At 45.8% G+C, this 72,089-nt stretch overlaps 1 protein-coding gene across 2 annotated transcripts; it reads right to left on the bottom strand.

Annotated features, from left to right (window-relative positions):
* Positions 1-30,034: 30,034 nt before the first annotated feature.
* Positions 30,035-64,512, bottom strand: GALC (galactosylceramidase). 2 transcript variants are annotated; one of them, XM_073578227.1, is made up of 17 exons: positions 64,336-64,512; positions 56,709-56,777; positions 49,882-49,945; positions 48,600-48,713; positions 48,336-48,475; positions 47,785-47,823; positions 47,149-47,276; positions 39,819-39,974; positions 39,556-39,680; positions 39,294-39,421; positions 35,941-36,030; positions 35,771-35,860; positions 35,557-35,701; positions 33,885-34,065; positions 33,431-33,594; positions 33,274-33,350; positions 30,035-31,319 (listed from the first exon to the last, which is right to left on the bottom strand). In XM_073578227.1, exons 1-17 carry the CDS (start codon positions 64,450-64,452, stop codon positions 31,164-31,166), a joined length of 1,983 nt encoding a protein of 660 aa, XP_073434328.1. In that variant the 5' UTR covers positions 64,453-64,512; the 3' UTR covers positions 30,035-31,163. The 2 variants fall into 2 exon arrangements, with proteins under 2 accessions (XP_073434328.1, XP_073434327.1); XM_073578226.1 differs by lacking the exon at positions 47,149-47,276 and adding an exon at positions 41,750-41,880 and having other exon boundaries at positions 64,336-64,511.
* Between the last annotated feature and the right edge of the window lie 7,577 nt (positions 64,513-72,089).

Raw genomic sequence — 72,089 nt, 5'->3', positions numbered from 1 at the left:
TCTGACCAGAGAACATTCTTCCAAAACGTTTTAGGCTTTTTCAGGTAAGTTTTGGCAAACTCCAGCCTGGCTTTTTTATGTCTCGGGGTAAGAAGTGGGGTCTTCCTGGGTCTCCTACCATACAGTCCCTTTTCATTCAGACGCAGACGGATAGTACGGGTTGACACTGTTGTACCCTCGGACTGCAGGGCAGCTTGAACTTGTTTGGATGTTAGTCGAGGTTCTTTATCCAACATCCGCACAATCTTGCATTGAAATCTCTTGTCAATTTTTCTTTTCCGTCCACATCTAGGGAGGTTAGCCACAGTGCCATGGGCTTTAAACTTCTTGATGACACTGCGCACGGTAGACACAGGAACATTCAGGTCTTTGGAGATGGACTTGTAGCCTTGAGATTGCTCATGCTTCCTCACAATTTGGTTTCTCGAGTCCTCAGACAGTTCTTTGGTCTTCTTTCTTTCTCCATGCTCAATGTGGTACACACAAGGACACAGGACAGAGGTTGAGTCAACTTTAATCCATGTCAACTGGCTGCAAGTGTGATTTAGTTATTGCCAACACCTGTTAGGTGCCACAGGAAAGTTACAGGTGCTGTTAATTTCACAAATTAGAGAAGCATCACATGATTTTTCGAACAGTGCCAATACTTTTGTCCACCCTCTTTTTTATGTTTGGTGTGGAATTATATCCAATTTGGCTTTAGGACAATTCTTTTTGTGTTTTTCATTTAAGACAAATTAAATGAAGATAATAATTCCAAATAATTTGTGTTTGCAATCATTTTCAGGAAGAAACTGAGTATTATCTGACAGAATTGCAGGGGTGTCAATACTTTTGGCCATAACTGTACTTTCTCCAGGCCTGGGAAAAAATATCAGCGAGTTCATGGATACTAAGCATAATAAAGGAAGGTCTGAGGCTAAAATTCATTACCCTCCCAAACGATTCTTTTGTGATAACGCCCCAAAGGACAGCACCCGAAAGCTTGCTCTACAACAAGAAATAACGAATCTAAGAGAGAAAAACGTGTTACAAGAAGTCCCCTACCAAGACAGGGGCAAAGGCTTCTACTCCTCTCTCTTCCTTCGCAAGAAGCCAGATGGATCGTACAGGGCGATCATAAATCTAAAAAGGCTGAACAAATTCCTAGAAATTCAGCACTTCAAAATGGAGACAATAAAATCTTGTATAAAAATGCTTCCCCCATCTTGCTTCATGGCCGTATAGACTTAAAAGACGCATATTACCATGTGCCTATTCACAGAGACCAGAGGAAATACCTCAGGGTGGCGGTGACAATCCAGGGGGAGATAAAACATTATCAGTTCAGAGCCCTCCCCTTCGGGCTAGCCATTGCTCCAAGGATATTTACAAAGGTAATGTCAGAGGTAATGGCCCACATAAGAGAGCAAAACATTCTGATAGTCCCATACCTGGACGATCTCTTAATAATAGGGGTCACCTTTCACCACTGCAAACAACAATTGGACATGGTCATGAGGTCTCTACTGAGTCTAGGGTGGATGCTGAACCTGCCCAAGTCCAGACTCGTACCAAGTCAGGTGCAGGAGTACTTGGGGATAACACTGGACTCAATCGAACAGAAATGTTATCTTCCGCGGGCGAAGGTTCAAAAAATGACACAAATGGCGTCACAAATGATAGCTTCCCCAAACACTACCCTGAGAAAAGCAATGTCACTATTGGGGTCAATGACAGCCTGCATGCCAGCAGTTCAGTGGGCAAAGAGCCATACTCGAGACTTACAGTGGGTTGGGTGCACATATAGGCAACCAGGTGGCACAAGGGCCCTGGACCCAGGGAAGAGAGTCTGCTTCCTCAAATACGAAGGAGCTGCTGGCAGTAAAACTAGCTCTCATTCATTATCTAGATTCACTTCGTTCCCATCACAGAAGGGTCTTCTCAGACAACCAGATAGTGGTAGCATATCTAAACCACCAGGGGGGCACCAGATCTCGACCACTGATGGAGGTAAAAAAGTCCATCTTCCACCTGGCAGAACACAATCTAGAATCCCTGACAGCCCTTCACATAAAAGGTTCAGAAAATCGAACGGCGGACTTTTTAAGCAGGACACGTCTAAAACAGGGGGAGTGGGAACTAAGCCAGTTAGTCTTCAACCAGATTGTGAAACTCTGGGGCCGGCCAGAAATAGACTTATTTGCGAACAGTCAGAACCGGAAGTTGGAAACCTTATGATCAACTGATCCCCGGGGGGGCCCCGTAGCTCTAGATGCTTTCGCGATACCCTGGGATTATCATCTGGCCTACGCTTTCCCCCAATATCTCTCATCCCCTTAGTACTGAGGAAAATACGGGGGAACAAGGCGACGGTAGTGGTAATAGCGCCCTTCTGGCCACGGAGAATATGGTTCTCCTGGCTGAGAAGAATGTCTGTAACAGATCCCTGGGTTCTACCAGAAACTCCAGACCTGCTATCCCAGGGACCAGTGTATCACCCCCACATAAAAAACTTACACATGACAGCTTAGCTTTTGAGAGGGAGCTCCTAAGTAACAAGGGCTTCTCGTCAAACTTGGTAACCACGCTACTACAAAGCAGAAAGCCAGTAACCACTAAAGCATATGGCAAAGTGTGGAAAAAATTCATGTTAGTGTCAGACTCCAACCCAACAGGCGAAATCCCTATAGACAAGATTCTGGAATTCCTACAGAGGGGGTTGGAAAAGGGGTTAGCTACCAGCACCTTAAAAGTACAGGTGGCGGCCTTGGGAGCTTTGTATAACCATGACCTAGCCAAAAATAGATCCAGGCCGATTTCCCTACGCACCCCCCCCGGGATCTAAACCTAGTGCTAAACGCACTAACCAAATCTCCCTTCGAACCACTAGCGGAGGCTCCCTTAAAAATATTGTCCCTTAAGACCTCCCTCCTCGTAGCCTTAAGTTCTGCCCGCCACATTAGTGATATACAAGCTTTGTCTGCCCACTCACCCTTCACGCAAGTTCTGGATGATAGGGTAATTCTTAGAACCGACCCAGCATATCTCCCCAAGGTGTCTTCACAGTTTCATAGGACCCAGGAAATCCCCCTACCCTCCTTCTGTCCCAATACGAAAAACAAAACAGAAGAGGTATTACACACTTTAGATGTAAAAAGATGCCTGGTCCAATATTTGACAACCACGAGGGAGTTTAGGAAGGATAGGGCTCTGTTTGTCTGTATTCAGGGTCCTCGGAAGGGTCAAAAAGCATCGAAGGCCACACTGGCGAGGTGGATAAGAGAGGCCATCACCCTATCCTACTCCTCTTGCGGGGCGGCCATCCCGGAGGACGTAAGGGCCCACTCAACCAGGGCAGTGGCATCATCCTGGGCGGAGAAAGCCGGCGCTTCAATAGAGCAGATATGTAGAGCGGCCACTTGGTCTTCCCCCTCTACATTTTTCAAACATTACCGTCTAGACTTAACCTCCTCTTCAGATCTCACCTTTGGGAAAAGAGTTCTGGAGGCGGTGGTCCCTCCCTAGATGTACAATCTTTGTAATTATCTCCGTTGTGCCGTCAGAAAATCATAGTTACTTACCGATAACGGTATTTCTCTGATCCCATGACGGCACCCGTACATCCCCTCCCTTTCACACACACAGGTGTGCACATTAGAGTGAGTTAGTTAGCTTTAGTACGGTGCCTCTATTAAGCTTAATTTGATTAATTTTGGATTTTTATAACCATTAGAGTTGCAGCTGAAAGTTCTGTGTAATGCTCTGTAAACCAACTGATGTGGGAGAGAGGTACCGCCTTTTTCATCTGTAGGTTTCCTGTCCCTGAGGGCGGATCCCTCTCTCCGTGGTGCCGTCATGGGATCAGAGAAATACCGTTATCGGTAAGTAACTACGATTTTCTTGTTTTCTTTCTTTCTTTTCCTTAGTACCAGTCAGTGTGCCCACAGTACCAGCCCATAATGCCCATAATGCCAGCCACTATGCCCCTAATAGCAGTCAGTGTGATCAGCAGTGCTAAATGGGTGCTGCGCGCGCTGCAACCTTTATCCCTCTTTCCCTTCTTCAAAAGTTGGGAGGTATGCATATGTACAAGAATATAACTACTATAATACTGCCCCTATGTACAAGAATATTACTACTATAATGCTGCTCACTATGTACAAAAGAATATAACTACTATAATACTGCCCCCTATGTACAAGAATATAACTACTATAAAACTGCCCCTATGTACAAGAATATAACTACTATAATACTGCCCCCTATGTACAAGAAAATAACTACTATAATACTGCCCCATATGTACAAGCATATAACTACTATAATACTGCCCCATGTACAAGAATATAACTACTATATTACTGCCCCTATGTACAAGAATATAACTACTATAGTTCCGCTACTATGTATAAGAATATAACTACTATAATACTGCTCCTATGTACAAGAATATAACAACTGTAATACTGCTCCCTATGTACAAGAATATAACTACTATAATACTGATCCCTGTGTACAAGAATATAACTACTATAACACTGCCCCTATGTACAAGAAAATAACTACTATAATACTGCCCCATGTATACAAGAATATAACTACCATAATACTGCCCCTATGTTCAAGAATATGACTACTATAATACTGCTCCTATGTACAAGAATATAACTACTATAATACTACCCCATGTACAAGAATATAACTACTATAATATTGCTCCTATGTACAAGAATATAACTACTATTATACTGCCCCCTATGTAGAAGAATATAACTACTATAATACTGAAAAAAGAAGCAACAAAGATCAGCTCACCTCCTCTCCAGTCCCACCGCGCGGATCATGCAGTGCTGCAAGTAGTATGAAGGTGAAACAGAATCACATTGATTAAGGCGTCACGACTGCTGAAACGCGTATGATTTTAAATGCACTTTAAGTCTGTGACTGTCACTGGTAAGAATTACCTGTTTTTGTGTCTTTGGATGTAAAGATGGATTTTGGACTTATGTGCTTTTTAATGAAAATGGAATAAAAGTTGTTTTTTTTATGGATATCACCCTCGCTGGACTTCTGTTTCACCTACTATAATACTGCTATAATACTGCCCCTTTGTACAAGAATATAACTGCTACAATACTGCCCCTATGTGCTAGAATATAACTGCTATATTACTGTCCCTACGTACAAGAATATAACTACTATAATACTGCCTATATACAAGAATATAACTACTATAATACTGCCCCCTATGTACAAGAATATAACTACTATAATACTGCTCCTATGTTCAAGAATATAACTACTATAATACTGCCCCTATGTACAAGAATATAACTACTATAATACTGCCCCTATGTGCAAGAATATAACTACTATAATACTGCCCCTATGTACAAGAATATAACTACTATAATACTGCTCCTATGTACAAGAATATAACTACTATAATACTGCCCATATAGATAAGGATATTACTGTGTTTATGAAATATCTTCTCCTTTGTAAGGATGCTTTTCACAAGAACAGCTTTTCTCTGCTGGCTCAGAGATTACGCTGTAACTTTACTCTTTGTCTCATTCGTCTCAGTTCTGGGAAGATATATAAGTGGCCTCTTCAGATGATAAAGAAAACAACTATACTGCGGATCATTTGGTGACAAGTTCAGCTTTGTGTATTGTGTGATATAATCATGCCTCGACAGTACACGAGATGTCACTTGTGTAAACAGAGCCCCATCTATATCAGCCAGCGGGAGGGTCAATGCAACTTCAAGGTCAGTTCTAGAAAACTTCCTATTGTGCAGCATATGTGACTCCTGCAACTGTAGGGAATTGAAGATGTGCATAAAGGAGACAAACAACTGTGCAGTGCATGCTGGGCGATGAGGAAAGCTCTAAACCAAAACAGAGAATACAAGTACAAGTCTCCCAGGCCCAGCGGCACCTGACAAGTCTAAATATATAATATACAGGTGCTTCTCACAAAATTAGAATATCATCAAATAGTTAATTTATTTCAGTTAAATTCATTACAAACAGAGTGATTTATTACAGTTAGTGTTGATGATTATGGCTTACAGCCAATGAAAACCCAAAAGTCATTATCTCAGTAAATTAGAATAATTGACAAAAAACACCTGCAAAGGCTTCCTAAGCATTTAAAAAGATTCCTTAGTCTGTTTCAGTGGGCTCCATAATCATGGGGAAGACTGCTGATTTGACAGTTGTCCAGAAGGCAGTCATTGACACACTCCACAAAGAGGGAAATCCACAAAAGGTCATTGCTAAAGAAGTTGGGAGTTCACAGAATGCTGTAGCCATGCATATTAATTGAAAGTTGAGTGGAAGGAGAAAGTGTGATAGAAAAAGGAGCACAGGCAAAAGACATAAACGCAGCCTTGAAAGGATTGTTAAGAAAAGGCCATTCAAAAATTTGTGAGAGATTCGCAAGGAGTGGACCTCTGCTGGAGTCATTGCTTCAAGAGCCACCACACACAGACTTATCCAGGACATGGGCTACAAGTGTCGCATTTCTTGTGTCAAGCCACTCATGACCAATAGACAATGCCAGAAGCGTCTTACCTGGGCCAAGGAGAAAAAGAACTGGACTTTTACTCAGTGGTCCAGGGTCTTGATTTCCAAATGAAATGCAAAATTTACTTTCATCTGATAACAAGGTCCCAGAGTCTGGAGGAAGAGTGGAGAGGCGCACAATCCAAGTTGAGTGACCAATTTCAAGTGTGTTTATTTCTGTTAATGCTGATGATTATGGCTTACAGCCAATGAAAACCCAAAAGTCATTATCTTAGTAAATTAGAATAATTGACAGAAAACAACTGCAAAGGCTTAATGTTAGGAATGGCGGAATGCACTAAATAAAATAAATAATAAAGTGCGTTCGCCGCTCGGGGTCCACCGTGCAGAAGGTGTTATAACGGCTGCTGAGTAATGGCAGACGTGCTATACGGCAGTATAATGCGCACGGGGTTAAACGTCACCCAGGTGCGCAGAGCAATCACAGAGATGCCAGTAGGAGTAAACACAAAAAGGCTGAGCCTGTTAGGGTCACAGGTCTCAGATAAATGCACACACGGTATCAGGTCACAGGTGCAGGACCCAAGGCAGGAGGAACCGCATCTGTCTAGACCTACCGTGTGTGCGGCGTCGCTACTGCGGGCGCCAAAGAGACCTGCAGCGCGGCATAGGACACTGCCATGAGACGATAGTGCCGTGTGGAGTAGCACAATCGGACGCTAGTGTAGAGGCGCGGTGTGCACAGTGGCCTAAGGCTTGCCACTGACTGGCGCTGACTGCTGAGCTAATACCCTATCCACATGCGTAATATCAGAGGGAAGGGGTTTCAAATGCGTCAGTCACCAGAATCATACATCCGTCACCATTCACACATCTAGCAAGTAAAGTCTAAACTAGCAAATGGCCGAACATGCGGTCCTTTTATAGCCGTGCGCTGCCGGGACCTTCCAGATCTCTGAGATGGACCAATCAGATCAGGGGAAGGACCTGAGCACGTGACTCCCGAGCTCCAATGGTAGATCGTCTCATGAGCATGCTCAGTGGAGCGGCAGCGGGACTTAGCATCAGGAATGACTTGCTGCAAAGGAGTATGTGTGGCTCTGGACTCCTGTTGTGTAGCTACAGGAATCCGATGCCTAACACTTTCTAAGCTTTTAAAAAAGTCCCTTAGTCTGTTTCAGTAGGCACCACAATCATGGGGAAGACTGTTGACTTGACAGATGTCCAGAAGGCAGTCATTGACACACTCCACAAGGAAAGTATGCAACAAAAGGTAATTGCTAAAGAAGCTGGCTGCTCACACAGTGCTGTATCCAAGCATATTAATGGAAAGTTGAATGGAAGGAAAAAGTGTGGTAGAAAAAGGAGCACAAGCAACCGGGATAACTGCAGTCTTGAAAGGATTGTTAAGAAAAGACCATTCAAAGATGTGGTGGAGATTCACAAGGAGTGGACTGCTGCTGAAGTCATTGCTTCAAGAGCCACCACACACAGACTAATCCAGGACATGGGCTACAAGTGTCGCATTCCTTGTGTCAAGTCACTCATGACCAATAGACATTGCCAGAAGCGTCTTACCTGGGCCAGGGAGAAAAAGAACTAGACTGTTGCTCAGTTGTCCAGGGTGTTGTTTTCCGATGAAAGTAAATTTTGCATTTCATTTGGAAATCAAGGTCCCAGAGTTTGGAGGAAGAGTAAAAAGGTCACAATCCAAGCAGCTTGAGGTCTAGTGTGAAGTTTCCACAATCAGTGATGGTTTGGGGAGCCATGTCATCTGCTGGGGTAGGTCCACTGTGTTTTATCAATACCAAAGTCAGCGCAGCCATTTACCAGGAAATTTTAGAGCGCTTCATGCTTCCCTCTGCTGACAAGCTTTTTGGAGATGGACATTTCATTCTCCAGCAGGACTTGGCACCTGTCTACACTGCCAAAAGTACCATACCTGGTTTAAAGACAACAGTATCACTATGCTTGATTGGCCAGCAAACTCGCCTGACCTTAACCCCATGGAGAATCTATGGGGTATTGTCAAGAGGAAGATGAGAGACACCAGACCCAACAATGCAGATGAGCTGAAGGCTGCTATCGAAGCAACCTGGGCTTCCATAACACCTCAGCAGTGCCACAGGCTAATCGCCTCCATGCAATGCTGTATTGATGCAGTAATTGATGCAAAAGGAGCCCTGTCCAAGAATTGTGTGTGTAAGGGGGGGTACCGGGACAGTGTAATACTCCACTCTCTTCCTTAGTGTTCTATGTACTTAATTATTTCTGCTATAATATATATATATTACTGCTTGTGCTAGGGAGAGTGTAGTGTTCATTTTCGGCCACTAGATGGGGGGCATTTTAGGACATTTAGCAGGGATAAGCGTTCCACACTGTAGATAGGTAAACATAACAGGGGTCTGCTGCAGCTAAGAGAGGGAGAAATTCCTCAAAGTTGTTAGACAGGCCAGGGTGCCCAAACCACCTGCACAGGCTTAAGTGCCCGGAATGATAGCAGTGACCATGTAATGTTCTTTAAGGGAGAAGCCCAGACATCCTCAGCACCAGGCCAGAACAGCAGTGGGCCACAGCAAACTTGGAACAAAAGTTTAAGGCAGAAACAGTGGCAGTACGGGGACGCAGGTGGCTCCATAATGTGGCAACTGATCGCATGGGCTGATGCTCTCAGATCTGAGGTGAAATGGCTGAGGGAACTCCCAGATGCAGTGAGTTTGGATAGGGAGGATGCTGTTTCACCGCCGAAGACAGTACAGAAGGGCAGGTCGTTCACCATGTGGCAGCTGACTTCGGAGGCTGATACTCTCATGTTTCCGGCGAAACAGAATAGGGAATGTCTAACCGTAACAGAGCTGAACAGGGAGGACACTGAGGAACCGTATGAGATGGTCCAACCCGGGTACGTGCCGTGTGGCAGAGAGAGAAGTGCAGGGAAAGAAGATATGTGCAATGTGGAATCTGTTGTCAATGCTGTGAAGAATATGGATGTGTTGCTTAAAGAAAACAGTAAAGTTGTTCATTTGAAAGTTGAAATGGACTGTGTCTCTATTTATGCGCAACCGTCTTTAGGGAGTCTTCAGCAATGCAGAGAGGAACCTAACGGCGCAGAAAGTGAAGCCACAGGTATGCAAAGCAATGGACACTATTTTCTTGTGATGGGAGGCCAGGGCACAAATACATCCGTGTCCTCGACCATGACTACAGCCCTGGCCCTCCATCTCAAGTGCATTTACTGAACATACATTTCAGTAGGCCATTTTGGATTTTATCCCCTTAACGACTGACACTTTTTAACGGTGCTGAGAAATAAGTGTATAGCGCCCCCCCAGCATCAGAAATTTTCCGGGGTCTTGGCTACCGGTGGTAGCTGAGACCCCGGAAAACACAGAATGGCAACCGCCAAAAAAAAGTCAGATTTCCAATTTAATTTCTATCTCCTCTGATCACATCAGAGGAGAGAGAAATGGGGTCTCACGGTACCTCCGGTGTCCTTGGACCCTCCTGCATCCCCCCGGTGCTGTCCCCCAGCCGTTGGCTTCTTCATCCAGGAGGAAAACGGCAGGCACATGCGGAGTGCGCCCGCCGAGATCGACCGGACGGCACCCGACAACAATAGAAAATTTTTCCTATTAGTTCATTTTGATCATAGTGATAGACACTATCACAGTGATCAAAATAAAAAAAAATAGTAAATCAACCCCCCCACCTTTATCACCCCCTTAGGTAAAAACAATAACATTTAAAAAAAATGTATTTATTTCCATTTTTCCATTAGGGTTGGGGCTATTGTTAGGGTTGGGCTTATTTTTGGGCTCATAGCTAGGGTTAGGGTTGGGCTACGGTTAGGGTTATGGTTGGGTTTATAGTTTGAGTTATAGCTAGGCTTTGGGCTGGGTTAGGGTTGGGGCTAGGATTAGAGCTAGAATTAGGCTTGTACCAGGGTTTGGGTTAGGGCTAGGGTTAGAGCTAGGGTTAGGGTTGGGACAAGGGTTGGGGTTAGGGTTGGGACAAGGGTTGGGGTTATGGTTAGGGTTGGGGTTAGTGCTGTTTTAGAGTTGGAGTTAGAATTGGGGGGCTTCCACTGTGTAGGTACATCAGGGGGTCTCCAAACGCGATATGGTGCCCGCCATTGATTCCAGCCAATTTTGCGTTCAAAAAGTCAAACGGTGCTCTCTCCCCTTCTGAGCCCTGCCATGCGCCCAAAAAGTGGCTTTCCCCCACATACGGGGTATCTGTGTAATCAGGAGAAATTGCACAACAAATTATGCGCTCCACGTTCTTCTGATTCCCTTGAAAAAAGTAAAAAACTTTGGTTCCAAAGTAAATTTTTTGTGAAAAAAGTAAAATGTTAATTTTTTCCTTCCACATTGCTTTAGTACAGACCTGGGCAAAGTGCGGCACGCGGGCCACATTTGGCCCTCTGGCTGTCTCAGTCCGGCCCGCGGACCGAGACAGCCGTGGGGCTGGAAACCAGAGGTTTGCGGGCCTCACCGTATCCGCCTGCTGGCTGTCTCCATTGTCTCCTTAGGTACAGTCAGCAATTGGTGGAGGAGGGGCCTCCGGCCACTTCCTCCACTAATCAGCGTGTGAAACAGCTGACGCCATGACGCCATGTCATCGCGTCAGCCGTTTACCGCCCGAGAGTCAGAGCTCCAGAGGCAGAGAGAGGAGCAGAGCACCAGGGAACGGGACCGAGGTGAATATGTGGTGTTCTTTTTTTTCATGTGTATCAACATGGGGATTCTATGGGGTGACAGACAGCACATGGGGATTCTATGGGGGGTGACATGCAGCACATGGGGATTCTATGGGGGGGTGACATGCAGCACATGGAGATGCTATGGGGGTAAAATGCTGCAAATGGGGATGCTATGGTGGTGACATGCTGCACATGGGAAGGCTATGTGGTTGCCATGCTGCACACGGGAAGGCTATGGGGGTATAATGCTGCACATGGGGAGGCTATGGGGGTGACATGCTGCACATAGTGAGGCTATGGGGGCCTTATGCAGTATATGGGAAGGCTGTGTGGGGCTCATGCAGTGTATATAGAGAGGCTGTGTGGGGCTCTTGCAATATATAGGGAGGTTGTGTGAGGCTCATGCAGTATATGGGGAGGCTGTGGGGGCCTCATTCAGTATGTGGAGAGACTGGGGCTCATGCTGTATAAAAGGAGACTGTGTGGGGCTCAATCAGTATATAGGAAGGCTGTGTTGGGCTCGTGCTGTATATGGAAAGCATAGCTCCCAGGCGTCCCGATTCCCGCAGGACAGTCCCGTTTTTGACACCCCCTCCCGTGTCCCGCCCAGGACGGTATTTTTCCCGCATTGCACTGGGCCGCCACGCCCCCCCATCCACCGACGCCATGTTCGCCGTCCCAGATAGAAGCACCGCAGCCTGCAAAGATGTGGCTGGGCTGTGTGTGTTCTTTCTGTGCGCAGAGGACCTGTGAGAGGGGAGGAGTCAGGGGTCACATGATCAGGGGTTGTGTCTGCCTCCATGTCTGTCTGCACGCTGAAGGAGTCTGGTCTGCTGTGCTGGTTGTCATGCTGGATGAGGTAAAGTTTCTGTGTGGGGCCAGGAGAGGTTTACAGTGTGGATGTAGCAGAGCCGTGTGTGTACGAGGTGTACGGAGCAGAGCCACGTGTGTACGAGGTGTGAGGAGCAGAGCCACGTGTGTACGAGGTGTGAGGAGCAGAGCTCTGTGTGTGTACGAGGTGTACGGAGCAGAGCCACGTGTGTACGAGGTGTACAGAGCGTGTATGGGGCATTCGGAGTGGAGCCGTGTGTGTACGGGACATATGGAGCAGAGTCGCTTGTGTATGGAGCGGAGCCGCGCGTGTACGAGGTGTATGGAGCGGAGCCACGCGTGTACGAAGCGCAGGCACGTGTGTACATGGTGTACGGAGCCGCGTGTGTATGGGGTATGCGGAGTCATGTGTGCGCAGAGTGGAGCCATATGTGTACTGGATGTACGGAGCGGAGCCAAGTGTGAACTAGGCATTCAAAGTGGTCGTTTCCCATGGACACAGGAGTACACGGCGGAGCCCCAAGGAGCACTTTAAAACTCGCACATGACGTTCCACCGGAAGTGATGTGCTGGAAGCTGACCGGAAATGAGGTAATTTCATGAGGAGATTGTGACGGAACCAGGAATGCTTCAGATCCATCACCATGTCCTCTGACAGCGCGGACAGCAGGATCACCTTGGAATCAGGGATGCCAGCCATGTGAGAGGATTATGATATGTCCTGCACCGGGAGGCTCAGGTGGGCACTTCAATGGGAGTCGGGCTGCTATAGTATCTTTATAGAATCTTTCTTTCTTTCTCTCTCTGTTTCTTTATTTCTCTGTTCTTTCTCTCTGTTTCTTTCTAATTCTCTGTTCTGTCTTTCCCTCTCTTTTGCTTTCTCTCTCTCTTTTTTCTCTCTCTCTAATCTCTTTTTTCTTTCTCTCTGTTCTTTCTTTCCCCTCTTTCTCTCTGTTCTTTCTTTCCCCTCTTTCTTTCTTTCCTCTTTCTCTCTGTACTTTCTTTACTTCTTTCTTTCTCTCCCTCTGTTCTTTCTCAGTCTCTCTCTGTGTTCTTTCTTTCCCCTCTTTCTTTCTTTCTTTCCCTCTGTTCTTTCTTTCATTTTTTTCTGTTTCTTTCTCTCTCTGTTCTTTCTTCCCCTCTTTCTTTCTCTCTATCGCTCTGTTCTTTCTTTCCCCTCTTTCTTTCTCATTGCTTTCTTTTTTCTCTTTCTTTATTTCTCTCTCTCTCTCTATTCTTTCTTTCCACTTTCTTTCTCTCTCCCTCTGTTCTTTTTTTCTGTTCCCTCTTTCTTTCTCTCTGTTCTTTCTTTCCCCTCTTTCTTTCTCTCTGTTCTCTCTTTCTCTGTTCTTTCTTTTTTCTTTCCCCTCTTTCTTTCTCTGTTCTTTCTTTCTCTCTCTCTGTTCTTTTTTTCTGTCCCCGCTTTTTTTCTCTCTGTGTTCTGTCTCTCTTTCTCTGTTCTTTCTTTATTTCCCCTCTTTATTTTTCTCTGTTCTTTCTTTTTTTCCCTCTTTATTTTTCTCTGTTCTTTCTTTCTCCTTTCTTTCTCTCTGTTCTTTCTTTCACTCTTTGTTCATTCTTTCCCCTCTTTCTTTCTCTCTGTTCTTTCTTCTTTCTCTCTGTTCTTCTCTCTGTTCTTTCTTTCTTTCTCTCTCACTCTCCTCTCTCTCTCTCTCTCTCTCTCTCTCTGTTTTTTTTCTTTTCCTTAGTACCAGTCAGTGTGCCCACCGTACGAGCCACTGTGCCCATAATGCCAGCCACTATTCCCCTAATAGCAGTCAGTGTGATCAGCAGTGCTAAATGGGTGCGACTGGGCGTGGACATGGATGTGACTAGTTGTGAGATGGCTGTGGCCGGGGCGTGGCCTAAAATTTGGGGCGGCGCGCGCCGCAACCTTTGTCCCTCTTTCCCTTCTTCAAAAGTTGGGAGGTATGGAAAAGTCTGTTTGGGGCTCATGCAGCATATATAGGGAGGTTGTGTGGGGCTCATGCAGCATATATAGGGAGGTTGTGTGGGGCTCATGCAGTATATGGGGAGGCTGTGTGGGGCTCATGCAGTATATATATGGAGGCTGTGTGTAGCTCATGCAGTATATATAGGGAGGCTGTGTGAGGCTCATGCAGTTTATATAGGGAGGCTGTGTGGGGCTCATGCTATATATATATAGGGAGGCTGTGTGGGGCACATGCTGTATATATGGAAGCTGTGTGTGGCTTATGCAATACATGGGGAGGCTGTGTGGGGCTCATGCTGTATTTGGGGAGGCTGTGGTTAGGCTCCTGCTGTATATAAGGGGCTGTGGGGGGTTCCTGCGATATACAGAAGGGGCTGTACTTGGGTTCAAAGCTATATATGGGGGGGTGTCAGCATACTGAATTCTGCTCAATATTAAGTGCTACAATTAATATTGAATTAATATTGAGTAGAATTAATTTCAAGCTATTGGTTGGGCCCTCCACAACCGTCATGGTCTCTCATGTGGCCCCTCGGTAAAATTAATTGCTGACCCCTGCTTTAGTAGAAACAAATATTCAAAGAGCATAAAAGAATAGTAAGTCTGGCTAAAGACATATCTGTACTTGTCTCTCCATTGACACATATATATGTATTTATAGTGGATTGAATCATATGTAACCTAAAGAGGAATACAGGGTATCCATAAATCACTAATACCCAAGAATAAAATCAATAAAGTTTATTGAACATAAATTTAAAAAAAACATATCACAAAGAAAAAAGGGACATATGCATGAAGTTTTTTTTAAACAAAGAGGATATGCCAAGTTAAAGAAAAGCAGTGGTGGGGAGTCAAAAAGAGTCATATAGGGCAGTGATGCCACATTGGACCCCAGTATAGATCATCCAGTCATCGTGAGGTTACAAACATTTCAAAGATTTATCTCTAGTGTAACGTATGGATAGACCATTCAGGCCACACATGCGGCACTAATACAAGCTTCATGATGTAGAATGCCAAGTCACAGACACCACCGCAAACTCCCCGATGCAGGTTTCACCCACATGCTTTCTCAAGGGGAGTGTGCCGGCTATCCCCTCCTGCCATCCTTATATACTGATAGTTAATCACGTAAGAGCCAGTGAAAATAGCGCATGCGAAAACGCCCCCATGCCCCAGGTGCATCGATTCCAGCGCTCATCTCCGGTGCGTGTCAGAGGAGGAAGTATCTCCTTGACCTCATCGACGTGCACCGGTAGTGAAGAGAGGCCTTCATCAATGCAGGGAGTATGGGTTTGAGCGCATGCGCACACAGGAGCCTTTTTAGTAAGTCCTACGGAGGTTGCCATGTTTCCTTGTCCCATCAGAAACTTCAGACCAAGTAATACATGTAAAACCATTTACGTCACAGATATTCTCATGGTATGATAATTAATCAAAGAGACAGATAAAGTGTATAACAGTGCATGCTTATGAAAACAGTTGTTAATAAAGTGAAAGGTGCTAAAAAGGGGGAAAAAAAAGACTGCGAGCCAATATCCAACAGAGAATATAATGACATGCAATAATGTGAACGCCCAATATAGAAAAAAATGCCGTGAGCACTATGTGCCATCAAAATATAGGATCATATAATGACATTGTGATCCCTCACAAAAGAAAAAAGTGAAAAAAGAACATATTGTTTTGTTCATGGAAGGAATAAGACAACCTGTAAAATTTCAATATCATAGATTATTGAGATGTTCAAAATTACATATTATGCTGAAGAAGTGCAAAGTGCCATCAGAAATATCACAGTTTTAATTCCCATATTTTAAAATGAGAACATCACAATGAAGGAACAAGAAAAGGAAAAAGGGGAAGAAGGGAAGAAAGGTAAGGAAAAGAAGGGAGGGAAGATAGGAGGGGGAGGCGGGGGAGTTGAGTAAAGAAAGGGAAGAGGGGTGGTCTGAAGAAATGCCCCAAACCATAAAGTTGCAAATTATGCATGAATGCCCCATGCCATAAATTTACGTATTATGCATGAATGTACATCATTTATATAAATGGTCATACATGGCTTGTACAAAAATGATTCCAAGATGATATCTTCATCATATCATGGTATTGGCATTTCAAAAGTCCTTCAATTACATCATGGTTATTGGTTCCACCCATCTCCAGTGTATTTCTCTTGGGTGCCAACTCTTCTGAAAGGGAAGTAGAACATCACATGGAATCAAGGGTATGATACATCTATATATATAAAACTGAATGTATGTATGTGTGTATCACCATCCAATCACGAAGCATCTTTCATTTCACCAGCGCTGTTCAAAAGAAGCTGAGCTGTGATTGGGTGCTATGAGCAACAGTTTTCCTTGCAACCAATCACTAAGCATCTCTCATTTCACCAGAGCTGGTTAAAAGAAGCTGAGCTGTGATTGGTTGCTATGAACAAGTTTTCCCACTTGACAACACCTCAGCAGACACTGACTGGGTGGGAGAAATCTAGCATCCCTGGAAACATAAGCTCCCAGCCATTGTCTACCCCCCAGAAAGGAGCACAAAGCACTATGGTTTTGACCCCAGGCCTCTCTTAAAGGGATCCCCAGTATGGAACTTAAAACCGTTCCACTTAGCACTCTGGTTCTGATCCCAGGCTCTCTTAGAGGGATCCCCGGTATGGAAGTCAGGGCAAATCCCCTCTGTGCTTTGGTACTGACCCCAGGCCTCTCTTAAAGGATCTCCGGTATGGAAGTTAGGGTAAATCCCTCAGCGCTCTGATTCTCACCCCAGGCCTCTCTTAAAGGGATCCCTGGTATGGAAGTTAGAACCGTTCCACTCAGCGCTCTGGTTCTGACCCCAGGCTGAGGGGATGATGTGGGATATTAGGGGTAGTAGTCCGGCGGCTGTGACGGGATGATGTGGGATATTAGTGGTAGTTGTCCGGTGGCTCTGGCTGATGGGATGATGTGGGATAGTAGAGGTAGTAGTCCGGTGGCTTTGACGGGATGATGTGGGATATTAGTAGTCCAGTGGCTCTGGCTGACGGGACAATGTGGGATATTAGGGGTAGTAGTCCGGTAGCGCTTGCTGACGGGATGATGTGGGATATTATAGTGAATGTGGCTATACGGAGTGGGTGGGGCTATACACTCAGAAATATAATCATTATAATTTGTTATAACTAACTGTAGTTAGTTACTATGCCCGGGCAGCGCCGGGCTCTTCAGCTAGTTACTAATAAGACAGAAAAGGAAATTTAAAAAAACACAACATTTAAAAAGCAGAGTGATTATAAATAAGGAACAAAGCTTATTTTTTAATTTAGTCCATCTGGGGACAATGTTCCCAAGTCCACAATTCACCTGGACTCGAGTTGATTTAGATTCCCTAATCGGATACCGCAGTGAACTCTATCTATACCTCTAACTTTGAAACCCCATGGATCTGAGTTGTGCTATAACCTAAAATGTTTCGGTATGGTTTTCATTGCGGAAAGGGCATCCACCTCTCCTGCCGCAATAATGTCCCTCACATGTTCCCTTGTCCTTATACGTAGCTCCCTGGATATAAGTCCTACATAAATTTTGGAGCATCGGCATACAGCATAATATACCACATATGATGTACTGCAAGATTGTCACGTGGACCCGTCTTGTGTGACACGACCCACAGGTCGGTAACTAAAACAACAAAACTGGCACGTGTAACTGTCCTGTGTGACACGACCCGCAGGCCGGTAACTAAAACAACAAGACACGGGGGAAGGGGAAACAGTTACAATGGTGGGCTCTGCGATAGGGAACGGGTACGTGGAGACCTTCTGCACTCCCCCGAGTCAGTGTCCCTCACACTCTTAACGTTCCCTATACAGGCTCCTCACCTGTCACTGAGCCGTAACCTGTCACCCTAGCACACCCTACACCTATCCCTTGCTAGGGAGCTGGGTGGTGCAGGCACTGGCCCCACCGCTGTACTAATACACACCAGGGAAAAATACAAACAGGGGAAACACCAAAAACACTTATCTTGCTCTGCTGCAGCACCAGGCAGTAGAGTGCATCACTGGATTAACTTCTCGCAGTGGCTCGACACCTCAGAGCCAGCTGCCTCCTTCACCATCTCATTCTGCTGCGGACACCGGGCATACAGAGTTCAACACCAACAAGGAGAAACATAGAGTATATATAGCCAAAATTATATCCAAAAATTGTAAAATTTATTGATTTATCAACAAGTTGTACAAAAAAGTATATAAGAATACATATCAATTAAATTACATGGGTTTTCTTTAAATCATGTGAATAAATCCATAGGTCAAAAAATATGACCAGAAGATACAGGATAAGATTATGACACATGCACCAAAATGACATTACTTCATACAGATCTCATTTCATTCCAAAAATAGAAAAACATGTACCAAATAGTATAGTGAAATCAAGTGAATTAACCATTTGAGTACTGTGACCACTTCATGTCCATGAAACACTATACCACTACATGTGCACAATATGATGCAATGATAGTGAACAAATTTGTAAAAGAAAATTACCCATAGGTCAGGACGGGATTTCTGAACACCTATGGGTAATTATCTTTTACAAATTTGTTCACTATCATTGCATCATATTGTGCACATGTAGTGGTATAGTGTTTAATGGACATGAAGTAGTCACAGTACTCAAATGGTTAATTCACTTGATTTCACTATACTATTTGGTACATGTTTTTCTATTTTTGGAATGAAATGAGATCTGTATGAAGTAATGTCATTTTGGGGCATGTGTCATAATCTTATCCTGTATCTTCTGGTCATATTTTTTGACCTATGGATTTATTCACATGATTTAAAGAAAACCCATGTAATTTAATTGATATGTATTCTTATATACTTTTTTGTATAACTTGTTGATAAATCAATAAATTTTACAATTTTTGGATATAATTTTGGCTATATGTACTCTATGTTTCTCCTTGTTTGTATTGCTATATGAGAGTTGCCATATGATATGGGTATTTAATTGAGGAATATTTGCTAGTTAATTTTTGTAGAGTTCAACACCAGTTTCAGCAGTGGCTCCAACCTTCAAGCTAGCTGCTAACTTCACCAGGTTTCTGCAGTGGCTTCAACCTCAGCCAGCTGCTCCCTTCACCGTAGTTGGAATCCCAAAAAGACGCTATCAACAACACCTGCACATTGACCATGTGACCTTATATAGGAAAAAGGGAATGGTCAAATGATCAGGGGCCAAAAACTGCTATAACCCCAGTGACCACCGGGGGCAAAAGGCAAAGCAAAGAAAACATCAAGTGCAATGACCCTAACAGCCACCGGGGGCAAAACTAGAACTGAAACCACAGTGAGGAAAAAAAAGGTTACTAGTGCTTTTATCTGTCATAATCCAGCATGGATCATGACAAAGATATGTAGTTGGTGACCGCGAGACAGCAAGCCCCGTCAGCATAAGAAGAATTAGCTCTTATGATATTGCTCTTATCACACGCCAGACAGTTTCCACATGGGAAACAACCCTATCTCTCTTTACCCGTGCTGAAAAAGTTTTTAGGTCTGGCTGTGTAATGACTCCTGACTAGATGGTCTTTCAAATTTTTACTACATCTTGCAGTCATAAGTGGAGTGGGGGAAATTTCTTTCTGGAGGATGGGATCGGTCATAAGCAGTGACCAATGTTTTACCAGAATTTTATGAATTGAATGCCACTGGCAATTAAAGGTAGAAATACATCTAGTTTTTAAATCAGTCATTTTTCTTTTTGTACTGGAACCAAAAGTTTATCATGTGGTGTTGCCTTTGCTCTGCCATATCCATTCTTTATCATTCTACAGCTTTATCCAAGAATCTATTCCTGAGGTCCCGCGCCTGCTGTACAAATTTTGTCTTCATAGAACAGGTACGTTTTGCCATTAAAATTAGCCTATGGGGATGGCTTTGATGGTTACATGTATATGGGCAGATGACGCATGTAACACTGAATTGACCAAAGTCTCTTTATGGAAATATCCATCTGTATCACTCCTCCTAGTCCTACAGATATGTAAATGTCCCAAAAATATCTCACTTTTTTCAATCCTGTGGGTTAGCTTGATGTTGTAGGAGTTGTGATTAAGCCCCAACATGAAGGTCTCCAATTCAGACTTGGACCCATGCCAGATAATCAGTAGATCGTCAATATAGCGAAGCCAGCACTGTACACGGTTTGCAGCATATGATCCATCATTTGCATACAACGGGGCACATGTTGCACACAGGGCAATGCCGCACTCCTGTAAGTAAAAGCGATCTTTAAATGTGAAGCACCTGAAGGGTTAATAAACTTTTTGAGTGTGGTTTTGCGCACCTTAAGGGGTGTAGTTTTTAGAATAGTGTCACTTTTGGGTATTTTCTGTCATAGTGACCCCCCAAACTCACTTCAAATCTGAGGTGGTCCCTAAAAAAATGGTTTTGTAAATTTTGTTGGAAAAATTAGAATTCGCTGGTCAACTTTTAACCCTTATAACATCCTAATAAAAAAAAGATCTTTCCAAAATTGTGCTGATGTAAAGTAGGCATGTGGAAAATGATATTTAACAACTATTTTGTGCGATATGACTCTTTGATTTAAGGGCTCAAAAATTAAAAGTTTAAAAATTGCAAAATTTTCAAAATTTTTCCCAAACTTCATTTTTTTCATAAATAAACGCAAGTCAAATAGAAGAAATTTTACCACTAACAAGAAGTACAATATGTCATGAAAAAACAATCTCAGAATATGTGGGATACTTTGAAGCATTACAGGGTTATTACCACATAAAGTGACAGTGGTCAGAATTGTAAAAATTGGCTTGGTCATTAAGGTCAAAATTAGCTTGGTCATTAACCCCTTTACTCCCAAGGGTGGTTTGCATGTTAATGCCTGGGACAATTTTTACAATTCTGACCACTGTCCCTTTATGAGGTAATAACTCTGGAATGCTTCCATGGATCCCAGTGATTCTGACATTGTTTTCTCATGACATATTGTTTCTTCATGTTAGTGGTAAAATTTCATTCATATAACTTGCGTTTATTTGTGAAAAAAATGGAAATTTGGCAAAAATTGTGAAAATTTCACAATTTTCCAACTTTGAATTTTTATGCTCTTAAATCACAGAGATATGGCACACAAAAAACTTAATAAGTAACATTTCCCACATGTTTACTTTACATCAGCACTATTTGGGAACCAAAATTTTTTTTTTGCTAGGAAGTTATAAGGGGTAAAATTGACCAGCAATTTCTCATTTTTACAACACCATTTTATTTTTACGGACCACATCACATTTGAAGTCACTTTGAGGGGTCTATATGACAGAAAATACCCTAAAGTGACACCATTCTAAAAACTGCACCCCTCAAGGTATTTAAAACCAGAATCAAAAAGTTTATTAACCCTTCAGGTGCTTCACAGGAATTTTTTGAATATTTAAAAAAAAAAAAAAGTACATTTAACTTTTTTTCACCAAAAAAAAATTACTTCAGGTTCAATTTTTTTATTTTACCAAGGGTAACAGGAGAAATTGGACTGGAAAAGTTATTGTGCAATTTGTCCTGAGTATGCTGATACCTGATATGTGGGGGGGAACCACTGTTTGGGCGCATGGCAGAGCTCGGAAGGGAAGGAGCGCCGTTTGACTTTTTCACTGCAAAATTGGCTGGAATTCAGATCGGATGCCATGTCACGTTTGGAGAGCTCCTGATGTGCCTAAACAGTGGAAACCCCCTACAAGTGACCCCATTTTTGAAACTAGACCCCCCATGGAACTTATCTAGATATGTGGTGAGCACTTTGAACTCCCAAGGGCTTCACAGGAGTTTATAACGTACAGACATACAATTAAAAAATCATATTTTTTCCACAAAAATGATCTTTTCACCCCCAATTTTTATTTTCCCAAGGGTAACAGGACCCCAAAAGTTATTGAGCAATTTGTCCTGAGTACGCTGATACCCCACATGTGGGGGTACACCACTATTTGGGCGCATGGCAGAGCTCGGAAGGGAAGCAGCGCCATTTGACTTTTTTGGCTGGAATTGAGATCGGATGCTATATCGTGTTTGGAAAGCTCCTATTGTACCAAAGCAGTGGAAACCCCCCAATTCTAACTCCAACCCTAACCCCAACACACCCTTAACCCTAATCTCAGCCCTAACCCTAATGGGAAAATGGAAATAAATACTTTTTTTTATTTTATTATTTTTCCCTAACTAAGGGGGTGATAAAGGGGGGTTTGATTAACTATTTATAGCTGGTTTTTAGGTTTGGCAGCTGTCACACTAAAAGACGCTTTTTATTGTAAAAATAGTTTATGCATCACCACATTTTGAGAGCTATAATTTTTCCATATTTTGACCCACCGAGTCATGTGAGGTCTTATTTTTTGCGGGACGAGTTGACGTTTATATTGGTATTTTCGGGCACGTGACATATTTTGATCACTTTCTATTCCGATTTTTGGGACGCAGAATGAAAACCAGCATTTCATGAATTTCTTTTGGGGGGTGCGCTTACACCGTTCCGCGTGTGGTAAAATTGATAAAGCGGTTTTATTCTTCGGGTCAGTACGATTACAGCGATACCTCATTTATATCTTTTTTTATGTTTTGGCGCTTTTATGCAATGAAAACAATTTTATATAAAAAAATAATTATTTTTGCATCGCTTTATTCTCCGAGCTATAACTTTATTTTTTCGCTGATGATGCTGTATGGTGGCTCGTTTTTTGCAGGACAATTTGACGTTTTCAGCGGTACCATGGATATTTATATCCGTCTTTTTGATCGCGCGTTATTGTACTTTTTGTTCGGCGATATGATAATAAAGCATTATTATTTGCTTGTTTTTTATTTTTATTTTTTAAGGGGTTAACTAGTGGGACAGTTTTATAGGGCGGGTCATTACGGACACGGCGATACCAAATATGTGTACTTTTATTTTTTTTTATTTTTTTCAAAAAATTAATTAGGGAATTTTTTTTTTTAATTTAGCGATATTTTATAAATTATTTTTACACTTTTTTTGTTTTTTTTTAACTTTATTACACTGTCATGTGACAGATCGCTGATCTGACACATCACAGATCGCTGTGACAGATCAGCGATCTGACACAGGCACTGCAGCAGGCTTCCTCATGCCTGCTCTCTGCAGGCAGTGAGGAATCCAGCTCCCTGCAGGCCCCCGAAGGTCCCCGTCGCCATATTGAATCCGGGGACCTGCAGGAAAGGAGGCCCCCAGAGCAGCTCAGCACATCGCGCTGCTTCGGGGGTCTCAGGGAAGCACAGAGGGAGCCCCCTCCCTGCCGATGCTTCTCTAAACCCCTGGTACACTGCGATCATGTTCGATCGCAGTGTGACGGGGGTTAATGTGCCGGGGGTGGTCCATGACCGCCCCTGACACATAGTGCTGGGTGTCAGCTGTGATAAGCTGACACCCAGCCGCGATCAGCGGCTCCCCACGGGGGGCGCCACTGATCGCTGTGACGTACTATTCCATCCTTGGGACTTAGGTCCCAGGTCACATGGACGGAATAGTACGTCTGTAGGAAAGGGGTTAAGTACCAAATTGGCTCTGTCACTAAGGGGTTAAAAATCACTTTTCAAGCTGTGCTATAAAGTATTCTAATTTACTGAAATAATGACATTTGGGTTTTCATTGGCTGTAAGCCATAATCATCAACATTAGCAGAAATAAACACATGAAATAGATCACTTTGTTTGTAATGACTATATGAGTTTCACTTTTTGTATTGAAGAACTGAAATTAACTTTTTGATGATATTCTAATTTTGTGAGAAGCACCAGTACATGTTAACTTATTTAATGAAGAGGACAGAATTATAGTAGTTATATGTAGGGGCAGTATTATAGTAGTTATATTCTTGTACATATGAGCAGTATTATAGTAGTTATATTCTTGTACATAAGAGCAGTATTATAGTAGTTATATTCTTGTACATAGGAGCAGTATTATAGTAGTTATATTCTTGTACATAGGAGCAGTATTATAGTAGTTATATTCTTGTACATAAGAGCAGTATTATAGTAGAATCATAGAATCATAGAATCGTAGAGTTGGAAGGGACCTCCTGGGCCATCTGGTCTAACCCCCTGCTCAAAGCAGGATTCGCTAAATCATCCCAGTCAGATGTCTGTCCAGCCTCTGTTTGAAGACTTCCATTGAAGGAGAACTCACCACTTCTCGTGGCAGCCTGTTCCACTCATTGATCACTCTAACTGTCAAAAAGTTTTTTCTAATATCTAATCTGTGTCTCCTCCCATTCAGTTTCATCCCATTGCTTCTAGTCTTTCCTTGTGCAAATGAGAATAAAGTTGATCCTTCTACAATGTGACAGCCCTTTAGATATTTGTAGACAGCAATTAAGTCTCCTCTCAGTCTTCTCTTTTGCAAACTAAACATTCCCAAATCCTGCAACCTTTCCTCATAAGACAGGGTTTGCAGACCGGTCACCATTCTGGTCGCTCTTTTCTGAACTTGCTCCAGTTTGTTGACGTCTTTTTTAAAATGTGGTGCCCAAAACTGGACACAATATTCCAGATGAGGTCTGACCAAAGAGTAGAGGGAAATAATGACTTCACGTGATCTAGACTGTATGCTTCTGTTAATACATCCTAGAATTGCATTTGCCTTTTTTGCTGCTGCATCACACTGTTGACTCATATTCAGTCTGTGATCTATTAGTATACCCAAGTCTTTTTCACATGTGCTGTCTCTTAGCCCTATTCCTCCCATTCTATATATGCTTTTTTCATTTTTATTGCCCAGATGTAGTACTTTGCATTTCTCCCTGTTAAAAACCATTCTGTTAGTTACTGCCCACTTCTCCAGTTTATTTAAATCTTTTTGAATCCTCTCTCTCTCTTCTCTAGTATTAGCTATCCCTCCTAGCTTTGTGTCATCAGCAAATTTAATCAGTTTACCCTCAATTCCTTCATCTAAATCGTTGATAAAGATGTTGAACAATACAGGGCCCAGGACAGAGCCCTGTGGTACCCCACTTGAGACATTCTTCCAACTGGATGTGCAGCCATTTACGACCACTCTTTGGGTCCGATCACTAAGCCAGCTATGAATCCACCTAACAGTTGCCTTGTCCATTCCATACTTAGTCATTTTTTCAATAAGGATTGTATGAGAGACTTTGTCAAATGCTTTGCTGAAGTCAAGATATACTATATCTACAGCATTTCCTTGATCCACCCAATCAGTGATACCGTCATAGAAGGAAATTAAGTTAGTCCGACATGACTTATTAGTTACAAACCCATGCTGACTCTGTTTGATCACTTCATTCTTATCCAGGTATTGACTTACATGTTGTTTAATAATTTGTTCAAAGATCTTTCCTGGTATAGAAGTCAGACTCATATTATATTCATATTATATTCTTGTACATAGGGGCAGTATTATGGTAGTTATATTCTTGTACATAGGGGGCAGTATTATAGTAGTTATATTCTTGTACATAGGGGCAGTATTATAGTAGTTATATTCTTGTACATAAGCAGTATTACAGTAGTTATATTCTTGTACATAAGAGCAGTATTACAGTAGTTATATTCTTGTACATAGGAGCAGTATTATAGTAGTTATATTCTTGTACATAGGAGCAGTATTATAGTAGTTATATTCTTGTACATAGGGGGCAGTATTATAGTAGTTATATTCTTGTACATGGGGGCAGTATTATAGAAGTTATATTCTTGTACATAGTGTAGTGCAGCGATTTGGTGCAGTGTGACAGCCAGTGCCCCAGGAAAGTTCTAAACAAAGTCTCTTTTAATGGTAAGCGTACTCACAAACAGAAAGCAAATAGTATCCTCCGGATCGCAGCTGGGAAAAAGACAGTCCATATCCGCGACCGTTTGGTGTGGACGACTGCATTGCCGTGTAAACTGAGGGGTGCCAGGCCTTTTGGCTCCACTTGGCTCTGTGTTGCTTCACACAGGCTGAGCTCTGCAGAGCCTTCTGCTATGCACACTTGCAGACCAAAATTGACACACCCAAACATCTGCTGCAGGGTTTTTACAAGGAACCTGTGGCCATAGGCCACTTGGAAGATCTGGTCGGGAAGAAGTGGACCGCCCCAGTACCATCCTGTAGTCCGCTTCAAAAATAAAAGCTCATGGCAGGTTTTCTTATATCTGCCTTGGGAAAATAATAGCTTGCCCTAAACCAACACTTACTTTTATTTTGCATTGCAATCACAGCTATGCCTGTGACTGCAATGCACTCCCGTGGCCTCATTACACTTCTGTGCGCATCCAGCGGACACATCGCGACCGTCGCATATGACATCGGTCACTGCCTCACAACCCCCCCCCAGTTCAAACTTGTGGGGTTGAACATTTATCACCTTGCAGGGGGCCCGTGACAGGGCATCTGCATTTCCTTGTGATTTCCCCGCCCAATGTTACACTGAAAAACTGAAGTTTTGTAGGGACAGGAATCATCTGGTGACCAGAGCATTGAGTGTTGATATACCGCTCAACCAGTCCACCTGATCCAGAGTGCCTGGATCCCCTTGCTCCACCCAACCCTGTATAGCTGCTGGCAGAGCCCTCACCAGCTAGTCAACCACCACCATCTCTACCATCTAGAAAAGGGTTAAGATCTCAGGCTGGAGCCATATTTTCACCAGCTGTAGCAAATCATATGCCCGAGACCTTGCGGTGCGAGACTTCGCAAAGAACCATTGGAACACCCGTTGAGCCTGCACATATGTATTAACCCCCAGACAGCCAAGGATCTCACCTCCTAGTTTCTCATAGTCCATCCTCCCAACTGAGGTACAAGTAGGCCTACTGGTCATCTCCCGTCAGGAAGGGGGCCACCACTTCAGCCCACTGGATCATCGACAAACTCTCCCGCTCGGCTCTGCGCTCAAACACAGTAAGGAATGCCTCCAAATAGTCCTCAGGAGTCCTCTTCTTCAGCGCTGACCGTACCTTGTACTGGGCCTCCAAATGGAACGTGGTCGCTGGTGTGGACGTCTCTCGCAGAGCCGCGATCTGCTGCATCAACAGGTTATTTGCTGCTGTTGCTGATTATGTAGCTCCTGCTGCCGTTGCTGCTGCTCCTGCCTCTGCAACTGCAGCTTCTTCTGAATTTCTCAATCCGATATAAACAATGTAATTCTTCCATAACTCGCCCCTGGAAGCAGGCGCCTTGATCTGAATGAATCCTCTTTGGGCAGCCGTACACAAGGATGAGATCCCGGCAGATGGCCTGTGCAGCTGACTCGGCGGTCTGATCTCTGGTCGGGGTTACCACAGAAAACTTTGCCTGGTCATGACCAACTATTTCACAAAGTTCATATCCAAGATCCGCTGGTCCTATAGTCAAGTAGTCAATCATCAGAACCTCTAAGGGTATGTTTCCACAGGCCAGATTACATCTGGATTTGCTGCAGATTGAACTCTGCGTACAGCTGCAGCGTTTAATCCACAGCATCCAGATGTTACAGCATAGTGGAGAGGATTTTATGAAATCCCGTCTCCACTATGCGTGCGAACACGCATCCGGTAGCCCTGCGTTTCCGGACATGCGGTGGGTCTTTTTAGAACGCAGAATGTCTATTTACCTTGCGGAGATGCTAAGTCTCTGCAAGGTAAATAGCCTGCTCTATGTATACGATTCCGTATGTGTTCAAGGAGCACATCCAGAATCACCGCAGGGGGTGGCACTTTGGGCGGAGCAGGCTTCCTCGCTCTGTCCAAAGCGCAAGGAATGCGCTACATGGAAACTCACCCTAAGGAAGCAGAGGTCATAATGGTCTGTATTGGGGTCCGTTACGCTGGGGGTTTGGCCCGTTCACAGCTCTGAGATTGTTGGCAAGCATTTTCCACTGCTGTCTTCAAAGGTCAGGTCCTTTAAAGGAGACCAGGTGTTGGTACTAGTGCCCACCACAGAGAGTAAGCTCAGGGCCAAGTGCCATGAGATACAGGGGAAGGTGGGAGAAGTAAATTATAGGAAAGAGGAAACCCGAGCAACTGTACCATGTCAACCTGCTAAAAGCCTGGAAGGATCGGGAACGTTCGGTCACGGAGACGACTCTGGCCGTACCAACGGTGAACCCTGTCACTGGCCAAGGACACGGCCGGTGAGGTTAAGATAAATTACCCTCTCCGGAAACAGCAGCGACGGGAGGCTTGGGTTCTGGTGCAACAGAATACAGACGTATTGTCAGAGCTGCCGGGGTGGACCTTGGTGATCCAGCATAACAATGTCACCGAGCCCCGGGTAAGGATGAAACAGTATAGAGTATCAGAAGCCCGGGGGCAAGCCATCACGGCTGAAGGGAAGCAAATTCTCCAGTTAGGGGTCATCGAGGAATCCCAGAGTGAGTGGGCTAGCCCCATTGTACTGATTCCAAAGCCAGAAGGGTCATTACGATTCTGTACTGACTTCCGGAATTTGGGTGAAGTGTCAAAGTTTGAGGCACAATACTTCACCATGCTCGACCTTATCAAAGGTTACTGGCAGGTACCACTTACAGAACTGACAAAAGAAAAAAATGCATTTATAATGCCAGAGGGTCTCTATCACTATGTCATCTTGCCTTTTGGATTACATGGGGCTCCGGATACATTCCAGAGGCTGATGGACATAGTTCGCATCAGCATATTTAGACGATATCGTCATCTTTAGTCCCGACTTGAATACCCACCTGTCCCAGGTACAAGCAGTCCTGGATTTTCAGAATCACAGGGTTAACAGCGAACCCAAGGAAATGTGCGATAGGACTCACAGAAGCCAGGTATTTAGGGTATGTGACTGGCCGCGGGGGTATCAAACTTCCAATAAATAAGATTGAGGCCATCCACAAACGGCCAAGCCTTTCAGTACTAAACAGCTGAAAGTGTTTCTCGGCATCACTGGGTACTACCACCGGTTTATACCCAATTTTGCAGGGAGATTGGCACCCCTAACTGATCTGTTTAAGGGTAAGAAGTCGGTTATGGTACGGTGGAAACCTCAAGCGGAGGAGGCGTTCCAGTCCATGAAGTCGGTGTTGTGTGGACAGCCAGTCCTTGACAGCCCCGATTTCAGGAAAACCTTTATAGTACAAACAGATGCCTCAGAGATAAGTGTAGGAGCAGTAGTGTCGCAAGAGATGAACGGGGATGAACATCCAATCACATACTTGAGCAGGAAACTTATCCCAGCAGAGAAAAATTATAGCGTAGTGAAGGTGTGCTTGGCGATTAAGTGGGCAATGGATGAGTAATACAAAAGAGAGGAATGTGCTAATTACCAGATGGTTCCTGTCCCTACAAAATAGCTGTGGTTGCAATGCAGAATAAAAATAAGTGTGGTCTTGGACAAGCTATTTGCCCAAGGCAGATTTAAGAAAACCCGGCCTGGGCTTTTATTTTTGGAGCAAAATACAGGATGGTAGTGGGGCTGTTCACTCCCTCCAGCCGGGTCTTACAAGTGGCCCAGATTCCATTCAAAAACCCTGCAGTAAAGGACTTGGGTGTGTCAGTGTTTGTTTAGAAGCAGCAGAGCAGATGCCTCTGCAACATCCGGCTTGTGTGAGGTAACACAGAGCCAAGGGAAGCATCACACCTGGCATCCCTCAGCATGACAAGGTGGTGTAGTGGCCCACGGCAACCGGTCTCTGATACGGACTGTTGACGCCCCAGCAGCAATCCAGAGGATACCGTGTGCTTTTCGTTTTGTGAGTTTTTGGACAATAAATACATTTGGTTTGAACTTTCCTGGGTCACTGCCTCATTACTGCACAGTGTAAACACCACTGCACTACATTAGGAGCAGTATTATAGTAGTTATATTCTTGTACATAGGGTTGTACATAGGGGCAGTGTTATAGCAGTTGTATTCCTGTATATAGGAGGCAGTATTATAGTAATTATATTCTTGTATATAGGGGGTGATCTAATAAAGATCATATTTTACCATTTTACTATGCAGTACCATCATGTAAGCGGAGCAGAAAGGAAGTTATACACACCTGCACAGTTAAGTATTATTTTTAATGTAAAGACACAATGATTGAACATTTGATTATAAAAGTGAATATTGTGATCTCTGATCTGTCCCTTGTCAATCTGTAGGTGATAAAGCTGTTCGGCTGCTATATAACCGGAGTGTGGTCATGCAAGAACGTCAATCCTTCAATATCTTCCTTACGGTGACTCCGTTCTGCCATTGTAGTCAAATTAACCGCTTTGACTTGTGATAAATGATTCCAGTCCCAGTGCTTTGATGCTCCTTCTTGCATCACATTGTGATACATTCTGCAGCTTAAATAGGGATTTTGTGGTGAACTCATCATCTGAGGCTTCGCCCTCTCAATATTATATTAGCTCCATATTTTGATATAAAATTTTCCTAATTGAATAAGTTGTGTAAAAATAAATATGTGCACCCTTCCAGGAGGCATCTCTGGTATTATATGTACAAGGCTCTTCCCATCTGATGGGAATGAAGAATAATCACCACACGGAAAGCAGATTCCCAATAGTTTCATATACTTTGGTTTAAATTCTTTTTCATTTTTAAAATCTCTTCCTGGTGACATTATATAGGTTCTTCCTCGTATACATACAGTAGTCCATGGTGCTCACAAAGCTGAGGTTTTGTTACATTGTATGATCTAAAAAGCTATGACTCCAGACTGAGGTTTGTCTTTTACACTTTATCAGTGCAAATCCAATATCAGTGTGGAAAATATCCGCAGTTTAGGGTCTAAAGCTGAAACAACTGCTCCAAACCCTCAGCATCAGGATATAACAATTACGCTGCATTTATACAGAAGTGGAAAACTTATTTTAATTGCAATATTCTTTGCAGAAATGTGTGTGAACTGTCACTGTTGCGTACCCGCCACTGTAGTAGTACTTATAATTAGACATAATAGGTGGTATCAATCCTCCCTGTAGTAAGTGATGGGCATGTGGGGGAGGAAGTCTTATAAGTAACAATAAGCAGCTCTATGTTTTACGTACCGAGCCCCCCCATCCATAGTAGTGCAGTAATCAGTGCTTTATAAAGACCTGGACATTATAACATTCCCTCGCCAATCAGGGGAGACTGGCTCGTTCACATCATTATAAAATACAGATCCCGTTATTAGGTTTTCCTTATGTGTCAGCTGCTCCAGCTTCAACCATAAAGTTGTCAAACTGAGCAAACTCTAAAGCGCCAGTCCCTATGGCAGCCCAGCCGTGGACTGGTCCCAGCGTGATAACATCAGTCCACAAGGGGTTTCCGTTCAGCAGACCGGAGGCATAAAAACCCTAAATAATGAAGGGAAATAGAAAGTAGCGCAGTTATTACACTGTACAGGAAGAGCGTTAATTACAACCTGTAAAATTATAAGGAAAGCGATGATGTCACCTCCCATGTAACCAGTATCTAGTGAACAGTGATCTCATGGCTGTATAATATAACTGATATCTGGAGAGCGGTGATGTCACTGCTGTATAATACAGTGTGTATGGAAAGTATGCAGACCCTTTACATTTTTCACTCTGTTTCATTGCAGCCATTTGGTAAATTAAGGAGAAAAAAATTAACTTTTTTTAATGTACACTCCCCCATCTTGACTAAAAAAAAACAAAAACAAAATGTAGAAATTTTTGAAAATTTATTAAAAAAGAAAAACTGAAATATTACATGGTCATAAGTATTCAGGCCCTTTGCTCAGTATTGAGTAGAAGCACCTTTTTGAGCTAGTACAGCCATGAGTCTTCTTGGGAATGATGGAACAAGTGTTTCACACCTGGATTTGGGGATCCTCTGCCGTTCTTCCTTGCAGATCCTCTCCATTTACGTCAGGTTGGATGGTGAACGTTGGTGGACAGCCATTTTCAGGTCTCTCCAGAGATGCTTAATTGGGTTTAGGTCAGGGCTCTGGCTGGACCAGTCAAGAATGGTCACACAATTGTTCTGAAGCCACACCTTTGTTATTTTAGCTGTGTGCTTATGGTCATTGTCTTGCTGGAAGGTGAACCTTTGGCCAAGTCTGAGGTCCAGAGCACTCTGGAAGAAGTTTTCATCCAGGATATCACTGGACTTGGCCGCATTGATGTTTCCTTCAATTGAACCAGTCATCCTGTTCCTGCAGCTGAAAAACACCCTCATAGCATGATGCTGCCACCACGTTTCATTGTTGGGATTGTATTGGGCAGGTGATGAGCAGTGCCTGGTTTTCTCTACACATACCGCTTAGAATTATCACCAAAAAGTTCTTTGTCTCATAAGACGAGAGAATCTTATTTCTCAAAGTCTGGGAGTCCTTCATGTGTTTTTTAGCAAACTCTATGCGGGCTACATGTCTTGCACTGAGGAGAGGCTTCCGTCGGGCCACCCTGCCATAAAGGCCCGACTGGTAGAGGGCTGCAGTGATAGTTGACTTTGTCGGACTTTCTCCCATCTCCCTACTGCATCTGTGGAGCTCAGCCATAGTGATCTTGGGGTTCTCCTTTACCTCTCTCACCAAGGCTCTTCTCCCACGATTGCTCAGTTTGGCTGGACAGCCACTGTGCTCTTAGGAAGGTTGCGTACTGCAGAAATTCTTTTGTAACCTTGGCCAGATCTGTGCCTTGCCATAATTCTGTCTCTGAGCTCCTTGTTTAGTTCCTTTGATCTCATGATTCTCATTTGGTCTGACATGCACTGTGAGATCTTATATAGACAGGTGTGTGCCTTTTACAAATCAAGTCCTATCAGTTTAATTAAAAACAGCTGGACTCCAATGAAGGAGTAGAACCATCTCAAGGAGGATCACAAGGAAATGGACAGCAAGTGACTTAAATATGAGTGTCTGAGCAAAGGGTGTGAATACTTTTGACCATGTGATATTTCAGTTTTTCTTTTAATAATTTTGCAAAAATGTCTACGTTTGTTTTTTTTCAGTCAAGATGGGGAGCAGAGTGTACATTGAGAAAAAAAAAAAAAAAAAAAGCTTTATTGAATTTACCAAATGGCTGCAATGAAACAGAGTGAAAAATTTAAAGGGGTCTGAATACCGGATATCTGGGGAGCGGTGATGTCGCCTCCTGTATAATATACCTGATATCTGGAGAGCGGTGACGGCACTGCTGTATAATATATCTAATATCTGGAGAGCAGTGATGCCAGTGCTGTATAATATAGCGGATATATGGAAGAGCGGTGATGTCACAGATGTACAATATAACTCTGGAGAGCAGTGATGTCACTTCCTGTATGGGCACTTAGGTCTCTTACCTTTACATGGAGGGTCAGTGTGTGCCAGGCTCTGGCCCGGACCCCTGACAGCCCCTTCCGCAGGATAATCTTCCCTTCTGATAATGACAATCACAGGTATTAGAACTTCAGTACATTATGTAATAAGCCCTGTATTATCTGTGTGCTGAGAACTTACGTAAATCTCCTGTGACTTTATAAGTGCCATCCGCAGACACCCAGAAATAAATCCCTTTGGCCAAGCATGCTGGCGACCCTCCCTGGTCCACCCTGGCGGCAATGAACACGCTGCCTGTGCCTGGGGTTTCGATGTAGATGTCACAGGTGATGGTAATATTAGACCTGTGCAGAGAAACAGACGAGTTCAGAAACAACAATCTCATCGAAATTACGACTTTCAAGATCACTGCTTGCCGTCAGTGAATGGACATTTCTATATATTTCCAGACACCGAAAATCCACCCTGATCTCAGTTCAGCTATAGATGTGTTGCTGTCACAAGTGTATCTGGTCTAGACAAGCCTGTGAGCTCATGTCATCAGCAGCACACGCGTTCCTCGCTGGAAACTTTGCTACAGTGTATCAGTGCAGATGAAAGGTATCAGACTGTGATAATCAGACAAATCCCTCACCAGAAGTAGTCTCCGACCACGCTGATGGCCTGATTGGGGTCAGATGCCCAGGTGATCGGCCGCTGAGTCAGGACCTGACGGAAGGTGAAGACGTGATCTCCGGGGTCCGAAGTGTTTGTGAAGTATTCAAAGACGCCAGACTGATCAGCGAAATAAGGGGCTTCACTGAACTGAGGATTACCTGGACACGGGACACACAAAGGAAAGAGACATTACAGATATCCTACCCGGATTGTGGGGTCCATACTGATCTAAGGAGATAGCAAATGCCATCCAGAATACAATCATCCTATATACAACAATGGGGGAAACATTAGTCAGCTGCCACTTAACCCCTTAATGACCGAAGCTTTTTTTGGTTTTGCGTTTTCGTTTTTCGCTCCCCTTTTTCCAGAGCCATATCTTTTTTATTTTTCCGTCAATATGGCCATATGAGGGCTTATTTTTTGTGGAACGAGTTGTTCTTTTGAACGATACCATTGGTTTTATCATGTCATGGAACAGAAAACGGGGAAAAAAAATCTAAATGTGGTGAAATTGCAAAAAAAAGTGCAATCCCACACTTGTTTTTTGTTTGGCTTTTTTGCTAGGATCTCTAAATGCTAAAACTGACCTTCCGTTATTATTATCCAGGTCATCACGAGTTCATAGACACCAAACATGTCTAGGTTATTTTTTATCTAAGTGGTGAAAAAGAAAATTCCAAAGTTTGCTTTTTACAAAAAAAAAAAAAATTGTGCAATTTTCCGAGACCCATAGCATCTGCATTTTTCGTGATTTCAGGTTGGATGAAGGCTTATTTTTTGCGTGCCGAGCTGACACTTTTAATAACACCATTGTAATGCAAATACGATCTTTTAATCGCCTGTTATTGCATTTTAATACAATGTCACGGGAACCAAAAAAAAAAAAAATAATTCTGGCATTCCGATTTTTTTCTCGCTACACTGTTTAGCGATCAGGTTAATCTTTCTTTATTGATAGATCGGGCGACTTTGAATGTGGCAATACCAAATATGTCTATGTTTGATTTTTTGTTTAATTTTCAATTGGGCGAAAGGGGGGTGATTTAAACTTATGTTTTTTTATTTTTTTTTTTTTTTATTTTTGGCATGCTTCAATAGCCTTCATGGGAAGCCAGAAGCAACCATAGCTTGATCGGTTATGCTACAAAGAGGCGATGCTAAGATCGTCTCTATGTAGCAGAATGACAGCATTGCTATGAGCGCCATCCACAGGGTGGAGCTCACAGCAATACGGCATCAAAAACCATAGAGGTCTCAGGGAGACCTCTGGTTGTTATGCCGACGCACCGATGACCCCTGATCATGTGATGGTGGTCAACGGTGCACGTATTTCTGACACGGCCACCGGAAGCGCCATTTAAATGCCGCTGTCAGCGTTTGACAGCGGCATTTAATTAGTTAATAGGCGCAAGTGGATGGCAATTCCACTCGCGCCTATTGCGGGCACATGTCAGCTGTTCAAAACAGCCGACATGTCCCGGCTTTGATGCGGCTCACTTCTGGAGCCCTCATCAAAGCGGGAGATACTGCCAGCTGACGTACTATTCCGTCAGCTGGCAGTAAGGGGTTAAAGACTAAATGTCATCAAATCTTAATCTTCCAGAACCCTCCTCAGATACAGGAGTCAGGACTTGGAAGAAACTCACGGACATTGAAGTCATCTTTGTATTTCGTAGGGAAAGGCTGAGACACCGGGGGGTTGGGATAGGAGCCTTTCTGCCCGGTTGTCAGGGTTGTCAACGTGTACACTTCATCCACATCAAGCTCCAGAGTAAATTTGCCTCCTGTAACCTAAAAAGACCATGTCAATCATTACTAACAGTCCTGTGTCCAGGACCCTTCTTTCGCTTTATACTTTACCGCTATGGTGGATTTCTTGGTGAAAAGGGCGGGTTTGCTGGAGTTGGTGCACAGCTTGGTATACCAGACCTGCAGCGACGTCAGATCATTCTATGGAGCCGAGAAAAATGTTCTAACGGTCTGCTATTATAAAGGACATTATATTGCATCTCCGATGCCCTGATACTCACGAAGGAGCCGTCCAGCTGGAAGGTGGCGTTCTGCGCAGAGACGTCAAATTTAGGCAGAGGAGGCCGGATACAGACAGAGTGGTCATGAGTCTGAAGATATAATGGAGGACAGGATTACAATCATTCTCATAACCCAGCCAAAAATGTATACAGCGAGAAACCCCCGGATCCTCTGGACTATCAGAGGAGGAAAGGAGGGGTAAGAAGCTGCAGCTTCTCATACAAGTGGTGCAGTGAAATTACAAGCAGTAGAAAGGCAGATAATCTCAAAAGTAAACACACATGTGGTAAATAAATAGTGGCAGACAATGAGGCTAACCAAATGTGAGAAAAAAAATCAAGATCACCAACACATGTATATAGGATAAGTAGAGACCCATTGGTGAGACCATAAATATAAAGGAAGAAAATAAACGGAATACAGCAGTCTATAATAAGCATATTGTATAACTTTATTAATTATATAGAGATTAAAAATGGGATGGGTTGGGAGAAATAACCAGATAAAAAGCAGATGTGATATCCAGGAACAATTACCCAGTTTAAATTAAATATATTTGCATTGAATAATGATGGTAAAGATATAGATGCAATTTCAATGATAAGGCAAAAAATATGAAATCAAGTGAAGGGTATATTTATATAATTTGCATAAAGTGAATGGAGGTAGCTAATTAGCTTAAATACACAACTGCTGACAGGATGTTGTAGAGTCAAATGTATAATATATCTAAATGTATATTATGACATAAGTAAGTAGGATGGTAAAGTGCATGTACATATAGTGGGCATCCTAAATAAGGTACATATGGGCTACTTTGTTTATAGGATCACCAAGTGGTGTATATAAGCCCCATATAAAATGCCAAGTTCTGACGAAGGTAGACACAAACCGCGTGTCAGGGTGGATGCATACGCTTATCCCCAACACTTGTTGGCATTTTATAGGGTGCTTATATACACAAATTGGTGATCTTAAACATAAAGTAGCCCACATGCACCTTATTTAGGATACCCACTGTAAGTACATGCACTTTACCATCCTAGGCACTTGTGTCAAAATATACAATAAGATATATTATACATTTCTGACACTAAAACATCCTATCAGCAATGCTCTATTTAGCCATTTAAGCTACAGTAATTAGCTACCACCATGCACTTTATATACCGTATTTTGCGGATTATAAGACGCACCCCATATTTTGAGGAGAAAAATAGGGAAATTTTTTTTTTTTAATAAAATGGTGGTGCTTCTTATAATCCATGCGTGTTATCGCTTACCGAGGGTGGTGGCTGTGGTGAAGCGAGGTCCCAGGGTCCCAGCTGGAGGAAGCAAGAGTGGAGCGTTGCCGCAGGCTGGGATGAGGGGGTGTTCGGATGTGTGGCACGCCGCTGTGAGTGTTCGTTGCTGCGGGTGTCGGGTGCTGCTGCGGGGGCTCTGCCGACATTTTGTGAAAGGCCAGAGCCCCCGCAGTTCCATGGTTTCCTATGCGGTGGACTCCGGGAAAATGGCTGCCAGGGGCGGCGCATGTGCAGATGGAGATCTCGGCATCAAGATCTCGGGAGATGAGTTCTCAGCGCTGAAAATATCGGCAGCCGGGGGCAGCACGGAGCACTCACAGCAGTGCGCCGCACATCCAAACACCCCCTCATCTCAGCCTACGGCAACGCTCCACTCTTTCCCCCTTCAGCCGCGACCCCGCTTTACTGCGGCAGGTAAGGTATATCCGCATTATAAGTCGCACCCCCATTTTCTCCCCAAATTTTGGGGGAAAAACTGCATCTTATAATCTGAAAAATACAGTAAATATACCCTTTACTTAACTTCATATTTATAGCCTTATTGAAATTGCATCTATATCTTTACCATCATAATTCAATTCAAATATATCTAATTTAAACTATGTAATTGTTCCTGGATATCATGTCCACTTTTTATCTGGTTACTTCTCCCACCACATCCAATTATTTATCTCTATGCAATTAATAAAGTTAAACGATTTACTTATTATAGACTCCTTTATTCGGTTTGTTTTCTTCCTTTACAAACAGCAGAACGGGAAGAGTATGTGGATGCATCAGCAGCTCCTCATAACAGTAGAGCGGGGAGAGGACAGGGATGCAACCGCAGCTCCTCATATAAGCAGTAGAGCGGGGAAGAGGATGTGGATGCATCAGCAGCTCCTCATATAAGCAGTAGAGCGGGGAGAGGACGGGGATGCAACCGCAGCTCCTCATATAAGCAGTAGAGCGGGGAAGAGGATGTGGATGCATCAGCAGCTCCTCATATAAGCAGTAGAGCGGGGAAGAGGATGTGGATGCATCAGCAGCTCCTCATATAAGCAGTAGAGCGGGGAAGAGGATGTGGATGCATCAGCAGCTCCTCATATAAGCAGTAGAGCGGGGAGAGGACGGGGATGCAACCGCAGCTCCTCATATAAGCAGTTGAGCGGGGAAGAGGATGTGGATGCATCAGCAGCTCCTCATATAAGCAGTAGAGTGGGGAGAGGACGGGGATGCAACCGCAGCTCCTCATATAAGCAGTAGAGCGGGGAAGAGGATGTGGATGCATCAGCAGCTCCTCATAACAGTAGAGTGGGGAGAGGACGGGGATGCAACCGGAGCCCCTCATATAAGCAGTAGAGCGGGGAAGAGGATGTGGATGCATCAGCAGCTCCTGATAACAGAGTGTGGAGAGGACAGGGATGCAACCGCAGCTCCTCATATAAGCAGTTGAGCGGGGAAGAGGATGTGGATGCATCAGCAGCTCCTCATATAAGCAGTAGAGCGGGGAGAGGACGGGGATGCAACCGCAGCTCCTCATATAAGCAGTTGAGCGGGGAAGAGGATGTGGATGCATCAGCAGCTCCTCATATAAGCAGTAGAGTGGGGAGAGGACGGGGATGCAACCGCAGCTCCTCATATAAGCAGTAGAGCGGGGAAGAGGATGTGGATGCATCAGCAGCTCCTCATAACAGTAGAGTGGGGAGAGGACGGGGATGCAACCGGAGCCCCTCATATAAGCAGTAGAGCGGGGAAGAGGATGTGGATGCATCAGCAGCTCCTGATAACAGAGTGTGGAGAGGACAGGGATGCAACCGCAGCTCCTCATATAAGCAGTAGAGCGGGGAGAGGACGGGGATGCAACCGCAGCTCCTCATATAAGCAGTAGAGCGGGGAAGAGGAGAGGGAAGCAGCCGCAGCATCTCATATAAGAAGAGATGAGGCTCTTGATTTGGATCAGAACACACAGCTCAACTCTGACTTTACATCAAAATCGATTGTTAAAATGCATTCCCCTCCCCCAGCGCTGTAGGTTGTTCTGCCACTGGACGTCTCCTGCTTCTTACCATAGTCTCGATAACGACTGTGATGTTTCCTTTCCGGTCAGTAAGGGCCACATAGCTCCCACCCTTCTCCAAATGACCGACTGTCCGCAGGTAATACCACCCCGGCTGTGTGAACTGGGTGGTGTGAGCTAGAAAAGACGAAACACGTGAATGGAGACTCCAGGCTGATACTGGCATTGTGTGCCAATGATTATGATTACACTCAGCTATGTGCACATTTAGACAAGCAAATTCAATCTATTGCTCTTTTTTCATTCAATACCTGTAATCCAGATGGGAGAGGACACCACATAGTTCCCGCTCCATGGCTCCTTAGCCGTCATCAGCCCTTCCAGCCCAAATGGCAGCTGCTCATAATAACTGGCCACGAGGTTCCAAGAAATGGTCCTGGAAGAAGAGCTCACATGAAGGACAAATCTGTTACGGCACAGGAAACCTCGGGAGAGATAGACAGGGTGCTCTGATACAGGAGGCAGTTATCACCCAGGTCATCCCATAAGGTGACTGTCCTGGCCGTACACTCACGAGGTCATGTTCCCATTCACATAATTCTGGTTGAGGATTCGCGCCCAACAGCCACCTCCAACCTCATCATTAAATGTGCTGTAATCCTCCGAAGACCAGAGCTTCTTCCCTGTGGATACTGCGTCATCGACCGTGTGAGTTCCGGGATAGTGAGCACTAAAAAAAAAAAAAAAAAAAAGAGCAGGAAATGACAGAGCATGCAGCCATGTACAGAGTGAGTGCACCAGCAAAATAGTGAGCGCAGCTCTGGGGTATAATACAGGATGTAACTCAGGATCAGTACAGGATCAGTAATGTAATGTGTGTGCACAGTGACTGCACCAGCAGAATAGTGAGTGCAGCTCTGGGGTATAATACAGGATGTAACTCAGGATCAGTAATGTAATGTATGTACACAGTGACTGCACCAGCAGAATAGTGAGTGCAGCTCTGGGGTATAATACAGGAGGTAACTCAGGATCAGTAATATAATGCATGTACACAGTGACTACACCAGCAGAATAGTGAGTGCAGCTCTGGGGTATAATACAGGAGGTAACTCAGGATCAGTAATGTAATGTATGTACACAGTGACTGCACCAGTAGAATAGTGAGTGCAGCTCTGGGGTATAATACAGGAGGTAACTCAGGATCAGTAATGTAATGTATGTACACTGTGACTGCACCAGCAGAATAGTGAGGACAGCTCTGGAGTATAATACAGGAGGTAACTCAGGATCAGTAATGTAATGTATGTACACAGTGACTGCACCAGTAGAATAGTGAGTGCAGCTCTGAGGTATAATACAGGAGGTAACTCAGGATCAGTACATGATCAGTAATGTAATGTATGTACACTGTGACTGCACCAGCAGAATAGTGAGGACAGCTCTGGAGTATAATACAGGAGGTAACTCAGGATCAGTAATGTAATGTATGTACACGGTGACTGCACCATCAGAATAGTGAGGACAGCTCTGGAGTATAATACAGGAGGTAACTCAGGATCAGTAATGTAATGTATGTACACGGTGACTGCACCATCAGAATAGTGAGTGCAGCTCTGGGGTATAATACAGGATATAACTCAGGATCAGTAATGTAATGTATGTACACAGTGACTGCACCAGCAGAATAGTGAGTGCAGCTCTGGACTATAATACAGGAGGTAACTCAGAATCAGTAATGTAATGTATGTACACAGTGACTGCACCAGTAGAATAGTGAGTGCAGCTCTGAGGTATAATACAGGAGGTAACTCAGGATCAGTACATGATCAGTAATGTAATGTATGTACACTGTGACTGCACCAGCAGAATAGTGAGGACAGCTCTGGAGTATAATACAGGAGGTAACTCAGGATCAGTAATGTAATGTATGTACACGGTGACTGCACCATCAGAATAGTGAGGACAGCTCTGGAGTATAATACAGGAGGTAACTCAGGATCAGTAATGTAATGTATGTACACGGTGACTGCACCATCAGAATAGTGAGTGCAGCTCTGGGGTATAATACAGGATATAACTCAGGATCAGTAATGTAATGTATGTACACAGTGACTGCACCAGCAGAATAGTGAGTGCAGCTCTGGAGTATAATACAGGAGGTAACTCAGAATCAGTAATGTAATGTATGTACACAGTGACTGCATCAACAGTCTATGGGGATTTTTGAGACAGGCATGAAACTAGGACGACAGACTAAGTTCTTTATCAATATATTGTTAAGAGTCAATGGATGAGTAAAGTTCACACAGTCTCCTGCTTCACTTAAAAAAAAAAAAAAAAAAAACCTGATGCAACTAATATGACACCTTAGAAAAAAATAGTAAATTTCTCTGGGATGCTGACACTCACGGATGTGTGAATGTAGTCCAATAATGGATGCAACTGTCCTGGCTCTGTCCTCCTACATATCAGGCACATGAGTTGGATGGAGCAGTCTCCTACCCTATCACATCGATGACTCTGAGGAGTTCAGTGTCCCGCAGCATTTGAAAGGAGATCGGTTGCCACATGTTATCGCTGGCGATGATCCTCACCCGTTCCAGACCGCTTTTATCCAGAGTGTAACGCAGTAACTTGTTAAAAGATAGGGAGAAACAGAAAGAGAAGAAAAGGGAAAAGCGGAGATCACCAACTATCCTCCAGAAAAATGACCTGACAGGCATACGAGAGGCCGGGAGGAGGAGAGGCATGCAACATGCAGACACCGCAGTAAGGATTACACAGGGACTGTACATGCAGCTGCTGTATGAGGAGTGCATGAGAAGATATGGAGATGTGATGTGTCATGTGTGAACAAGCCTTTATCCAATAATAAAAGCAGAGTTTTTTTACTGCGTATTTTACACAATTTGGTGCAAGATTTTCGTCTCATTTCCTTGCTTTAGTACATTATCAATGTGTTTATCAAACTTGTAGAGTCTAAGTCTTTCAGAGTTTTTCACCCATTCAAATCAATGTTGAATACATGAAGATTTAAGACAAGTGTATATGTATGCAGCATTTTCCATGGCACGAACATACCCCTGGAGAAAGGCTCTATTTGCCTTCTCTCCCTGCAGAGAAGGGAGATGAAGCTGCAGAGGAGGAGGAGCTACATGAGCTCAGCTGTGCAAAGAGGATCAGGACAGGAGAGAGGAAAGTGCATGTGTTGTGATCCCGCTACTGTTGTCACACCTCAGGACTCCATGCGACAGTCTTGGGTTTGTCTTCCAGCGTCTCTATCCGCTGAGCCACTGGAGAACCTGCCGCTGTCCTTTCTTACAGCAAGCGTTCCCCATTTGCCATCTTTGCTATCCAATCACTCTTTAGGGGCTTCTGTTAAACCTCACTGCTGCCTCGGTTACCAGCTGATGAGAGCTTACAACTACCCAGTTTGGTGGTGAAGGAGAAGTCCTTTTTTGCACCTTACGGTTGGTGTGATCTCTTATCAGTTATCTGTGTGGTTTCGGTATTGTGTGAATTTCCTATTCACGTCGGTTTCATACCTCCCTGGGTGGGAGAAGGAATAATTCAGTACGCATGTAGGAGATCAGTAAGGTGCGTGGCCCCAGCGTCTTCAGTATTAGTGGTAATTCTGGGAGCAGAGATAGCTAGGGCTTCTTTTTTCTCTATACTGGGGCTCATTTATGATGACCCTCATACTGTGGCGATTGCTGAATCAATGGTCCGCAAAATGTATTAGGGAAAATGTAGTTGGAAGAGTACTGCTCTCAGATCAGACGCTGGGCTGAAGAGACCTCCTGGAATGGCCGATTTTGTGATGTTATAGCGATATCGCTATGTGTGATACTTACCTCCGACCGGCTCCCCCGCTGTCCATCGCTGATCGCGCGAGAATGTCCGGCTCCATTTCTCGTCGTCCGCTTCCTGCTGGCGCCAACGTGCGACGCGTGGAGGCGGGCGGGAGGACGTCAGGATCGCTGTGTGTGAAAGGTGAGTATCGTGCGCTGCGTCGCTGCTGCATCGCTGTGAGACCTGCCTGTGTGACAGCTCACTAGCGATCATTTAGCGATACACCAGCGATCCTGACCGGGTCGGATCGCTGGTGCATCGCTAAATGTAAAGGGGCCTTTAGCCCTCTGCAGTCAATTTTGCCTGGGTCTTTCCAGCCAAATACAGGATATGATGGTTTACAGTCCCTCCCCGTTGTCTGTGGAGGAGACCACCTGACTGGTAGTATGTTTGGACAGACTTCATAGGGATAAGAAAACATTCAAAGGTGTTTTGTGACTTCTCCCTTTCTGCCTACAGAAAGTGAAGAATCGATGCAGATTGGGGTCTGCAGAGCTTCCATGGAGGGAGTAAAATTAGAAGCTCCTGCTCGTTTTCTGTCTGTACTGCAGTGGAATGGGTAATGATAACTCAGTGTCTCAGATACAATATTTAAGGCTAAGGAGAAGGAAGAAAGAGTCACTAGTATGTAAGAACACTGTTTCTGGAGGGTTGAGGTTGTGTCACATGCAGACTACAGGTTGTTTTTTTTTTTTTTTTTTACAGGTGTCTTTAGCTACCAAATCTGGAATCATAGTTACTGCTGCATTTGATGACTCCGGTTCAGTCTTGGATCTCATTGACAGTGAATTTGTGTGGATATGCGATTATAGCACTGGGTCATCCTGTTCAAGTAGCTGCAATTGATAAATCTTCCCTTATCCAGACTCATGTTACGTCTAAGGTTGAGAACGTAAGCATGAATGTGGGGTAGCTACACAGAATCTGTTTCATTCATGGTGCTTCCTTCTTTGCCAGCTAAAATTGTGTTGGGTATGCCCTGGTTGCTTAAACACAATCCTACCATCAATTAGGAGACTCTCAAGGTTAAGTCTTAAGGAATAAGTGTTTTTCCAATTATCTAAATCCTTGTCGTCTGAGATATCCTTCTGTTTTGGTTCTGGATTTGGTGACTGAGGGTCAGGGCTGTGGAGTCGGAGTCGTGGAGTCGGAGTCGGTGCTCATTTTGGTGGAGTCGGAGTTGGAGTCGGTATAAAATGGACCGACTCCTAAAATATATAATAAATTGAGTACAGTAGTTCAATGCAGAATGTGCTGAATATTTTTTCATAGGAGTTTGGGAAAGTTATGAAATGTTCTATAAATGGCTGTTCTATTCCTGATCTAAGGCTACATTCACGCACAGCGTTTTTCCTGTGTTTTTTGAGGATACGTTTTTCAGCTGCAAAAGCTGATCATCTTTTTAAAAAACTGCATCACCTGAAAGGTTTTTGAGCTCATAGATAATGTTACTCAATAGCAAAAGCAGATTAGAAATCTGCTCTATCTATCCATTTATCCATATCTGTCTATCCATATCGTATCTGTACCAAAAAGAATGAAAACCGGGTAGTACACCAATATATATTCTGTTCTAAATATCTTGATTATTGGATCATAAAAATGATTAAATGTCTGAGGTTCACATTGTACTACAATAAATTTTTCACTTAAATATAAGCAATATGTGTGGGAGTCGGAGTCGGAGTCGGTGTAAGGGAAATTGAGGAGTCGGAGTCGGAGTCGCAGGTTTGGCTTACCGACTCCACAGCCCTGCTGAGGGTGAAGTTTTTCCCCTTCATAGGTTTTTGATGGTGCTCAGATGGAACCTGCCAAAGAACAGGCCATCCTTGATTCGGTACAACCAACTAACCGTAAAGCTTCACAGAAGTTTTTAGGGGTTGCTAATTGCCATCACAAGTTCATTAAACAACTTTTCATTTATAGTCAAACCTCTTACAGCTATGACCAAGAAGGGTACTGATTCATCCTTTTGGTCTACTTAGGCATTTGATGCTTTTTCTAAAGCCCTTAGCCTTAGTCAACCCAATGTTGATTTTTTTTGGTGCAGAAGACCACAGCGTCTGATTGCTCCTACTCCAGCGCTGAGAAGAAACACTTCTTCACTTCTTCATTTTAATGGTGTTTATTCCTTCTAGCAGAACAGGGTTTAAATCGACCATGTTGGAAACCTCTGTGCTCGCAGCTGAGCTCAGTTAGCCACTACGTTCCCCTTTATAATCTGGGCTCTGATACAAATCCTTGTCAGAGCTAGTATTTGATGCATGGCTTCAGGAGGGAGAGGAGTTCATATGAGAAGGAGAGTTGGAGAAGTTATCTGTGACTGTTGCTTGGATTGTATGTGTGCCAATTCCCTATCCTTCTCTACTTTGGTTTACTCCCCTACCTCCACACCCCAGTGCATTCCTCTGTATATGTGAGTGAATATTTTGTATGCCTGTAGTTTTCTGTTAACCCTTGTTTGTCAGGTTGGTGTACAACGATTCACAGTAGTGCCCCCTCTTCCCTGGGTGGGGGAACAGAACAGATGGAGGGCTGACACAGAAGATAAGGCAAGGATGGAGACCCCGGCGTCTTCACCTTCAGAAGTATCCCTCGGAATAAGAAAAGCTAGGGCGGCGCCCCTTAGTGTTAGGGACAGGGAGAAGCTCCTGAACCCTGGTCACTTGACAGGTGTGTCGTGACACATATCCACCAGATACTACGACTGTTGGTGCGAAGAATTTGTTTGACATGAAATGGAAGAGGGCAGCAGGTGTTGGGCTAAGGACGTGTCAGATGTCGACGGCAACATCACGTTAAATGGAAAGCTTTCGGTCCGTGGCTATTGCCGTGGTTGATGCATAACATTTGCATGTGGGCCACCTAAATGAGGGAGTTCTGTCAGCGGCATCAGCGGTTAAGGATTTCTTCAGGTCTAACGGCCCCTCGTAGAAGGGAAATGGTGGGGGGGAGGTTACTGTGATGCCTCAAAATTCAACCCGGCAGTCTTGGGTTTGTCTTCCAGCGTCTCTATTCGATGAGCCACTGGAGGTCTTGCCACTGTCCAGGTGCCGATTACCCTTTGCCTTTCTCCATTTGCTATCTGGCCAATTCTATCACTCTGCAGGGACTTCTGTTAAACCACACTGCTGCCTCTGTTCTCTGCTGGCGATAGCTTACATCTAGCCCAGTTTGGTGGTGAAAGAGAAGTCCTTATTTGTAGCTTACGGTTGGTGTGATTTCTAGGAGTTTTCTGTGTGGTTTTGGGACTGTGTGTATTTCCTATTCACATCCGTCCCATACCTCCCCTGGGTGGGAGAAGGAATAGTTCAGTGTGCAAGTAGGAGATCAGTAAGGTGCGTGGCCCCGGCATCTTCAGCATTAGAGCTAATCTGGGGAGCAGGGGCTCCCCTTTAAGGACAGAGAAGGTGCCCATTGCCCCGGAAAAGCTAGTTACAGTATTGTGACACCTGTCCTGTGTGACCCTGACTGCAGACTGACAGGATAAATAATGGATTATTGGAAGCCAAAAATGCACAGGATTGAGCGGAGAGAGAGCATACATGGAAGAACAAAAAGTGTAAGCGCTGCCCTCCACTGCAGTATTCACGGTTATGGGACCTCTGCTGTGAAACGCCAAAAAAACAAAATAAACAGGCACATCCCTGACCTGAAGAGCTAACAATGTATCAGCCACTGCTATACGGATCGGGAGATACACCCGCTGGCATATTTCAGTCACCTGCAGAGCTGCAATCACTATTCTCCCATATTACCTCACATCCTATCCAACTGCTAGATTTACAGTTCTGCTGGCTTCCTGCCTCTATTCTCCTTGCTACCCCCACCACAGGTTGAGTCACTTGACACGACAACCTCCCTGCTGTATTGCATAGTGGCAGATGACATGTAATTTACGTTATATTGCTGAATGTTGACTGATGACCGCCCCCATCTATAGGCTCCTGGAGCAGGACTGCCACAGCACAATCCTACAATGCAGGTTCGATGGGGGGTGATCAATACAGAAGACGAGAATGGCAGTCCTATGTAAACGTTTCACTTACCCTATGATCTGCACAGCATCGTTTAGATAAGGATCAACTACCATATCATGTGCAATCTCCCAGTTTCCATCCGCAGCGATGATACCGACGTGGTTTAACCCCAGCCTGTCCAGGGTGTGCCGAAGAACCTCAGGGACAAAGCGTACATGTCAGCCGTTACCACAGAGGCAGCACAGGCTCCCACACCTCACCCCACTCATCTCTGCCGCGAGCAGCTCTGGCTAAATAAGATCCACATAATTTTTGCGACTCCCTGCAGTGGTACCAAATTCCAAATCACTGGCCCTCAAGTGTTAATTTGTCCACCTACAGCGCTACTGCCGTGCCAGCACACAACGACCCCAAGTGTCAAATGATTATGTAGCAGCTGATAATCCAGTCAGTGGCTTCAGATCTGTAGCATTTCCCGAGGATGAGGTACAGCTCTGGGGTCATCTCTGGAAAACCCCAAAACAAATGTCACATTGGCAACATGGCGTCACAGCACCCGGTGGCTTTATAAGTGTCGCTTATGACATTAAAGGATTGTCAGCTCTTCAGGTTAAGGTAGTCCAGATATTAGGTTTGCTAATGAGGATACAATATGGCAAAAGGAGTGAAAAAGACAATCAGCGCCGCCCAAGGCCGGGCACCTACCTTTATATAGGTGGCATCGAAGGCACGCTCGTTCCATATCTGAGGATTAAACCGAAGAATGAGTAAGAACAACGTCCCAGTGTAACAGCAACACACAGGTGTTTAATAGTTCTCACAGCTTCGAGTTTGTATCAATGTAATGGTTCAGAAACTAAATTATATCAGCAGCATAGATCTGTCTCCTGCTCTGAGTGCTGGTTACAATTAAAAAAAAAGAAAAGAAGTGAGGACAGCACTTGCCTTCCAGCGGGCTCAACAAAACAAGGATTTTATCTGAGAGCCATAAAAAAGACAAGCAGGGTTCAAAAACTGACACGTTTCTGCTGTCTAGGACACCTTTAATCGTATTTGTTATGGGTTGTAAATAAAATCGGTGTTTTATTGAGAAGCTGGCAGTGCCGCAGACATGGCACCCACCAGTTTTGCCTCCCATGGTCTCTAATCTTACAATCGTGGTAAGCTGCAAACACCCCCTTTTCTCTACGTTGTTTATAATATATCGGCCTGGATACAACTGTAACAAACCCTCTGCATTGCTCAGCCTCTCTCACCCCCACGTAGTCTATGTCCAAGTCATGGTACTGCTTTGCACCAATGATCCAGGAGACAACGTAATACGCGGTGACATCCGGGAAGTCATATGGCCAATTCTTGCCGTTACCAATCCAACCAGGAAACGCCCAGGGCAAACCTGAGAACAGACAGATGTAGAGCGACACTGGCAATGAGCGTGGAACCAGGGCTGGACGCTTCTATGGGTCCCATGTGATATAAGACCTCCAGGGCCACAGCAGGGTGTGTGGGATATGACTCACCCACAAGTTTAATGTCCGGGTTCCTCTTCTTGGCTTCTTTCATCAGCCACCATTCATAGCCTCGGAAGTAGTTCTGGTCGTCCGGATAGTGCATGTGGGACGGTTCTGTGCCATCTGAGAACAGTTTGTTACAATGTATCAGTGCAGGTAACGGCATTCAGCCTGCATAGTTTGGACAGGATACAAAATAAACAAACCTGCGAGAGAGATTAGTCTTTACATCTGTTTTAGCCTCAATTTAAACTACATAGATTTCCATTCACTGACAGCAAGCAAAGAACTTAATGAATCAGGGAAGCCGCAGAATTTCCATTACACACAGATAAAGAGGAGAATGGAACTGGATGAACGTAATGTACTGCAGAAGACCGTAACCTGCACGCTGCACTCCCATCTGGAGACTGTAGTGGCGCTCTGCAACGCAGCAGAGCCAGGGATGTTCGCCACGTCTGCCCGGACATTACAGCAATGTCCCACTTCCTGCATGTGGTTTATTACATGATCGCTTTTGCTCACTACACCCTGAAGAGCGTTTCCCGTAGATTCTTAACCCTGAAAGCCCCCATGTAAGGACACTACACGAAAATGTCTATAATCCGGAATCCCCATGTTACAAAAGATAAGGGAGAAAATAACCGGACAATCCAGCAGGGGGCAGAAGTACTGCAGCTCAGATCACAGTCACTGTAACAGGAGCTGAGCTGCAGTACCAAGAACAGCCACTACACAGCAAATGGAGCTGTGCTGGTCCGTCTCCATCAACATGCTCCCCCATGTTTTACACTGCGGCTCTGCTTTTTCAGATTGGCTTCTGTGTATAAACACCAGGTCAGCAGCAGAAGTCAGATTATAACATTACAGTAATGGAGAGATTATACGTATGTTACGACTATCTCAACTGTCAGAAAATGATCATCAGCAAACTGCAGCACATAGACAAAGGGGAGGAGCCATAATATGGGTGACAAACTTAAAGGGGAGGTTTCTGGAGAGAAGATTCCTCTCCTGTATAATCATATTTGTAGCGCTGTCATCAATAGGTTGTGTTGGTAATGCACTGCCGGCAGAGACCATTATTGAGGATGTAGTACCCTAATTGCGGGTACACCACTTAACAAGCAGTGACTGTCCGAAGGTTCCTTTACATAGCTGTTCACAAAGTACCAACACTATTAACGGCAGCCGGAAACCAGGCAGTAAATCAATTCACATCAACGGGACCAGTCCTCACTATGGAACAAAGGACCACCCAAACAAAAACAGCCGGAGCTGGGAACGTTACCTGTTGTCTGTGCATCTCCTCCAATCTCCACCTTAAAGATGTGCAAAGAGGCTCCAAAGTTTGGCTGCAAAAAAAAAAAAAAAAAAAAAAAAAAACTTTTGTATGAAAACTACAGTATACAGGTGATATAATGAGGGACGGCAGGCGTGAATGTCACCAGACACAGAACATACAAGTCAGAGTAAAGTTTACTGCTCCAAAAGGACACGTGAGGAGCGGCTCAGCACCACTATATTGTAGTCGAGCATCCTGCTCCCTCAGAAATCAAGGCTCTGTCTGTCTGGCTTTTCATTGCTGCTTAGCTCCACTAGGACACAGCTGTGAACAGCAGCTCAGGCTCAGCTGCATTGTCTATTGGAGTCTATGGTAGTCTGACTCCCACTCCATATTGTCACAGGTTCTTTCCCTTCTCCATACTTTTATACTGCAGCTTTAACCACTTCATACACAGCTGATCAGTGACTCCAGCTCAGCTGCACTGTATATTGGGGTTCCAAGTTGTGGGAAATCTTTTTCCTCTGATCATTTATTACTCTACCTGCTGCTTTACACTGCAGCTCAGCCTCACACAGCTGCGATCAATGACCGGTTTCATCAAGAAAAAAAATAATCATAATCATGTAAATGACGACCCAAATGTTCAGTCACTGATTAGAGTTCATACTGAGGTGGTGAACTGCAGTGAAAATATCGCCAAATTCATTACTCCATATACAGTGCCAGTCTGGAGGAATCCACACTATTCAGTCACATTTTATGGTAGTCCCCTTGCAGATCCACTGAACAGATAGCTACAGTTATATCATGTAGTACTTATTTTAGAGTAGTGTAAAAGAAGAAGGCTCACACACTCAGGTTTGTCTTTCCCCATGCTTTACACTGCAGCTCTGCTTGCTCAGACTGACAGAAGATTATTACGAGCATATTATATACAGGGCTCTGAATTAACAGCAAGATCATTGTCAGGACAATGCAGAAGGGACAGAAAAAAACACGACGCTCCTTAATCAGGGAATTTTCCCCCTTTCTTCCAAGAGTCAGAACGGTTATTTTTTCGCTGATAGAGCCGTATAAGCGAGGGCTTGTTTCTTGATTATTCTTCATAATTCGTTTTGTCAAATAATGTAGCAAAAATGTGAAAAAATTAGAAGTGGTCAAAGATACAATTACATCTTTTATTTGGAAGGGGGATGGGTTGTTTTTCCAACGTTCATAGTGCGGTAATAATTAGCTGGAAACACAATTCTACAGGTTGTGTTCTCACAGACACCAAACTGTATAGATTTTAGTTCTGAATAAGTGATTAAAAAAAAAAAAAAAATTCAGCTTTGGGGAAAAAAAAGTTTTACTTTGTGCATTTTTTTGCTTTTTCATCTATTGAGCTGTTTAAGAGCTTGCTTTTTGGCGTGCTGAGCAGACGTTTACAGTGATTTGGGGTACATACCATGTTTCTATTGCATTTTTCTTCAAGAAAGTTAGATGACAAAAAAAAAATAAACGTAAAAAATTCTGAAATTTTGATTATTTCTTTTTACGGCGTTTAATGTACAAGTTCATTATTCCTATATTTTGATAGATTAGACTTGCATGAACGAGGGATAGCAAATGATTGCTTTTTCTACTTTATTTTTAACCCCTTAATGACCAGAGCTTTTTTCGATTTTTCGTATTCGTTTTTCGCTCCCCTTCTTTCCAGAGCCATAACTTTTTTATTTTTCTGTCTATATGGCCATGTGAGGGCTTATTTTTTGCGGGACGAGTTGTACTTTTAAATGACACCATTGGTTTTACCATGTCGTGTACTCGAAAACGGGAAAAAAATTCCAAGTGCGGTGAAATTGAAAAAAAGTGCAATACCACACTTGTTTTTTGCTAGGTTCACTAGATGCTAAATCTGACCTGTCATAATGATTCTCCAGGTCATTACGAGTTCATAGACACCAAACATGTCTATGTCCTCTTTTATCTAAGTGGTGAAAAAAAAATCCAAAGTTTGCTAAAAAAAAAAAAAAAAATTTGTGCAATTTTCCGAGACCTGTAGCGTCTCCATTTTTCGTGATCTGGGGTCGGTTGAGGGCGTATTTTTTCCGTGCCGGGCTGACATTTTTAATGACACCACTTTTGTGCAGATACGTTCATTTGATCTCCCATTATTGCATTTTAATGCAATGTCTTGGCAACCAAAAAAACGTAATTCTGGCATTTTTAAATTTTTTCTCGCTACGCCGTTTAGCGATTGGGTTAATGCTTGTTTTTTATTGATAGATCGGGTGATTCTGAACGCGGCGATACCTAATGTGTGTATGTGGGATTTTTTTTTTTTACTGCTTCATTTTTGATTGGGGTGAAAGGGGGGTGATTTGAACTTTTAGGGGTTTTTTTAATTTTTTTTTTTTTTTTACTTTTGGCATTCTTCAATAGCCTCCATAGGTGGCTAGGAGCATGCGCAACCCGATCGGCTCTGCTACATATGGGCAATGAGCAGATCGCCCATATGTAGCAAATTTAATCCTGTGCTTTCAGCGCCGACCACCGGGTGGCGCTGAAAGCCATATGCCTGGAACAACCATAGAGGTCTCAGAGACCAATGGTTGTCTAGGCAACATGACGCTGACCCCCGATCACATGACGGGGGTCGGCGATGAGGTCATTTCCGGCCCGGCGGCCGGAAATGCTATTTAAATGCCCGCTGTCAGCTTTGACAGCGGAATTTAACTAGTTAATAGGTGCGGGCGGACGGCCTATTGCAGTCACATGTCAGCTGTTCATAACAGCTGACATGTCCCGGCTTTGATGTGGGCTCAGCGCCGGAGCCCTCATCAAAGCAGGGGATATGTCTAATGACGGACTGTGTCCGTCATTGGATATTAAGGGGTTAAATGAGGGAAAGTAAATTGAATTTTTATTTCTATAAAAATATATATTTTTTTTACATTTTGAAGCCTTTGATCACTTGTACTATATACTGCAATACCATAGTATTGTCATATTTAGGCAACATCAAGGCCTGGTATGGAGCTCTGGATTAGGTGGAGAGGGATGTGCAATTCCTGATGAACTATAAACAGGTGCTTCTCACAAAATACGTTAGAACACCAGCTTGAAAAATAATTTTAAAATCCAAAATGTTGGCCTACTGAAATATATGCACAGTAAATGCACTCAATACTTGGTCAGGGCTCCTATGGCATCAAGTAATGCATCAATGCGGCATGGCATGGAGGTGATCAGCCTGTGGCACTGCTGAGGTGTTATGGAAGCCCAGGTTGCTTTGATAGCAGCCTTCAGCTCGTCTGCATTGTTGGGTCTGGTGTCTCTCATCTTCCTCTTGACAATACTCCATAGATTCTCTATAGGGTTACGGTCAGGCGAGTTTGCTGCCAATCAAGCACAGTGACACTGTTCTTTGTAAACCAGGTATTGTTACTTTTGGCAGTGTGGACAGGAGCCAAGTCCTGCTGGAGAATGAAATTTCCCTCTCCAAAAAGCTTGTCAGCAGAGGGAAGTATGAAGTGCTCTAAAATTTCCTGGTAGACGGCTGCACTGACTTTGGTCTTGATAAAACACAGTGGACCTACACCAGCAGATGACATGGCTCCCCAAACCATCACTGATTGTGGAAACCTCACACTAGACCTCAAGCAGCTTGGATTGTGGCCTCTCCACTCTTCCTCCAGACTCTGGGACCTTGGTTTCCAAATGAAATGCAAAATTTACTTTCCTTGTAGAGTGAGTCAATGACTGCCTTCTAGACATCTGTCAGCAGTCTTCCCCATGATTGTGGAGCTACTGAAACAGACTAAAGGGGGTTTTACACATAGCGATATCGCTAGCAATAGCACTAAAACGTCACTGATTTTGTGACATTATAGTGATATTGCTAGCGATATCGCTATGTGTGATACTTACCTCCGACCGGCTCCCCCGCTGTCTGTCGCTGATCGCGCGAGATCGGGCAGCTCCATTTCTCGTCGTCTGCTTCCTGCTGTGTGAGACGAGCGACGCTGGACGCGGGAGGGAGGACGTCTGAATCGCTGTGTGTGAAAGGTGAGTATCGTGCGCTGCATCGCTACTGCATCGCTGTGAGATCTTCCTGTGTGGAAGCTCACTAGCGATCATTTAGCGATGCACCAGCGATCCTGACCGGGTCGGATCGCTGGTGCATCGCTAAATGTAAAAGGGCCTTAAGGGACCTTTTTAAAACGCTTAGGAAGCCTTTGCATGTGTTTTTTGGCAATTATTCTAATTTACGGAAATAAATGACTTTTGGGTTTTCATTGGCTGTAAGCCATAATCATAACATTAACAGAAATAAATCACTGTTTGCAATGACTATATAATATATGAATTTCACTTTTTGTATTGAAGAACTGAAATAAATTAATTTTGTGAGAAGCACCTGTACATCTATTCTGTGCTGTTTCCTAAATATTTACATCTTTTCCTCATGATTTCATTTCACGCTTTGACATCTATTTCTTCCAAAGTATAAATATTTGGGATTGTGCAATACTGGGCTTTTCATTCGGTTTGCATACTCACATTACTCTATTTTGGGTTTCTCCATTGAGCACTTACTGAAAAATTATCCTTATTTTGACTATGCATACCCATGTGCATTACTCCTCTATAATTGCACACAGCACTTTTCCTTATGGCTCTGACATGGTCTCCTTCCTAGGTCCGATTCCTAGTATATTTATTAATGATTTATCAAAATTCCTAACCGTTTCTAGTGATTAATAGTTACTGTCTATTATATTTTGGTCTGGATATGTTATATGTATTTATGAAACCAGATTATGCATTCATTGGTTGCACACACATCCCCCTCCCCCAATATTTATCTCTTATTTTTACTTCCCCACTCCCTTGTTTCCCACTCCTCTTCCTCACCCCATTATCATATTTTGTATATGGTTTAATAAAATCATTATTCTTATAAAATAATTTTACCCAATTCTGAATATTGTGTATAGGTTTAATATTTTACTTATTCGTAGGCTTCTTTAGCATATTTTGTTTCCACTTTGGCATTTCCTTCTATATAGGTTTTCTGCTATGGAGCTCAGCCTGTGGCTGAACTTCAAAGGAGAACTAAGACTGCAGTAATGGGGGGCCTTCAGCAGGACCCAGTCTGCCATGGTAACTCAGTGTTCCATGTAGAACCATGAGGATCGTGCCACATGTGCCCAATGGAAGCTAGTGTGTGTCAGCTCTCGCACAGGTTCCATTTAAACACACTGTCAAGGATTGACAGAGCAGCTGGAACTAATACCAGCTGTGCAATGTAGCCAGCAACAGCTGCATGTGGAAGGAGTTCACCTCCTGAGCCTCATCCAGACTCGCATATCTCAGCCCAGAACGCTTCTTCATATCACAAACGGAGAAGTGGTTAATAAGAGGAGCGTGTGATGGTGTGATATGCTATGTGGATATCATTTTGTGTATATTTCTATTTCACTGATTTTCATAGTGTTTTTCTTGTTGCCTTGTATGTCTGCAGCCTGACTTTATCTATGTCTCTTGATGAGCCCCTGTAGTGTCATAATCCCCCAGGCACCTTTGTCAGGCATGGGAGGCCTGAAAACCACCGCAACCCATCTGACTACTCCTGGCCATAGGGAGGGGGCTGGAAAGGGAGGGGGCTGGAAAGGCGGGGGGGGGGGGTTTGGAAGTCAGTTTCTGTGTGGAGAGCATCGTGTGAACACAGCACGTCAAAGAGAAAGGAAAGCGTATGGACTTTTAATCCTCTGGCTGCTAGACTTTCATCTCCCTGGCCATTTTATCCTGTTACTGAACTGCATACGTGTTCTGGACTATTGTATCCTCAGTGTGGTGGATTGTTTCTGGACCTTCTAATTTTGACTATAATAAAGGCCTTGGATTGTTCACACTTCCCTCGCTCTGTTGATTGTGTGTTACCGGAGAAGGACCCCGTGACAACTAGCGTCCTGGAGATTAATGCAGATTACAAGTCACATTTCCTCACAATCTATTTCCTCTTGATCTCTTGCAGCTGAACAGACGGTGATAACAGTGAAATGGGTGGGTGACGATAACATCAGTACCTCTGCTATCAGCCATGGCAATCAGTACAGCACAGGCAGGTTGTAAGTTTGAATGTCGCAAAAGAAAGAACAAACCAAACCCCTCACTAGAGGAAATGATAAATAAATCCTGCACATAGGTCCATCATCATGATAGTCTGCCCCACAACATCTCTGATTGCAGTTAGTGAACAATGGACACACCTGATAACATGCCAAACAGTCTGACCTGGTCCTGTTCACAGCTGTTTCTAGATTGCACACAATTGTAATTAAGTCAGTCCCAGCAGGACCCCAGACTGATACATTGTGCCGAACATCCAATACAAAAAGCACAAAGGTTGTAAAATACTCAAGACAACCCATTCTCCATCACTTTATTTCCCCAAGGAAAATAACACTCATATATTCATCAGCAGGGTCGAACACCAGCTCCGGATGCAATTATAGGTTTTATTGTTAGAAACGAGGAGGGGGGACATTGGTATTGAGAAGGTCCTAACGATGAGCTGTCAGTCAGTGCCAGGGCCCAGTTTACAGATGCAGCGGTCTTTACACAGAGCAGTGACTGAAACCACTACAGTGCTACCACCAAGTCTGAGCGCTGAAAGTTGCCAGATAAAGTTACTTTCCTCCCGGCAGCGGGAACAGGGCAGGTTCAGAATGTTATTATTATGCAGATTAACCCCATGACAGATTCCCTTTAAAGATTAGAAAGTGACACAATGTATCGTTAGGTGAAGAAGCTGCAGCTCACAATGCACTGCATGGCTTTACCTTAAACAGATAATCCAGGATCTGGGAGCGGAACGGCTCCGGGTAATTCACCAACAGACGGGAGGTGGCCTGAAAACACAAAACAAGAGCGTGGAGACCAAGAACAGCAGATGGGGGGCACAGAGAGCCCCAAAGTGACACGCAACACAATCCCCCAGAGCAACTGTAGCCTCCCATACCTGCTCCCCCCTCCTTACATACCTGTGCCCCCCATAGACCGCTTCCTCACATACTAGTACCCCCATAGACCTCCATCCTCACATACCTGTGCCCCCCATAGACCCCCATCCTCACATACCTGTGCCCCCATAGACCCCCTCCTCACTTACCAGTACCCCCCATAGACCGCTTCCTCACATACCAGTACCCCCCACAGCCACCTCCTCACATACCTGTGCCCCCACAACTTTCTCCTCACATGCCTGTGCCCCCTAAGACCCCCTCCTCACATACCTGTGCTCCCCATGGACCGCTTCCTCAAATACCAGTACCCCCCACAGCCACCTCCTCACACACCTGTGCCCCCCACAACTTCCGCCTCACATGCCTGTGCCCCAATAAACCCCCTCCTCACATACCTCTTCCCCCCCCATAGACCCCCTCCTCACATACCTCTTCACCCCCCCATAGACCCCCTCCTCACATACCTCTTCCCCCCCCCCATAGACCCCCTCCTCACATACCTCTTCCCCCCCCCATAGACCCCCTCCTCACATACCTCTTCCCCCCCCCATAGACCCCCTCCTCACATACCTCTTCCCCCCCCCATAGACCCCCTCCTCACATACCTCTTCCCCCCCCATAGACCCCCTCCTCACATACCTCTTCCCCCCCCCATAGACCCCCTCCTCACATACCTCTTCCCCCCCCCATAGACCCCCTCCTCACATACCTCTTCCCCCCCCCCATAGACCCCCTCCTCACATACCTCTTCCCCCCCCATAGACCCCCTCCTCACATACCTCTTCCCCCCCCCATAGACCCCCTCCTCACATACCTCTTCCCCCCCCCATAGACCCCCTCCTCACATACCTCTTCCCCCCCCATAGACCCCCTCCTCACATACCTCTTCCCCCCCCATAGACCCCCTCCTCACATACCTCTTCCCCCCCATAGACCCCCTCCTCACATACCTCTTCCCCCCCATAGACCCCCTCCTCACATACCTCTTCCCCCCCATAGACCCCCTCCTCACATACCTCTTCCCCCCCATAGACCCCCTCCTCACATACCTCTTCCCCCCCATAGACCCCCTCCTCACATACCTCTTCCCCCCCATAGACCCCCTCCTCACATACCTCTTCCCCCCCCATAGACCCCCTCCTCACATACCTCTTCCCCCCCATAGACCCCCTCCTCACATACCTCTTCCCCCCCATAGACCCCCTCCTCACATACCTCTTCCCCCCCATAGACCCCCTCCTCACATACCTCTTCCCCCCCATAGACCCCCTCCTCACATACCTCTTCCCCCCCATAGACCCCCTCCTCACATACCTCTTCCCCCCCATAGACCCCCTCCTCACATACCTCTTCCCCCCCATAGACCCCCTCCTCACATACCTCTTCCCCCCCATAGACCCCCTCCTCACATACCTCTTCCCCCCCATAGACCCCCTCCTCACATACCTCTTCCCCCCCATAGACCCCCTCCTCACATACCTCTTCCCCCCCATAGACCCCCTCCTCACATACCTCTTCCCCCCCATAGACCCCCTCCTCACATACCTCTTCCCCCCCATAGACCCCCCTCCTCACATACCTCTTCCCCCCCATAGACCCCCCTCCTCACATACCTCTTCCCCCCCATAGACCCCCCTCCTCACATACCTCTTCCCCCCCATAGACCCCCCTCCTCACATACCTCTTCCCCCCCATAGACCCCCCTCCTCACATACCTCTTCCCCCCCATAGACCCCCCTCCTCACATACCTCTTCCCCCCCATAGACCCCCCTCCTCACATACCTCTTCCCCCCCATAGACCCCCCTCCTCACATACCTCTTCCCCCCCATAGACCCCCCTCCTCACATACCTCTTCCCCCCCATAGACCCCCCTCCTCACATACCTCTTCCCCCCCATAGACCCCCTCCTCACATACCTCTTCCCCCCCATAGACCCCCTCCTCACATACCTCTTCCCCCCCATAGACCCCCTCCTCACATACCTCTTCCCCCCCATAGACCCCCTCCTCACATACCTCTTCCCCCCCATAGACCCCCTCCTCACATACCTCTTCCCCCCCATAGACCCCCTCCTCACATACCTCTTCCCCCCCATAGACCCCCTCCTCACATACCTCTTCCCCCCCATAGACCCCCTCCTCACATACCTCTTCCCCCCCATAGACCCCCTCCTCACATACCTCTTCCCCCCCATAGACCCCCTCCTCACATACCTCTTCCCCCCCATAGACCCCCTCCTCACATACCTCTTCCCCCCCATAGACCCCCTCCTCACATACCTCTTCCCCCCCATAGACCCCCTCCTCACATACCTCTTCCCCCCCATAGACCCCCTCCTCACATACCTCTTCCCCCCCATAGACCCCCTCCTCACATACCTCTTCCCCCCCATAGACCCCCTCCTCACATACCTCTTCCCCCCCATAGACCCCCTCCTCACATACCTCTTCCCCCCCATAGACCCCCTCCTCACATACCTCTTCCCCCCCATAGACCCCCTCCTCACATACCTCTTCCCCCCCATAGACCCCCTCCTCACATACCTCTTCCCCCCCATAGACCCCCTCCTCACATACCTCTTCCCCCCCATAGACCCCCTCCTCACATACCTCTTCCCCCCCATAGACCCCCTCCTCACATACCTCTTCCCCCCCATAGACCCCCTCCTCACATACCTCTTCCCCCCCATAGACCCCCTCCTCACATACCTCTTCCCCCCCATAGACCCCCTCCTCACATACCTCTTCCCCCCCATAGACCCCCTCCTCACATACCTCTTCCCCCCCATAGACCCCCTCCTCACATACCTCTTCCCCCCCATAGACCCCCTCCTCACATACCTCTTCCCCCCCATAGACCCCCTCCTCACATACCTCTTCCCCCCCATAGACCCCCTCCTCACATACCTCTTCCCCCCCATAGACCCCCTCCTCACATACCTCTTCCCCCCCATAGACCCCCTCCTCACATACCTCTTCCCCCCCATAGACCCCCTCCTCACATACCTCTTCCCCCCCATAGACCCCCTCCTCACATACCTCTTCCCCCCCATAGACCCCCTCCTCACATACCTCTTCCCCCCCATAGACCCCCTCCTCACATACCTCTTCCCCCCCATAGACCCCCTCCTCACATACCTCTTCCCCCCCATAGACCCCCTCCTCACATACCTCTTCCCCCCCATAGACCCCCTCCTCACATACCTCTTCCCCCCCATAGACCCCCTCCTCACATACCTCTTCCCCCCCATAGACCCCCTCCTCACATACCTCTTCCCCCCCATAGACCCCCTCCTCACATACCTCTTCCCCCCCATAGACCCCCTCCTCACATACCTCTTCCCCCCCATAGACCCCCTCCTCACATACCTCTTCCCCCCCATAGACCCCCTCCTCACATACCTCTTCCCCCCCATAGACCCCCTCCTCACATACCTCTTCCCCCCCATAGACCCCCTCCTCACATACCTCTTCCCCCCCATAGACCCCCTCCTCACATACCTCTTCCCCCCCATAGACCCCCTCCTCACATACCTCTTCCCCCCCATAGACCCCCTCCTCACATACCTCTTCCCCCCCATAGACCCCCTCCTCACATACCTCTTCCCCCCCATAGACCCCCTCCTCACATACCTCTTCCCCCCCATAGACCCCCTCCTCACATACCTCTTCCCCCCCATAGACCCCCTCCTCACATACCTCTTCCCCCCCATAGACCCCCTCCTCACATACCTCTTCCCCCCCATAGACCCCCTCCTCACATACCTCTTCCCCCCCATAGACCCCCTCCTCACATACCTCTTCCCCCCCATAGACCCCCTCCTCACATACCTCTTCCCCCCCATAGACCCCCTCCTCACATACCTCTTCCCCCCCATAGACCCCCTCCTCACATACCTCTTCCCCCCCATAGACCCCCTCCTCACATACCTCTTCCCCCCCATAGACCCCCTCCTCACATACCTCTTCCCCCCCATAGACCCCCTCCTCACATACCTCTTCCCCCCCATAGACCCCCTCCTCACATACCTCTTCCCCCCCATAGACCCCCTCCTCACATACCTCTTCCCCCCCATAGACCCCCTCCTCACATACCTCTTCCCCCCCATAGACCCCCTCCTCACATACCTCTTCCCCCCCATAGACCCCCTCCTCACATACCTCTTCCCCCCCATAGACCCCCTCCTCACATACCTCTTCCCCCCCATAGACCCCCTCCTCACATACCTCTTCCCCCCCATAGACCCCCTCCTCACATACCTCTTCCCCCCCATAGACCCCCTCCTCACATACCTCTTCCCCCCCATAGACCCCCTCCTCACATACCTCTTCCCCCCCATAGACCCCCTCCTCACATACCTCTTCCCCCCCATAGACCCCCTCCTCACATACCTCTTCCCCCCCATAGACCCCCTCCTCACATACCTCTTCCCCCCCATAGACCCCCTCCTCACATACCTCTTCCCCCCCATAGACCCCCTCCTCACATACCTCTTCCCCCCCATAGACCCCCTCCTCACATACCTCTTCCCCCCCATAGACCCCCTCCTCACATACCTCTTCCCCCCCATAGACCCCCTCCTCACATACCTCTTCCCCCCCATAGACCCCCTCCTCACATACCTCTTCCCCCCCCATAGACCCCCTCCTCACATACCTCTTCCCCCCCATAGACCCCCTCCTCACATACCTCTTCCCCCCCATAGACCCCCTCCTCACATACCTCTTCCCCCCCATAGACCCCCTCCTCACATACCTCTTCCCCCCCATAGACCCCCTCCTCACATACCTCTTCCCCCCCATAGACCCCCTCCTCACATACCTCTTCCCCCCCATAGACCCCCTCCTCACATACCTCTTCCCCCCCATAGACCCCCTCCTCACATACCTCTTCCCCCCCATAGACCCCCTCCTCACATACCTCTTCCCCCCCATAGACCCCCTCCTCACATACCTCTTCCCCCCCATAGACCCCCTCCTCACATACCTCTTCCCCCCCATAGACCCCCTCCTCACATACCTCTTCCCCCCCATAGACCCCCTCCTCACATACCTCTTCCCCCCCATAGACCCCCTCCTCACATACCTCTTCCCCCCCATAGACCCCCTCCTCACATACCTCTTCCCCCCCATAGACCCCCTCCTCACATACCTCTTCCCCCCCATAGACCCCCTCCTCACATACCTCTTCCCCCCCATAGACCCCCTCCTCACATACCTCTTCCCCCCCATAGACCCCCTCCTCACATACCTCTTCCCCCCCATAGACCCCCTCCTCACATACCTCTTCCCCCCCATAGACCCCCTCCTCACATACCTCTTCCCCCCCATAGACCCCCTCCTCACATACCTCTTCCCCCCCATAGACCCCCTCCTCACATACCTCTTCCCCCCCATAGACCCCCTCCTCACATACCTCTTCCCCCCCATAGACCCCCTCCTCACATACCTCTTCCCCCCCATAGACCCCCTCCTCACATACCTCTTCCCCCCCATAGACCCCCTCCTCACATACCTCTTCCCCCCCATAGACCCCCTCCTCACATACCTCTTCCCCCCCATAGACCCCCTCCTCACATACCTCTTCCCCCCCATAGACCCCCTCCTCACATACCTCTTCCCCCCCATAGACCCCCTCCTCACATACCTCTTCCCCCCCATAGACCCCCTCCTCACATACCTCTTCCCCCCCATAGACCCCCTCCTCACATACCTCTTCCCCCCCATAGACCCCCTCCTCACATACCTCTTCCCCCCCATAGACCCCCTCCTCACATACCTCTTCCCCCCCATAGACCCCCTCCTCACATACCTCTTCCCCCCCATAGACCCCCTCCTCACATACCTCTTCCCCCCCATAGACCCCCTCCTCACATACCTCTTCCCCCCCATAGACCCCCTCCTCACATACCTCTTCCCCCCCATAGACCCCCTCCTCACATACCTCTTCCCCCCCATAGACCCCCTCCTCACATACCTCTTCCCCCCCATAGACCCCCTCCTCACATACCTCTTCCCCCCCATAGACCCCCTCCTCACATACCTCTTCCCCCCCATAGACCCCCTCCTCACATACCTCTTCCCCCCCATAGACCCCCTCCTCACATACCTCTTCCCCCCCATAGACCCCCTCCTCACATACCTCTTCCCCCCCATAGACCCCCTCCTCACATACCTCTTCCCCCCCATAGACCCCCTCCTCACATACCTCTTCCCCCCCATAGACCCCCTCCTCACATACCTCTTCCCCCCCATAGACCCCCTCCTCACATACCTCTTCCCCCCCATAGACCCCCTCCTCACATACCTCTTCCCCCCCATAGACCCCCTCCTCACATACCTCTTCCCCCCCATAGACCCCCTCCTCACATACCTCTTCCCCCCCATAGACCCCCTCCTCACATACCTCTTCCCCCCCATAGACCCCCTCCTCACATACCTCTTCCCCCCCATAGACCCCCTCCTCACATACCTCTTCCCCCCCATAGACCCCCTCCTCACATACCTCTTCCCCCCCATAGACCCCCTCCTCACATACCTCTTCCCCCCCATAGACCCCCTCCTCACATACCTCTTCCCCCCCATAGACCCCCTCCTCACATACCTCTTCCCCCCCATAGACCCCCTCCTCACATACCTCTTCCCCCCCATAGACCCCCTCCTCACATACCTCTTCCCCCCCATAGACCCCCTCCTCACATACCTCTTCCCCCCCATAGACCCCCTCCTCACATACCTCTTCCCCCCCATAGACCCCCTCCTCACATACCTCTTCCCCCCCATAGACCCCCTCCTCACATACCTCTTCCCCCCCATAGACCCCCTCCTCACATACCTCTTCCCCCCCATAGACCCCCTCCTCACATACCTCTTCCCCCCCATAGACCCCCTCCTCACATACCTCTTCCCCCCCATAGACCCCCTCCTCACATACCTCTTCCCCCCATAGACCCCCTCCTCACATACCTCTTCCCCCCCATAGACCCCCTCCTCACATACCTCTTCCCCCCCATAGACCCCCTCCTCACATACCTCTTCCCCCCCACAGACCCCCTCCTCACATACCTCTTCCCCCCCACAGACCCCCTCCTCACATACCTCTTCCCCCCCATAGACCCCCTCCTCACATACCTCTTCCCCCCCATAGACCCCCTCCTCACATACCTCTTCCCCCATAGACCCCCTCCTCACATACCTCTTCCCCCCATAGAGCTCCTCCTCACATACCTGTGCCCCCCCCATAGACCACCTCCTCACATACCTGTGCCCCCCCATAGACCACCTCCTCCTCACTTACCTGTACCTCCAATATATCCCTTCCTCGCATACCTGTGCTCCCACACCCCCCTCCTCCGATACCAGGCCCTACCCAAGGCCAGAAACCTCCATTCGTTGAACAGCCCCGCACCCGGCCGCATGTTCCCCTGTCTCCGGGACACTCACGCCTCCTCCGCTGACAGCACCGATCCCATCAAACTCCCGGCCCAGTCCTCCCCGGTCACTGAGCTCATACACCGCCCGGACCCCGAGAACACAGAGAGCAGCTAACAACAGCCGCATTACTCCCGTCACCTGACCCGGAGTCACCTGACTGGTCACATGACACCCGGAAGTATCTGGAGGGGAGGGGCCACAACTTCCAACCTCCTTCGGTCCAGTGTGATACTGTCTGCTGAACTGTGTAGTGTATCTAATCCTATCCTGTGTGATACTGACTTCTGAGCTGTGTATCTAATCCTATCCTGTGTGATACTGTCTGCTGAGCCGTGTATCTGATCCTTTCTTGTGTGATACTGTCTGCTGAGCCATGTATCTAATCCTATCCTCTGTGATATAGTCTGCTGAGCCGTGTATCTAATCCTCTCCTGTGTGATACTATTTGCTGAGCTATGTATCTAATCCTCTCCTGTGTGATACTATTTGCTGAGCTGTGTATCTAATCCTCTCTTGTGTGATGCTGTCTGCTGAGCCCTGTATCTAATCCTATCCTGTGTGATACTGTTTGCTGAGCTGTGTATCTAATCTCTTGTGTGATACCGTCTGCTGAGCCATGTATCTAATCCTATCCTGTGTGATACTGTCTTCTGAGCCGTGTATCTAATCCTTTCCTGTGTGATACTGTCTGCTGAGCCGTGTATCTAATCCTCTCCTGTGTGATACTATTTGCTGAGCTGTGTATCTAATCCTCTCTTGTGTGATACTGTCTGCTGACCCGTTTATCTAATCCTCTCCTGTGTGATACTGTCTGCTGAGCTGTGTATCTAATGCTCTCCTGTGTGATACTGTCTGCTGAGCCGTGTATCTAATCCTCTCCTGTGTGATACTATTTGCTGAGCTGTGTATCTAATCCTCTCTTGTGTGATACTGTCTGCTGAGCTGTGTATCTAATCCTATCCTGTGTGATACTGTCTGCTGAGCTGTGTATCTAATCCTATCCTGTGTGATACTGTCTGCTGAGCCGTGTATCTAATACTATCCTGTGTGATACTGACTGCTGAGCCATGTAACTAATCCTGTCCTGTGTGATACTGTCTGCTGAGCCGTTTATCTAATCCTCTCCTGTGTGATACTGTCTGCTGAGCTGTGTATCTAATGCTCTCCTGTGTGATACTGTCTGCTGAGCCGTGTATCTAATCCTATCCTGTGTGATACTGTCTGCTGAGCTGTGTATCTAATACTATCCTGTGTGATACTGTCTGCTGAGCTGTGTATCTAATACTATCCTGTGTGATACTGTCTGCTGAGCCGTGTATCTAATCCTATCCTGTGTGATACTGACTGCTGAGATGTGTATCTAATCCTATCCTGTGTGATACTGTCTGCTGAGCTGTGTATCTAATCCTATCCTGTGAGATACTGTCTGCTGAGCTCTGTATCTAATCCTAACCTGTGTGATACTATTTGCTGAGCTGTGTATCTAATCCTCTCTTGTGTGATACTGTCTGCTGAGCCCTGTATCTAATCGTATCCTGTGTGATACTGTCTGCTGAGCCGTGTATCTAATCCTATCCTGTGAGATACTGTCTGCTGAGCTGTGTATCTAATCCTATCCTGTGTGATACTGTCTGCTGAGCCGTGTATCTAATCCTATCCTCTGTGATACTGTCTGCTGAGCCGTGTATCTAATCCTATCCTGTGTGACACTGACTGCTGAGCCGTGTATCTAATCCTATCCTGTGTGATACTGTCTGCTGAGCCATGTATCTAATCCTATCCTGTGTGATACTGTCTGCAGAGCTGTGTATCTAATCCTATCCTGTGTGATACTGTCTGCTGAGCCATGTATCTAATTCTCTCCTATGTGATACTGTCTGCTGAGCCATGTATCTAATCCTATCTTGTGTGATGCTGTCTGCTGAGCCATGTATCTAATCCTATCCTGTGTGATACTGTCTGCTGAGCCGTGTATCTAATCCCATCCTGTGTGATACTGTCTGCTGAGCCGTGTAGCTAATCCTATCCTGTGTGATACTGACTGCTGAGCCGTGTATCTAATCCTATCCTGTGTGATACTGTCTGCTGAGCCATGTATCTAATTCTATCCTGTGTGATACTGACTGCTGAGCCGTGTATCTAATCCTATCCTGTGTGGCACTGACTGCTGAGCCGTGTATCTAATCCTATCCTGTGTGATACTGTCTGCTGAGCCGTGTATCTAATCCGATCCTGTGTGATACTGTCTACTGAGCCGTGTATCTAATCCTATCCTGTGTGACACTGACTGCTGAGCCGTGTATCTAATCCTATCCTGTGTGATACTGTCTGCTGAGCCGTGTATCTAATCCTACCCTGTGTGACACTGACTGCTGAGCCATGTATCTAATCCTCTCCTGTATGACTCTGACTGCTGAGCCATGTATCTAATCCTCCCCTGTGTGACACTGACTGCTGAGCCATGTATCTAATCCTCCCCTGTGTGATACCTTAGGTTGCTGTTGAGACCACCTTTCCTCCAATATCACACACTGATCACAGTGAAGAATGGAGGAAGATAGGGGGGAGTGAAGTAGAAGAGAGGAGGCTAGAAGGAACAGATGGTTCTGGATGGGGAGTAGGGCCTGGTGGGGAACTTAAAGGGGGTCTGGTAGGGGGCAGAGACCTTTGGGGGATTACAAAGGAATCTGGAGGGATCAGAGTTCTGAGGTCGGACAAAGGAGCTTGGAGTAGGATAGACATGTCATGAGAGAGAGAGAGGAGTCTGGAGGAGATGGACAATGGATTGGAGCACAGTGGTCTGAAGGGCACAGATGAATCTGGAGTAGGACTGAGGGGTCCAGAGGAGGACAAATGAGTCTAGAGGGGAATAAAGAACAAAGAGGAGCTTGAAGGTGAACAAAGGAGTCTAGAGGGGATTAAGGGATCTGAAAAGAACAAAGAGGAGTCTGAAGAGGGACAGAAGGGTCTAGAGGGGTCCGGAGGAGACAGAGGAGAGTTTCCAGAGTGGTCTAGAGGGAAACTGGATCGTGGAGTTTGACAGATAGGCTTTAAGGTAGAAAGATAAGTCTGAAGGGGGACAGAGCAGTCTGATTACGTCTTTCTCCCCTCCCCCATAATGTGTATATGGCCATTTTTCCAGTGACAGGTTGTGATATTATCTTGATTCAGTTCCTCACCATTGTTAGGGCCTCTGCTTGCTGTCATTGAACAGCAATCCATCTGACACTTATTGAAGTAAATCAGATTTTGCCCTCGTATCGATCTATCTGCGCCTTTGGAAATAACAATGTTCTTGTTCACTGACTGAAAGCGGAGATCTCAGCTATTTTCCATGGAGTTGCCGTACCTTTAAATACAGATGTATTGATCAGGCGCATGGGGTTCCTAGTGGGGGCGCTGCAGAGGTATCTACTCTGACACGTGATGGCCCCCTCCCCACTCCGCACACTAGACCTTCCTCTGCGCCAGCAGCTAAATGACTGGTAGATGAGTGATATCCTCTGTTAGAGGTCATCAGGTCCAGCTAATCCGCAGGTTCTTACAGACCCGAGCCTGGATAATTAGGAAACAGCGAGGAACAAGAGTGATAATGACCTTGGGAGCGCTGCTCCTGAGATCTGGAGATGGATAAAGAAGATGAAGGGCATTACATGTCCTATTATCCTGCTCCAGTAATGTCAGGAAGTGTATAGGCTGCAGGGTTACTACTCCAATATCAGTGCTGGAGCGTTAAAAAAGGCTGATATCAGTCACATATGATGTAATGTCTGGAAGTTATATCAGTACTGGAGCATTATAAGAGGGGCTGATATCAGTCACATATGATGTAATGTCTGGAAGTTATATCAGTACTGGAGCATTATAAGAGGGGCTGATATCAGTCACATATAGTGTAATGTCTGGAGGTTATATCAGTACTGGAGCATTATAAGAGGCTGATATCAGTCACATATGATGTAATGTCTGGAAGTTATATCAGTACTGGAGCATTATAAGAGGCTGATATCAGTCACATATGATGTAATGTCTGGAAGTTATATCAGTACTGGAGCATTATAAGAGGGGCTGATATCAGTCACATATGGTGTAATGTCTGGAGGTTATATCAGTACTGGAGCATTATAAGAGGCTGATATCAGTCACATATGATGTAATGTCTGGAAGTTATATCAGTACTGGAGCATTATAAGAGGCTGATATCAGTCACATATAGTGTAATGTCTGGAGGTTATATCAGTACTGGAGCATTATAAGAGGGGCTGATATCAGTCACATATAGTGTAATGACTGGAGGTTATATCAGTACTGGAGCATTATAAGAGGCTGATATCAGTCACATATAGTGTAATGTCTGGAGGTTATATCAGTACTGGAGCATTATAAGAGGCTGATATCAGTCACATATAGTGTAATGTCTGGAGGTTATATCAGTGCTGGAGCGTTATAAAGAGGCTGATATCAGTCACATATGATGTAATGTCTGGAGGTTATATCAGTACTGGAGCGTTATAAGAGGGGCTGATATCAGTCACATATGGTGTAATGTCTGGAGGTTATATCAGTACTGGAGCGTTATAAGAGGCTGATATCAGTCACATATAGTGTAATGTCTGGAGGTTATATCAGTACTGGAGCATTAAAAGAGGCTGATATCAGTCACATATAGTGTAATGTCTGGAGGTTATATCAGTGCTGGAGCGTTATAAAGAGGCTGATATCAGTCACATATGATGTAATGTCTGGAGGTTATATCAGTACTGGAGCGTTATAAGAGGGGCTGATATCAGTCACATATGGTGTAATGTCTGGAGGTTATATCAGTACTGGAGCGTTATAAGAGGCTGATATCAGTCACATATAGTGTAATGTCTGGAGGTTATATCAGTACTGGAGCATTATAAGAGGCTGATATCAGTCACATATAGTGTAATGTCTGGAGGCTATATCAGTACTGGAGCGTTATAAGAGGCTGATATCAGTCACATATAGTGTAATGTCTGGAGGTTATATCAGTACTGGGGCATTATAAGAGGGGCTGATATCAGTCACATATAGTGTAATGTCTGGAGGTTATATCAGTACTGGAGCGTTATAAGAGGCTGATATCAGTCAGATATGGTGTAATACCTTCCCTACCTGATCTATCTATCACAATAAATGAATCCACACTTTCCCCTGTCCTGGAAATCCGCTGCCTCGCAGTAACCCTTGACTCTGCCCTGTCTTTCAAACCTCACATCCAATCTCTCTCCACCTCCTGCCGCCTCCAGCTCAAAGATATTTCCAGAATCCGTCATTTCCTCAACCCTCACTCTACCAAAAGGGTTTGTGCATGTCCTAATCATCTCCTGTCTCGACTACTGCAACATCCTCCTCTGTGGCTTACCTTCTAACACTCTCGCACCCCTCCAGTCCGTCCTTAACTCTGCTGCCTGACTAACTAATCTTTCTCCTCGCTACACTCCTGCTTCCTCTCTTTGCAAATCCCTTCACTGGCTCCCAATTTCCCAGCGTATCCAGTTTAAACTACTAACACTGACCTACAAAGTTATCCATAACCTTTCTCCTCCGTATATTTCCAAACTAATCTCCCAATATTCTCCCTCACGTAATCTCCGGTCATCCCAAGACCTCCATCTCTCCTCCACACTTATTCACTCCTCACCCAATCACCTCCAAGATTTCTCCCGAATATCTTCCTTTTCGAAACAATTTTATTAACATTTTATAACAGAGCATACATAAATGCAATATCATGACGCATTCATGACACATAACTCCCGAATATCTTCCATCCTCTGGAATTCTGTGCCCCAACATGTCCGGTTATCCACCACATTTAGGTCCTTCAGATGAAACCTGAAACCCAATCTCTTCAAAAAAGCTTATGGGTCGCCCTCCCAGGGCTGTGGGGTACTCGGTACCGTGCCGGTGTCAGGGGGATGTGTCACAGCAGAGGTGACCCGGTCCGTGCCCCTGGGTGCCCAAATCAAGGGTGGTTTTTGTGGTTAATGGAATAGTTTGTGACGCCACCTGTGGTGTTCAGCAAGGGAGGTGTTAAGCCGACGCTGCATGTAGATCCGCTGGGACTGATAGTGTGGTGCAGCAAAGATGGTGTAGCTCCCCACAGGTGGAGCTGTAGTCCCAGGGCAGTGTAGATGTGGTTGGCACGGGGATGTAGCAGTGCCGACAGGGTAGGAAGCAGACAAGACACAGCGGGGTGCAATTTCTTTACCTTTACTTGATAACTGCAGTCCAGGGTCCTGATTACAGATGGTATTGGAGCAGGCTAGCCTGGAAGCAACTCAGGGATTCTCTCTCACAGACGGGCTGTGCAGTCTCCTTCCTAGCGCCTTGTGGTGTGAAGCACTCCAGTACTTAGTTACTCTAGAGTTCCTCCTGTCAGATGTTCACAAGAACCTTACTTGCATGGCAGACAGCTGTAGCCTCTCTCAGGGGCTCCTTTCTCCTGAGTCCCGGCTCTCTATCCAAGCTGCTGTTGTGCCCTCAGGTCTTTGATGGGAGCAGGGCATTTACAGCCTCCTACTCCTGTGGTATCTGTTGCAGGACCGTTAGTATCCGTACAACCAAGGATGCCAGGCTCCAGTTCATGCGCTCTCAAGCTGAGGGAGCTCTCCTTCCTAGCTCAACCTCCAGCTTCTCTCTCCACGTCTGCACACTTCACCCTCCGCAGACTAACTGACAACCCTTCCTCTTGGCCCACAGAGAGCAGTCCTCCCCTTAATCCTGGTTCAGAGTTCCCCCTGCAGGCCTGGAGTGGAACTGTGTTGTATGTATGGATTGACTGTGCCTCCAAGCCTCACATTACCCTCCCCTGGTGGAAGGCAAAGCCAGTGTGGCGACCATACTCCTGGGGACACCACACTTACAACCTGTAATGACCACACGGCCACCTCAACACCATCGGAGCTACTGCAACCCCCGACCTACTGTCTCCTTCCCCACCATCCTGTAGAATGTAAGCCCGAAAGGGTCCTCTTTCCTTTGTACCAGTCTGTCATTGTTAGTTTGTCTACTATAAGTGATATTTGTATTTTGATGTAACTCTGTCTCATGTACAGCACCAAGGAATTAATGGTGCTATATAAATACAGTCATATGTAAAAGTTTGGGCACCCCTATTAATGTTAACCATTTTTCTTTATAACAATTTTGGTTTTTGCAACAGCTATTTCAGTTTCATATATCTAATAACTGATGGACTCAGTTATATTTCTGGATTCAAATGAGGTTTATTGTACTAACAGAAAATGTGCAATCTGCATTTAAACAAAATTTGACCGGTGCAAAAGTATGGGCACCCTTATCATTTTCTTGATTTGAACACTCCTAACTACTTTTTACTGACTTCCTGAAGCACTAAATTGGTTTTGTAACCTCATTGAGCTTTGAACTTCATAGCCAGGTGTATCAAATCATGAGAAAAAGGTATTTAAGGTGGCCACTTGCAAGTAGTTCTCCTATTTGATTCTCCTATGAAGAGTGGCATCATGGGCTCCTCAAAACAACTCTCAAATGATCTGAAAACAAAGATTATTCAACATAGCTTTTCAGGGGAAGGATACAAAAAGTTGTCTCAGAGATTTAACCTGTCAGTTTCCACTGTGAGGAACATAGTAAGGAAATGGAAGAACACAGGTACAGTTCTTGTTAAGCCAAGAAGTGGCAGGCCAAGAAAAATATCAGAAAGGCAGAGAAGAAGAATGGTGAGAACAGTCAAGGACAATCCACAGACCACC

This window comes from Dendrobates tinctorius, unplaced genomic scaffold (genome assembly GCF_039654945.1).
Source record: "Dendrobates tinctorius isolate UK_male_01 unplaced genomic scaffold, ASM3965494v1 ptg000058l, whole genome shotgun sequence".
NCBI lineage: Eukaryota > Metazoa > Chordata > Amphibia > Anura > Dendrobatidae > Dendrobates > Dendrobates tinctorius.
Note: the sequence above shows the minus strand (reverse complement) of the source record. Positions and strands in the feature narration are given on the sequence as shown.

What these genes read in the sequence shown, in the direction of transcription:
- GALC (XM_073578226.1), bottom strand. Translation starts at nt 64,452, where the DNA reads ATGCGGCTGTTGTTAGCTGCTCTCTGTGTTCTCGGGGTCCGGGCGGTG. An exon ending in CCCGGACATTAAACTTGTGG is followed by an intron (nt 48,476 to 48,599) that starts GTGAGTCATATC and finishes GTCTGTTCTCAG; the next exon opens with GTTTGCCCTGGGCGTTTCCT. An exon ending in TAAAGTCACAGGAGATTTAC is followed by an intron (nt 33,351 to 33,430) that starts GTAAGTTCTCAG and finishes TGTCATTATCAG; the next exon opens with AAGGGAAGATTATCCTGCGG.